The following is a 71487-nucleotide window of genomic DNA, read 5'->3' as shown; positions in this document are numbered from 1 at the left end:
ATGGTATTCCCTGATGGCAGTGGCCTCTTTCTGCAGGATAATGCACCCTGTCACACTGCACACATTGTTTGGAAATGGTTTGAGGAACATGAAGAATTCAAGGTGTTGCCCTGGCCGTCAAATTCCACAGATCTCTTTGCGATCAAGCATCTGTGTGATGTGCTGTACCAACAAGTCCGATCCATGGCAGCTCCACATCGCAACTTACAGGACTTGGAGGAACTGCTGCTAATGTCTGGGTTCCAGACACCACAGGACACCCTCAGGGGTCCATGTCTCAGCTGGTCGGCTCGGTTTTAGCAGCACAAGGAGTAGCAACAGGATATTAGGCAGGTGGTCAGAATGCTTTGGCTCATCAGTGTTTACCTCATCAGATAGAGTTCACTCAGAAGAATTTCTAGGAATGCCAATAATTGTGGAACAGAAATTGGAAAAAACTATTAAAAATAAAAGTTCACAGCCCGTTTTGCACATATTTACCATGAGTACCAAAATTAGTGGAGGGCATTGTATATTGGTGGATCTGTTATGTTGTGAGGCTGTTTTACTACCCTTGGAACCCTTGGAACGGTTCAACTCAAAGTACCAGAAGCTTTGTCTACTCAGTTTCAAGTGATCAGAGATGGTGGATAGAACAGAAGACAGAACCCAACACTGCAATGGTCCCTTAAACCACTGAGTCCATTTACAGACCAGGGTAATTGAAATGGGCCCATTATGGAACCAGCGGACATACCCACCATTTCAGACCATGTAGTTCTCATGTAGTACCACATAAAGCGTGAAGATGGGACCCACATGGGTCTTGCATATTTTGCCCAGTTGGGGGCCACCTAATACCCAGTGTAATCCTGAATGAAACCCATGCAGGCTATTATGGAACCCATGGACCCATTTACTACCCATGTGGGCCCCACATACAAATGTTGGCTGGATTTAAACCCCCTTCATAAACCAGTTCTTACCTTGATTAGTTAAATCCCCAATCTTCTTCTCCTCTTCATATTTAATATCATTCGGCCCCAGTGTTTGACTGCAGTTTTCTAGCTTCTCTATTTTCATCTCTGAATCCACCAATGAACACTGAGCTCCACTGTCCCAATAAGAATCCAGTGACTCTTCTTTAGGCTCAGTGTGGAAGGAGAGCAGCAGGCTGGGTTTGTCCTCCATCTGCTAAAATAAAGACCAAACCAGACCCACATATGACTGATGAACGTGTTTGATGGGAATACAATACAACACAATGGAGGAAAAATTACAAACAATCTTAATATCATAACAACACATCTGGGTAAAATACTGCAGGTGTACATTATTTAACTTGACCGCTGTATCGAGCACAAAGACGACAACAACAAAACACGTATTTAACTGTAGGGATGAGACACATTGAACATTTTCTTTACTGTTTGAACCGCATTTTATGGTTTATGTTAGTCACTGCACCATAATCAGGCTACAGTCTCCCTGTCGCAAGGTATTATGAGAAACCTGACCAATCAATGGATTTCTAATTACAGAACTAGGATTGATCTAATCAGAAGGACAGGCTACAACACCAACAGGTAGCAGGCTAGGCTAGCTAATTAGCTTGTAATCAGAATGGAGTTGGAGCCTACAAAACGCATTTAAATGCTTTGTTTTTTCATTACTTAGCTTTATTGACTTATATTGGTTTAAATTCGTGAAGACAGACACTGTAATTAGTAAATATAAATAAAAAGCAATAACATAATTTACCAACGTAAGTCGATTACTTTTCCAAGTACCGTCTCCCAATCCACGCGACTGCAGTGAAGTTAGTTTTAGACTGGACATTCGAAAGACATTGGGCTCTTCAAAACAAAAACGCTCTTTAACGAAGTCATAATTTAATCCAATATTGGTCTCATTGGGATTACAAAAGTATATACGACGTTGCACAGTCCTTATTTAACCATATTTTAACCAAGCATAAAATTAACCAGCCACGGAGAGCTAACCGCTTGTGTATCGGAGGTGGAAGCGATCTCCGGGCCGGTGCTGGTTGTGGGAGCGTTCAAAGTGTATACATATGCAGCAATCTTCTTTAACATTCAAATTCAATAACTCTTATAAAAAGGAAACAATGACTATGAAAAGTATATATTCTTGATCGAGGTAGGCTGGGGAACAAATCATATTTTAATTTCTTAATTAGCATTATAGGTTAACCTTGTTCTCCATTTGGCCCCAGGCCCATATATAGTTGTTATTTAGCGTATGTCTCCTATGTTCCTATGACTTGTAGCATTAAGATGAGAACCAGATGTTAGAAGAAAGTATAAAGGACCGTTCAAAATGTGTTTCATACCAAGGAATGTGCATGAGTGTACTTTGTCTTAGTATCACCAACAAGCTTGTAATAGACTATTAGAATTACTGTATTTGTTTCCTGGAGTGTTTCTGTGGAGATTGTATTGTGGAAAATGTTTCCTGTTTTTCCCTGCCAACAATCTCAAACAACTCAGGAGCTTGTGATTTCAAATGTAGACTTCATTGACGTCACAAAGCTTTGCTGATCTGCAGAGCAACCATCTCCCACTCCTCAGACACACATTTTTATACAGTATGGTTTTACAATGATATTAGCTCCTCCCATTATGCTAATCTCTGGGTGGATCCTTTCTGGCATCTTCCATCAATGTTTCCCAACCCTCTGGGATTCGCTCCCCAAGCCGCTACTCATCATGACTCGGCATATTCTCTGAAATCAAACGAGTCTTTGATCTATGAGCTCACTCATTTTCCCAAGATTTTCCCAAGAGAGTCAAGGACAAGCCACAGGTCCTTCTGTCCTCAGTATGAGACAACCACTCATTGTAGTGACCATGGGAACAGTGGTGGAGCCGGAGCAAGACACCAGATAAGAAGATGCACCACCTGTCATTGACGCACACACAAAAATCCAAAGCGTGTTCTTTATTGTTAATCAGTCTCTCTTAACAATTACATGTGGAAAAATGAAAGACAATTAGACTGTTAGGGAAAATAATATGAGCCCTGGTTTAATTTCGTATTCAATAAAACTAAATTAATATGCAAGTGATCACATGAGACGTTCTGTCAACTCTTCATCAGGTTAAATAACATTTTATGAAAATGTCCCTACAATTACAGGGGGCTCATGTAATCCAGGCTTAAGATCTGGTTTTATGAGTTTTATTTCTAATGTTGTTCTAATGCTATACCAACAGTGTTGATATATTGTTGAAAATCCGTTCATTAGAATACATTATCATTAACGAATATAACCATATAATTAATTCACTCTGTGTTTTTAAATGTTTATTAACATATGCATACATACACATATTGGTCTGTATACCCATAAAGTAATCACTAATTAATGTAAATTAAATGTATTCATTCAAGATTATTATGGTATACTTCATCAATGTACTATGGATTTAGAAATACGTGAATTAATAAAATTACGAATAAATCCTGCTCTTTAGATGCATCAAGTAATCTTTATTTCATGTTTATTAATGCATTATTACATGTATATTTATGTATACTTATTGTAAAGTGATACCAATCATTTTTGTCTTGGCACAACATTTCTACCATGGCCCAGCAGAACTCCAGTCCCCGTAACACCACGCCAAAAAGAACCGACCCTTCACAAGCAACCTCTGGCCTGTAACCTCTGACCTTTTACCACAAACATAAGTAATTCACCGCGGCTTGAGGTCAGTCGTACTGGGCCATGGGGTGGTCGCTCCACATGGGCAGGTTGGAGAGTTTCTGTTCAGTAGCTGGTTCTATGGGCCAGCCCCAAGCCTTGAAGAAGGAGGACAGGTTCTTCTTGACGGTAAGGGAGAAGGTCTCAGCATAACGGTTCATCTTGCCCTTGTTGTCCTTGGGTACATTCTGCATGGTGTGGTAGGCAGAAAATACCTTCTTGAAGGCGTCCCAGCCAAACTGATCCAGGAGCTGGTGGAACAGAGTCAAGGATTACATTAATTTACCAGTCAACTAAAGATAAAGTTCAACTGAAATGTGATTTTCACTTTAACTCAATGCCTACGAGGTGTGTGATGGGGGGGGTGCACAGTCAGGTACACAGAAAGCAATAAGGCTTCATTGTCTGAGCACAATTTGAGAGATTTTTAACCTTGTAATCTAAAGGAGCTCTGCATATCCCATGAATTCAGATTCAGGATGAATGCTTACTATGCAGAATGACGCAGCATGAACTACTCACTGGTAGCACATGATGAATGATCACTTAATGGTGTGCTAGAACACCTTATCAAACTCTAGGATGTACTGTATCTAATAGACACAGTGGGTAGGTTGTACTGTATCTAACAGACACAGTGGGTAGGTTGTACTGTATCTAACTGACACAGTGTGTAGGTTGTACTGTATCTAACTGACACAGTGTGTAGGTTGTACTGTATCTAATAGACACAGTGTGTAGGTTGTACTGTATCTAACAGACACAGTGGGTAGGTTGTACTGTATCTAATAGACACAGTGGGTAGGTTGTACTGTATCTAACAGACACAGTGGGTAGGTTGTACTGTATCTAACAGACACAGTGTGTAGGTTGTACTGTATCTAATAGACACAGTGGGTAGGTTGTACTGTATCTAACAGACACAGTGGGTAGGTTGTACTGTATCTAATAGACACAGTGTGTAGGTTGTACTGTATCTAATAGACACAGTGGGTAGGTTGTACTGTATCTAATAGACACAGTGGGTAGGTTGTACTGTATCTAACAGACACAGTGGGTAGGTTGTACAGTATCTAATAGACACAGTGTGTAGGTTGTACTGTATCTAATAGACACAGTGGGTAGGTTGTACTGTATCTAACAGACACAGTGGGTAGGTTGTACTGTATCTAACAGACACACTGGGTAGGTTGTACTGTATCTAACAGACACAGTGGGTAGGTTGTACTGTATCTAACAGACACAGTGGGTAGGTTGTACTGTATCTAACAGACACAGTGGGTAGGTTGTACTGTATCTAACAGACACAGTGGGTAGGTTGTACTGTATCTAACAGACACAGTGGGTAGGTTGTACTGTATCTAACAGACACAGTGGGTAGGTTGTACTGTATCTAACAGACACAGTGGGTAGGTTGTACTGTATCTAACAGACACAGTGGGTAGGTTGTACTGTATCTAAAGGGTCTCATACCTGCATGTAGGTCTCCAAGGCAACCCACATCTTCCAGCAGGCCAGGTTCCGGCCTCCTTTAGCGTAGTCTCTGGCACGACACTGACGGTTCTCCAGGGTCATGTTGGGGTGGGCCCGTTCCCGTTTCACGCCCAGCACCTCCTCGTGCACGTACACGGACCACAGGTTGCACGTGCACTCAGTGGTGTGGGACGGGAACTCCCAGGCTGCCCTCTGCTGGTTGTGGCCCAGCTCGTGGATGGCCCCCCAGGTGCCCGAGCTGCAGATGGCCACGGGGTCCACCAGGCACCAGGGGGCGTCGGACTGCATCATGATTGGGTAGCCCGCGTGCATGTAGCCTGCCATGGGGGAGATGCAGGAGAGGGTCAGATCACTGGCCAGTGGCAGGGGAAGAGGTCTACTGCTCCAGGTCACTCGGGCACACAACACATTTTAACATCAGAAACACTGTAGAGGCTTTAGTATTTGGGTCGGTGTCTTCTGGGTTGAATTCGGCTCCTGATAAGAGACACTGACCGTAGGAAATCTGGACATCGACCACAAAACGCTCTTTGCGGGGGAACTTGGCAGGGATTACAGCCAGGTCAGCGACCCCCCTCATGATGTCGTCCCAGAGCGCCGCCAACAGGTCGGGGCGGTCCAGACCTCGCACGACATCAGAAGGGAGGGTTATGATGATGTTCTGGAACTCCAGCTCTGCCCAGGGGGACGGGGCGTTCCGCAGAACCTCCCATTCGGCAGGTGTGGTCACCCCTGGAAACGGGACAGAGGATGGAGGAAAGATGATTGATCGTGAAGTCACCGAATCAGGAAATCAATCTTACAAGCCGTCAGCAAAGCATAGAGCAGAGGAACATGAATTAACTTCATAATAACTACAAACTACATACATTTGTGACGGATTACATTACCTGACATTTGACACTGGTTCTTACATTACAGGTGGTCTGTTTGACACTGGTTCTTACATTACAGGTGGTCTGTTTGACACTGGTTCCTACATTACAGGTGGTCTGTTTGACACTGGTTCTTACATTACAGGTGGTCTGTTTGACACTGGTTCTTACATTACAGGTGGTCTGTTTGACACTGGTTCCTACATTACAGGTGGTCTGTTTGACACTGGTTCCTTCATGACAGGTGGTCTGTTTGACACTGGTTCCTACATTACAGGTGGTCTGTTTGACACTGGTTCCTACATTACAGGTGGTCTGTTTGACACTGGTTCCTACATTACAGGTGGTCTGTTTGACTCTGGTTCCTACATTACAGGTGGTCTGTTTGACACTGGTTCCTTCATGACAGGTGGTCTGTTTGCATATTTATTCTTCAGAATGAACTAAGTAAATGTACACATACTCAGAATTGGAATTAATGGTAGATGGTACAAAGGTGCTACTAGTGATGGACAACATAGAGGGACAGAATGCACAGCAATCTACACAAAGCTGACACACACACAAGTGGTTAGTATCCTGTATAGTGCGTCCTGCAGTAACATTCCCCTGTTAGTTTCATTTAAGTTTCTCTGTAACCGTTTTCTCAAGGAGCTCATGCTGTACGGCGTATACGGGAAGTGCAGTCCTTCTAAAGCCTTATAACACAGTTATTGGGCATTAATACAACTGTTATAAGCCATCACACCAACTCGTCATTTCGTAATTAGTTTGAATTATACCTCAGAATGTTTTCCTCAGAAAGGATGGCAAAGCTGAAGCTGCCCCCCCCCCCCCCCCGACCCCAAACTCCCACCAACCTACCAGACTTATAGTAGGGGGCTGGCACGACTTGCTGAAAGACTACCTCCACCCCATCAACCTGGGTTTTGGGAGGCGCGATCAGGTAGAGGAGGCCCCCCCACAGGTTGCACACCTGCATCATCTGGGAGTCGATGGGAAAACGCTTGTGGACCACCGGCGCCCTCCGCAGCCCACTGGCACTGCCGATGTTGTCGGTCTGACAGCCTATCTGGACCTGCCGGGGACGTGGACATCAATCAAACAAACTATCGAATCATCTTTACCTGAAAACAAACCAACACTAAAATGAATCATCTTTACCTTAAAACAAACCAACATTAAAATGATTTATCTTTACCTTAAAACAAACCAACATTAAAATGAATCATCTTTACCTTAAAACAAACCAACATTAAAATGATTTATCTTTACCTTAAAACAAACCAACATTAAAATGAATCATCTTTACCTTAAAACAAACCAACATTAAAATGAATCATCTTTACCTTTAAACAAACCAACATTAAAAGTCTGATTCTATGTTTCTGTTTTCAATTAAAGATACAAAACATAAAAGCTGCGGTTCTGTCTGAGCCGGTACCTGCCAGCCTCTCCCGGTGATTTCCTGCGGCAGGGACACGTGGGTCTTCATCCCAGGGTACAGGTACATACCTGTACTGAGCCACTGCTCCCTTTCTGAAACACAAAAACCAGAGAGGTGCTACATTCAATCAGTAAGTGTTGTGGGTAACGCGTCACAGTAGTCAGACTACTTTTTACCGGCAACGAGTAACGTAGCACGTTTGTTATTTAATTTAAGTAATCCTATACTAGTTCATTTTTCAAATGAATAACACGCTACTCAATTTCTTTTTGAACTCATCTTTTTCATGATTCACAATTAATCTCAGTATTAACGGGTATATTTCTGATCTTTTAATCTCATTCACCGGAAGGAACGATTAACAAAATTATGATCCATGGATCTTTCAGTCCTTTGGATCACGTGAAGCAACGATGGAAGGCGAACGACTAATGAGGAAATAAGTCTTTCAATCTTTCTGTTCTCCAATTATCTCATTTATTCTCGTTCTTCATGTTCCAAAATAAGAAACGTTAGTTACAATAAATACTAGGACAGTAGGCTGTTCATCTGTCAGGTGACTATGTTATGTCTATTGGTAAAACTGTAACAGTCAGGACTCCATTGAACTGATCTGATTTATTAATACACTTTTTCTCATGGTCCTTTTCACCGGAAGGAACAACAATGACTAAGGGGAGATAGCATAAGTCTATTAAACTTTTGGATCTCCATTTATTATCAGCCTTCGTAAACAGAATAAACGTCAAAAAGGTATTTGGTCTACGATCAAATACTAGATTAAAATAGTAGTATTAGCCTTTGAGCTTGGATTTGGGGCCTGCAGTACTGGAACGGAGGGATGAACCATTTGGAGCTTATGGAGGGATGTAGATTTGATGCTGGTGAGTGGGGAGTAGTTAAGACAGGAGGTTATGAATGCATGTATTAGGGTTTCAGCAGCAGGACGGGAGAGGGAAGGTCTGAGTTTGAGTGCTGATCAAAGGATAGTATACAGTCCAGAATGACGCCAAGGTCACGTGCGTTGGAAGATGGAGAAACAACGGTGTCATCGATGCTGAGATTGAAAGTGCCAGTTTTGGTGAGGGTGGATTTGGTTTAGTTTGAGGATGTTGTCCTTCATCCATGCTTTTATTGCAGTCAGACAGGATTCAATATGGGTCAGAGGTGGATTGGTGAGAGACTTGGTGGCTGGATATATTTGTGTATCATCAGCATAGCAGTGGGAATGTAAGTTGAAGTGGCAGATGATTTGACCAAGGGGAAGGATGTAGATGATGAAGAGTAGGGGACCAAGTACTGAGCCCGGGGGGACACCTTGAGTGACTGTAGCTGAGTCTGAGTTTAAGCCTTTGAGTGAGGTGAAATCGGTTTGGTTAGTGAGATAGGAATTCAGCCAGGAGAGTGCAGTTCCCTCAACACCCAGCACCTCAAGCCTGGTGAGCAGAATCTGGTGGTTAACGGTGTCAAAGGCAGCACTCAGGTCGAGGAGAATCAGGATGTTGAGGGAACCGGCATCAGCAGTGAGGAGAATGTCATTGACAACTTTGAGGAGTGCAGTTTCTGTACTATGGATTGGCCGGAAACAAGACTGAAAAGGCTCATATTGATTATTCTTTAGGAGGTAGGCTTGGAGCTGTGAGGCAACAATTCTTTCAAGAGTTTATACAGGAAGGGGAGGTTGGAGATTGGGTGGACATTTCTAAGGATGGTGTTTTCTAGTCCAGGTTTCTTTAGGATGGGGGTGACAGCAGCAACTTTGTAGCAAGAGGGGACAATACCGTTTGTGAGGGAGAGGTTGACTACGCTTGTGATGTGTGGACAGAGATCAGGTATGGAGGCTTTAAGCAGGACTGTGGGAAGAGGATGTAAGGGGAATCAACCGGACTGAATGAGGAGAGGTGAAAGTCCTGGGGAGCAGGTGGACAAATATGGGGGTTAACAGTAGGGGGGACTGTGGTAGATTTATTAGATAGTGGGGAGTTAATTGTTGTTATTTTATCTTTAGAAAACTGCAAAAAAAGAGTTGGCAAGTTTAGTGGAGAGGCTAGAGAGTCATTGCAGAAGTAGGTTGAAGTAGTTTGCTGACAGTAGAGAAGAGGGTCCGGGAGTTCATACAAGAGCTGTTGAGTTTGTTTGAGATGTAGGATGACCTAGCAGCACTGAGGGCATCTATGTAAGCTGAAAGGTTGAAAAGTACAGACCTCTACATACTTTGTAAGTAGGAAAACCTGCAAAATCGGCAGTGTATCAAATACTTGTTCTCCCATTCAAATGAGGTGAAAGATGGAAGAGACAACATAGTAATTTTGGGATTTGTATAGTACAGCAAGACCACCACCACAACTTGTTAGGCGGGGGTGGGACAAATAGCTAAAACCATTGGGAGTGGCTTGATTTAACACGTGGGTGTTTGCCATGTTTCAGTTAGGAAAAGAAAGTCCAGCTTTTTGTCTACCCACTGTGTCTGTTAGATTTTTTGGGGGGCTTTATTAGTCATGGAGCGGGGGGGCTTTATTAGTCATGGAGCAGGTGTTTACGAGAGCTAGGTTAGTAATGCAAAATGTAGCAGCAGGGTTGTAGATTGTGGTGGGTTGAAGGGAAAGTAGGCAATTACTTTTTACAGTTCAACCGGATTTATTTGGCGGATGACGTGAGTGAGACCAGAGGGAGGTAATTTTGCCTGAAGGACTGGAGTTGACACACAGTTTGCGGCGCGAGCCTCGGTGAAAGTAGGGGCGTCGACATAGGATTCCAGACGAACGGGCATGCGCCATTACATCAGAAGAAATGCGATCGTTTTTGTTCATGGATTGTAGATCGTCGGGGGTGTAATACTTTGTTTGAAAGAAAACGCCTGGTGGGAACCACAGTAGTGCTGGGCAGAGGATCGCCAAAAGGAATAGACGGGCGTCAACCGGCAGATACATGGCATCAATAGTAGTTGAGTTAAAGTCACAGGGGAAACCTGCTCTGCCAAGCGGACATTCAATCAGCCCACAACCCAGCCACCTATCATTTAGCACTAGCGGCCACCTATCATTTAGCACTAGCGGCCACCTATCATTTAGCACTAGCGGCCACCTATCATTTAGCACTAGCGGCCACCTATCATTTAGCACTAGTGGCCACCTGTCATTTAGCACTAGCGGCCACCTATCATTTAGCTAGTGGCCACCTAAATCAAACCATCGCCCCTGGTTATTAGAGTTGTTTCTTTTAAATCTTCTAATAATACAGACAATGAACATGATTTTGTTGATGGTTGTAAAGCATGATGTGGTTTAACATTTATTCTTAGTTAGCATTAATAGCGCGACTACGGCTCCTTCCCATTCCCAAGTGTAGCCAGACTAGACGTTGATTTGAGGGTGTGCTAGACTTCGGGGGGCTGACTCAAATGGTAGAGGGGGGGCTGACTCAAATGGTAGAGGGGGGGCTGACTCAAATGGTAGAGGGGGGGCTGACTCAAATGGTAGAGGGGGGCTGACTCAAATGGTAGAGGGGGGGCTGACTTAAATGAATAATATGAGTCGAATGATTCGTTCTTTTTACTGAACAATTACAAAATATACGAATCAGAAAAGTGAGTTGAACTTCCCATAACTAATGCAAAGACGGCAGCACACACACTATCTTCTAGTTCATGATACCCCTACCAAAGCCCCGCGAACTGCTCCCATTCATTTCTAATTGATAGGTAGTGTTGAAAAGAAATTTGTGCAGTGGAAATCTGAGCTGTGCGATTCAGGTTTTACTTTCAACTACATCATTATTACCCTCACCTTTAACCATTACCAGGTTGCTGTTATATTTTGCTGGAATCTCTTGCCTGTTAGATAACCAAAGTTCATCGCAAATGAACATGTAAATACATGTTCCGTTTATAAACGAGATTATACTGAATAACTTGAAAACAGATTAAGTAGTAATTCACCTCTGAATAAAGTAATGAAACATTAATGGATTACGCACATTATTGCTACGAGATTTCAAATTGCAACGTGCTTAACGTTTTATTTTTGTGAAGGTATGTTTATCAGTGTTCAAGGGGTTAGCTGTTTTTTCTGTTCTTCATTGTTCACTGCAATGGATCTGTCTCGTATTTTTATATACTTTTGAAACAGATTTATTAATAATTCACCTCTTTAATAAAGTCATGTCAAACATTAATGGATAAAATTGGTGAATCAAATTCTGAATGCTGATTTGCTGACAGCCATGTTATAACAGACCACGGGTATCACTTGTAACCTTTATAATTACATTGGTAGCTGGTTTAAAATAGCAATAAGGCATCTCAGCAATTCCGGTTGATGTGTTGTGCCTAAAAACAGCTCTTAGCCATGGCATAATGGCCATATACAACACCCTATCATGCCTTATTGTTTACATATATGATTGTGAAGTATTTCACACTAAACTATAAACTTCCTCTCAACGTTATACTATTTTTTGTGATTGGTCCCTGAACTGAACTATTAGCACTTAAACTCAAAACGCCATGGCCAACAGGAAGAAGAGGACGGACTCACCTGCAGCGCTGCAGCTGATCAAGACCCTGTGATTCGAATAGACGGGTTTTAAGGTCAGGTCCTTAAACAGGTAAGGTAAAAGGGCGTCTGGGTCCTGGCACGCCTTGTACACCTCCGTGACCAGGCTGAGCAGCAGTTGATCTTTGGCATTTTTCACCGGGCTGTCATGGCCCACCTTGGGGATGCCCGTCTTCTTCAGGATGTCAGTGAGAATGGCCAGCACGGAGGTGTATGAGGAACAGTCGTAAGCCCGCATCTTCAGGTACTCGGAGCAGTCACCGCCAAACTTCTTCAGACGTGCCTTCTCGTGCTCGGTCAGCGCCTCGCCGTTGGTCACATGACTGGCAAAGCGGTGAAGCAGGTGACGGAAGTGGTACCCCTCAGAGCCGCTCCGGCCCGGCACCAGGGCTTTGATGCAACCGTCTTCCAGGGTGTTCCCCAGCAGGCTGAGACCCATCTTGTTGAGGATGCGGTTGCCCGCGTACTCCGTCATGGAGTTCAGGCCCGGGTTGGTCTGGGCCCAGTACCAGGCGTAGCCCCCTATGAGCAGGCCTCCGCCCTCGGCCACAAAGTCCTGGATGTTCTCGATGTTATCCCTACGGTAGCAGGTGCTGACAAAAACACTGAGGTCGGACTTGAAGCCGGTCTTCTGGCAGGGCAGACCCGACTGGGTCAGCAGGGGAAAGGTGAAGTCCACCTGTGGCAGGATGCCAACCGGGCCATTGCGGCCCTTATCCAACCAGCGGACGGCGTTGATCATGAAAGGGGCCATTTGCTCATCGCCCATGTACTTTTCATGGGTGACCACGATGACTCTGCCTTGACCATAGTACGCTCCGGCCAAAAAGGCCCGGCCGTCTGGTGTGGCGCCGATGGGGAATGCCAGTGGGCCGTGCACCAGAACTTCGGAGGGGATAGCCCTGGAATGTATTTTAATCTCAGACACGCCATTAAGAAGGAACTCTAGGTCATCCTTGAAATCCTTGCCTATCCTGGGGAGAGTAGGATTAGACAGAAGAACTGAGGCCTAAAATTAAAGGGAAAATACATAAATATTTATGGCTATGAAATAGTAGTGTTAGGCAGTACATTTAGCTGGACTATTGGTTATATATAGTGGGTTATGATGAGGTGGTTTGTATGTGGGAAGTTATTATAGCGGGATGAAGTGAGTTGTTACAACAGTTGTAACAACCCCTCTTTCATCCCTCTGTGAAGTACCACATACTTACGGCACTGTGAGCCAGCTGGAAGGGATCTGAGGAGGCACAGGGAGAGTGCCTATCTCCCCGGGTTGATCAGAAAAGTAGATCCCGGCCACACTGGACACCTTGTTCGCCGGAAAATCCTGCAGGGTGTTCTGGCCCGGGTTTTTTTGCTCCCAGCTCCACGCCTGTCCGGCAATCAGCAGCCCGCCCTTTGTCACCTTCAGGAAAGCCACCATCTCCTTGACGTCGGGACCCACGCTGTAAGCGTCGGTCACGTACACCCCGTGGTCCTTGCTGAAGGCGCCCACCTCGGGCCGGAGGCTGGAGCCGCTCAGGGCATCGGCCAGGCCCTTACAGCCCGGATGGACGACCACCCTGGTGCTGGAGCACGGGGAACCGGCCAGCCAGGTCAGGGCATTCTCCATCAGAGTGGGGAAGGCAGTGAGGTAGGCCTCATGGCCCAGCACCACCAGTCGGCCCTCACCGTAGAAGGAGGCGGCCATCAGGACCTGTCCCCGGGCGTTCATGACCAGCGGGAAGGCGTCGTGGCCGATCAGAACCAAGTTGCTGGGTACGCTTGGCCCGATGAGGTCCAGTTGCTGGACACCCCTCATCAGGTTGACGTAGGCCTCATTGATTTTGCTTTCCGTCATGGCTTAGTGGCAATGTAGGCTGACAATCCTGCTGGTAATGGAGGGGGAAAAGGATCAAATGACAGACCTGTATAAGTACTAATAATAAGTGGGGAGAACAAGTATTTGATACACTGCCGATTTTGCAGGTTTTCCTACTTACAAAGCATGTAGAGGTCTGTACATTTTATCATAGGTACACTTCAACTGTGAGGGACGGAATCCAGAAAATCACATTGTATGATTTTTAAATAATTGTTGGAGCCGTGTACTGGGATGAGTGGCGCTGTGATCTGCCACAAGTCTTCTTAAGACGGGGGCTAATTAGTGCAGGTGTGGCGCACAGCGAGGTGCATGGTGTTTGACCGTGAGACACGGCGTGTAGGCAAATCATGGACACTGAAAGTTACGTTTATTTTGAGAAATGTTTTATTTTTCGTTATGTTAATAAATGGATTGGCATATCCCACTTTAAGTTCAGTCTTTTGAAAGTTTATTTTTTATTATTTAAGCCAAGAGGAAACAGCACGTCCAAAACAAAAATGTGCGCCAACAATAATTAATTTGCATTTTATTGCAAAGGTTAATTTCCCACACCTGTGGCTTTTGAAATTGCAATTAGTGTCTGTGTATAAATAGTCAATTAGTTTTTTAGCACTCAAGTGGATGAGCAGGCTAGATACTGAGCCATGGGGAGAAAAGGAACTGTCAAAAGACCTGTGTAACAAGGTAATTGTAGCGGTCCCAGCCTGAGGGCACTGTTCCGATTCGTGTTTTCTGTTTGTCCTTGACTTGTCTTGTCCTTGTATGGTCTTTTCTGTTCTTGTTTCAGTTAATCAGTCTATTCCTTTCACCTGTGTTTAGCCCCCACCTGTTTCTGTTCCCCTTGTTAGTCAGTGTATTTAGTTCAGCCATTTTTTCCCTGTCGGTCATCGTGCATGTCATGTTTTATTTGTTCCTAGCTCCTGAGTATGTCATAGTGCCCGGCATGGTGTTTGTTTTCTTTGCCTTTGTGTTTATTAAAAAGGAAGCCTCAAATCTCTGCGCCTGCCTCCGTCTCCCTCCTTGAAACGTGACAGAATGACCGACCAAACCCAATATGAGCTATACATCTACAAACACATGTGGTGTGTTCCTTTACCTTTCCTCTAAAAGGTACACCTCTAATTTTTTCCAAAACAATTCTCTGTAAATAAATTACTAACTATAATTGTGTTATTTACAACTCAATTACCTAACTTTTTTTCAATAGTGTCCAATCCAGATGACATGTACCTTAGATTTGCCACTTGCAATTTAGGTGATTAAATCAGAATTTATCTTTCTAAATAACTCTTTTAATACCTCAGTAATGCCGCAATTAAGTTTAGAAGTAGCCCAAAAACCCAGGCGTCTTTGAAATCTAAGGTAAGTGCATACTTACTTTTCATGAATGACTTTCAAAAGAGATTTGCTCGCTGAATCAGGGTTGATGTGGTCATCAGCTGGAGTGAAATCTCTTTTATATGGATGGCTAACTGAAAGTGAAAGCAGGGTCTTGCTTTCAGATAGCTGATGCAGGGAATGGTAGGTATGATTCACAGGGCCCATGGCTTGGCGGGGGCCCATTCCAGTGTTTTTTTGTGTCACTAGGAATTATTTTTCACTTTAATAAATACTTCAAAATAATGAATTTGATGAATATAAAATTCACTTTTTCTAAATGTAATGGTTAGATACCATTCCAGGCCCCCTCCACCCCACTCTAATAAATGGCCTGCTCCAACTGCACATTCCCACAAAGTGTTGTGCAGTGCAACTCAATTTGACAGGAGGACAGGACAGGTGGATTGTGTCAACGGTTTGCGGGCTAGATGTCCCAGTCTCAGTATAAATCTGGTGCCCAGAATATAAAAAAAGCTAGAGAAAACATATAACATTTTGGGAAACTACATTTAACCACTTTATTCACCACTAAAACCAAGGATTTGAGAGGTGAGCAGCAGGGGTGAAAATCTGATATCAACTCTGGAGAGGACAATTAATTAAGATTTTCTCAAGGGCTATTCTTGAGGGTGACACCGAAAGTAGTGCTGTAATACTGTTTTAGTTTGCTTGCTACTGTTACTCTGCAAATTCAGCTATTGTGTGTTAACCCTACCAACAAACTTACTGGATTCTAGCAATGTGTGACAGAGTGCCTTTCAGATGGTAGACATGAACACTGTCACCGTGCCAACTAAGACACTACACACATTGCATTGCAAACTTCTCTCATTGACACAAATTCAAACAGCTGCAAACACTGGTTGATGTTGCTGTAGCTAGCTAGCAAACGTCAGCTAACCACTAGTTAACGAAGTGTGACCTGTATTCAATGCAGTGAAAATGAAGACGGGTGATGGTTATAAATGTGTTTTATTGTATTGAGTGGTAGAAGTTAAGGAATGTCTAACGTATCCTTTGTTTTAACTACTTACTGAAAGTCTGTCACCAACGACAGACTGTCAGAGTTAATACACAATTTATAATTTGTTTTTACAACCACCTCTGACAGTGTTTTAGACCACTCAGAGTTATCTTTGAAATAAGGACATTTGCGTTATGAAATGCATGAATAAACCCTAATCTATAGTGTAATAGGACGTAACTAGCCCACAAGGTGTGACCGTCTCTCACAGCTTCTGACTGTGGTTTTGACGGTTAGTCTTCTGTCTTGCCAGATCAACATTTAAACCTCTCCTGATTCTCCTTATTTTCCTTCTTTGTTTTTGGAACCTCACAGTCTCTGGGTATGTGGCCTTTCTCTCCGCAATTAAGGCAGTTTCCTTCCCTCATAAGCTTATCTCTCTCACATCCACAGTGACCTCCTTTATAACCTCCCTAACCTTTCCTCTTATTGTCATATTCCCCTCGTCTTCCACTGAAAAATCCTTCACCTCCCTCTGACAAATCTAGCTTGTTGCTCAACACCCCTACTAAATACTCAGCTGCCTTTTTTAACCCGCAATTAACTCATTTTCTCTCATATATCTTGCATCTCCTGTCTCACCTTCCTTTTCACTCTTAGTTCCCAGAGACTCTTCTCTAGTCTCCTCACAACTCAAACTAGAACCACAACATTGACCCATATCTATTTCTCTCCCGCTCTATTGGTTTGTATTGTTAATTACTCATTAGTAGGGTTACATCTCTGGGAATTAACAATGCTTCGGTACATAAACCAAATTTCCCACAAAACATTCAATAATCCCCATGCACATTAATAAGCCAAATTATCCACCTTTCCATTAACTGTTATTTCATTCTAAGACTTCTACGGAAAATTATCCCTCTGTCCTACTTGACACAATAACCACCTGATCATGTCCAGGACTACTATCGTACAGAAGACAATACAGACACACAACATCCACCTCTCCCTGGGCAGACCTTACTTTATTTTAGGCCCTTTATGGTCAATCTGCAGTCATCTTTTGGGTTGACCTCTAGTTTATTTACTCAGAATCGTCTATATTAGTCAATTTCGGAACACCAATGTCCACCTCTTCGAGGATGGACTAGTTTATCTATAGACGTCTGCTTGGTCAATTTCGGACCATCTCAAAACCAAATAAAGTCTACAGACCTCAGTTCACAGAATGGATCCCGTCACCCCGTTCTCTCTTCCAGAACAGATTGTTTTTTAAACACTGGTAAGACCCGCCCCTGGCGCGGTGAAGGACTTTCTTTCAGGATATCTTGTGTCCCCCATGCACGGTTTCAATCCGCCGACCCTGGACGAGAGAAACGGATGTATTGGAATCCGTCTCGAAGGACCAAATAATGTCAGGTTCAAGATCACTAGTCAGAAGTTGTAAGGCTCTGACCTATTAGTCATAAATCGAAAGAACCCAATGAAACACTGGAAACAGCGAAATACGTGAAGTTGATTGGTAGCTTAACTTGTCTAAAAAGGTGTCCGTCTGTATTGCAGTTGAATCTTGCCTGTGAGTATCCAGACCAAAACTCAGTTACCTCACCTTTACACAATTGGTAGTCCCTCTGTTCTTTAATGTTGGGCTTGTGATTGGACATCAGGGACTAGGGACAAAAAGGTAATATTAAATAGCAAAAGAAAGCACATAAACACGCTCTGACATTTCATAGTAGCTTCAGTCTTCAATAATGGTCTTTTTCGTATTTAATGTCTTAAGATGACCAGAATGTGACACACCTGCTGTACTGGTATACACTGTCAGGTTCAGGATCACTAGTCAGAGGTTGGAAGGCTCTGACCTATTTGTCATAAATCGAAAGAACCCAATGAAACACTGGAAACAGGGAACTGGTCTTAAGCGTTTATCCAGAGAGCTCTTATACAATTGGAAAAACACACATTTAATACCCGTCAGTGGACAATTCTAAATACTTTCTAGCCCCGCCCTGTCCAATCTCTCCTCCTTCGTATTGGTTACACAGATACTAAGACTGTTTTAACGTGACACCTGGGGTTGCCCTTTGTCTGACCTTTTCCTACTCGACAACGTTCATGGAATACAGGAAACATGTGTGAATAAAACAAGAACAAGTATATGCAATTTTTTAATGCCGTTAACCACAGCTCTGCTTATTCTAGAAAGTTCATCAGACAGTTAATCAGGTCATTTCTAGTCTGAAGTTTTGCCTTCATCCATGGGTGATGATAGGAAATTGGCATGAGAAACTTAACACAACACAGATGTGCTGACTAACTCGGAAAGAAGGACCATAGACAGGACGTGTTGCCTGTTACTGATTGGCCCCACACATCCTGTCCATACATTCTGTCCACACCTCCTGTTAGGAGTTGCCCATGTGAAACAACATCAACATTAAGTAAATGACAGTTTTGCCTTCATCTATGGGTGACATTAAGGTCCTCACAAAGATTAATCAAAGGTTAGTCAAGTAAGCACAATTGGGATGATATTAGAATAGATGCTGTCACTTCTTTCCTTGTAATGGGGTCAACGAATCTAATTGATTTTGTCAGTAACTCTTGACAGGTATGTCCTGATGCCATTTAGACTCGTATACTGTCTCTAGACATTCTTATATTTTCTGATTGATCCTCCTTAGTTATTACTGTCCTGCAAGTTCTCGAATCACATAAAATATTACCTCTTTCCCCTCAACTTCCAAGGTTATAAAAGGTTTCTTTTCCTGTAACAAGGCTATTGTACTTGGTTCTACAATGTCCTCTATTTCCCCGTCTCTCACAGCTTCTGACTGTGGTTTTGACGGTTAGTCTTCTGTCTTGCCAGATCAACATTTAAACCTCTCCTGATTCTCCTTATTTTCCTTCTTTGTTTTTGGGACCTCACAGTCTCTGGCTATGTGGCAGTTTTCTTCCCTCATATGCTTATCTCTCTCACATCCACAGTGACCTCCTTTATAACCTCCCTAACATTTCCTCTTATCGTCATATTCCCCTCGTCTTCCACTGAAAAATCCTTCACCTCCCTCTGACAAATCTAGCTTGTTGCTCAACACCCCTACTAAATACTCAGCTGCCTTTTTCCTTTCTGCTTCTTCTTCCCTTTCTTATTGGTCTCATGGTGTACCGAACGTCCTTTAACCTCATCATTGCGGTAGACATTGCCGTAAACCACCCGACTAAAGCTTTTTTTAACTGCTCTTGATAAATCTGGTTCCATTCCTCTGAGGAAATAAAGTAGTACTATGTTGGATAAGTGTGTTGAAGATAACTGGCCACCTTCCACAAGGGGTAACTGGCCCCCAGGTAGTGGGGTAGTTACCCCAGTAGGGTTTTACACATGTACTAAAATCCATCTTATCTGTTTTATGCATACACTTTTTGTAATTAATACTAATTACAGTTAGCAAGCACAAACTGAGCTTGTGATGCTACAAATGACATGCTTAACCATAAAGAGGGTATAAATAGCCACCTTTATGTACATATTTGTGATGTTAAGTGCATGTTACTGAAAATAAGTCTCTCATCAGGTTCAGAAACAAATATGTGAAGTTGATTGGTAGCTTTACTTGACTGAAAAGGTGTCGGTCTGTATTGCCGTTGGTACTTGCCTGTGAGTATCTATGGCGTCACATCAGTCTCAAAACTCAGGTGCACGCAAGATGGAGTCGAGAGGGCAGAAACACAGGCTGCGCGTGCAGAGGACCAAACTCGCGCTCACGCCGGTGCCACTTGGAGAAGAAAAAAGAGAGAACAGAATGTGACGTTGAGAGAGCAGACACACAAGCCGTGTGAGCGAAGGACTAGTCGCGTGAGAGGATAAGCATTGTGAGAGTACAGAGGGGTTTGGAATTTCTCCACGACATCTCAAAATTATCCTGCGCCTTCTCGAAACGTTGAACAAAAATATAATTCTAAAGGAATAGCCTGAACTGTGAATCCATTAAGACGTCCCTTGACCGAAGTTGCAATTGGCCAATGACGGAGTTCGATAGGATATTCATAAATGCACATATACACTTTAATAATATTTGGGGGGAAAACTCAAACACTTTTTTAAATTGTTATTTCGTATTACCATCTTGTAATATACACATTCTGTGAATGCGTTCAATTATCGATTTTTTTAATATAGCCTATATTTAAAAAGAAACTGCGTGGCACCTGCGAAAAGACTCAGGAGCTAGGATGCCAACATGAGTGACACTCCTAAAAGATCTCATATTTGGACACATTTTTTTACAAAAAAAATGGAGTATGCAGTATTTGCAAAGCGTCACTTTCAATTCGTTCAAGCTCCACCAACAATCTCCACAGGCACGCAAAAACGAAACATCCAACAGTCCCGTTGGCACAGCTGAAACTTGCCGTTATTGTGTTACCTGATGCTAGCGATGCCTCTACCACAGCTGAGTCAGGCACCACTGCCACAACAAGTGCATACAGTTATCAGACAAAAACAAATCTGCCACCCAGACCTCCAGTACATGCCAAAGGCCATTACCTCATCAAAGAAGATGCTAGATGATGAATTGTCTAATATGGATACCAGAGATTTCCAACCACATCATTGTTGAGGACAAGGGATTCAGATACTGTCCAGCTTATGTTCTTTCAAGCAGGACAACCCTTTCTAACACAATAGTTCCTTGTCTGTTTGAGGATTTACCGGCAGCACTAAAAAGTGAAAGGCATCAGCAGTTTGCCTCACTACAGACTGCTGGACTTCTAGAACAACGTGTAGTTTCATGTCTGTAACATGCCCTTTTGTAGAGGACTAAAAGATGGCGTCGTGCCTGCTTGATTGTTTTGAATTCAATGACCGGTACACTGCTGATAACCTAGCAGAGGAACTAGCCAGAATTACAACAGAATGGAATGTCATGGAGGAAGTGGTGTGTTGTGTCAGTGACAATGCAAGCAACATAACCGCTGCAATCCGGAAGATTCCATGGGCTCTCCATTCATGTCTGGCACATACCATTAACCTGGTAGTTAAAGATGCTCTGGCAGAAATTAAACCAACTGTGGACAAAGTGTCTCTATCTTGCAGCTATGTAACAGCATCTAAAGTCATCATTCTTGCCAAGGGTCTGCAGTGAGTCACCGCCAACTTCCAGAGAACCACAACAACCACTGAACAAATAACAAAAATGTTTAACTCTGTGCATCGATGGTACACAGGTGCCACAGGACGGAATACAACCACCTCCTATCAGAGGCAGCTGGACCCCAGATTCAAAAAGCAAGCCTTTGTTGAGGACAGAGCTGCTGACGAGGCCTTACAATGCATTGCTGTAGCAGCAGGGACAGTCAACCTCAGCAACCAGCAGTCAGATGCAGATCAGAGAGCAGCGGATCCAGTGGATCCACAGCAGAGGTCTACAATTCGGAGCATGTCTGAATAAGAGGTATTGCAAGAAGAAATCCTGGAGGTGAGGTCTTATCTGGAGGAGCCCCTGCTTCAGAGATCTGCAGACCCGTTTGAGTGGTGGGAAAGTCAGGCTTTGGTTTACTCCCAGGCTATCCAGAGTGAACTGGTCCAAGTGAGCTGGATCACTAAAAAGACTCAAAATTCCCATCACTGCCCTAATGGCCAGTGATAGTTCAGTCACGTTGTATAGGTCCCGGGCTTTTAAATTAGCCAATCAACGGCATTGTAACAAAAAGAAGACCTGTGATTAAGCAGCAATTCTACCAATCATGTTTGAGGTTCTACATACTGTTTTGTGAGCGCAAACACGTGTCAAGTGAGAGCGGGGGGATATGCGCTTACAATGGTTATACTCTCGCGCGACTGGTCCTTCACTCACGCAGGTTTTGTTTCTGCTCTCTCAACCTCACATTCTGCTCTCGACTCAATTTATTCTTCTCGAAGTAGCAAGTGCGTGCACGTGAGTTTTGAGACTGATGTGACGCCATAAGTATCCAGACCAAAACTCAGTTACTTCACCTTTACACACTTGGTAGTCACTGTGTTCTTTAATGTTGGGCTTGTGATTGGACGTCAGGGACGAGGGACAAAAACGGTCATATTAAATAGCAAAAGAAAGCACATAAACACACTCTGACATTTCATAGTGGCTTCAGTCTTCAATAATGGGCTTATTAGTATTTAAGGTCTTAAGATGACCAGAATGTGACACACCAGCTGTACTGGTATACACTGTCAGGTTCAGGATCACTAGTCAGAGGTTGACCTCTGACCTATTAGTTATAAATCGAAAGAACCCAATGAAACACTGGAAACAGGGAACTGGTCTTAAGCGTTTATCCAGAGAGCTCTAATACAATTGGAATAACACATTTAATACCCGTCAGTGGACAATTCTAAATACTTTCTAGCCCCTATCTCTCCTCCTTCGTATTGGTTACACAGATACTAAGAATGTTTTAACGTGACACCTGGGGTTGCCCTTTGTCTGACCTTTTCCTACTAGGCAACATTCATGGAAAACAGGAAGCATATGTGAAGAGAACAAGAACAAATATATGCAATTTTTTACTACCCTTAACCACAGCTCTGCTTATTCTAGAAAGTTCTTTAGACAGTTCATCAGGTCAATTCTAGTCTTAGCAATGTATTTGCTTAAAGCCAGCAAATATCAGGAAACAATATCAAGTAAATGACAAGCCTTTATCTATGGGTGACATTAAGGTCCTAACAAAGGTTAATCAAAGGTTAGTCACGTAAGCACAATTATCTACTTAATATTGATAAATGCATACCAAATTACAAATGTACCCAACATTCACTACATTCACAGGAGAGAGGTGTGGCTGTGTGGTGGCCTTTACACAGTGACCAGTTTATAATTTGTATTAATATAATTTTTATTATTACATATACTTTGTCAATGTTGCATGAAAATAAACATCTGTTGTCAATATATTTATGTTAAGATGTTATCCATGTTGATCATTGCATCTCATTTTAAAGTGTATAACATTTCTAGGTTCATATTGTTGCTCCTCACGTAATTTAAATATGTGTAAAAAATATCTAAGTGAACTGCGCAAAGACTCAGACAAATAACCATTACAATTATCTGATGTTCATTATTAGTCATTAATAAGCACCATTAGATGAAGATCTAGCTGTGTAAGCTACAAAAAGTAATGGAGAAACCTCAGTAAAACCAAACCTCAGCAGGTCGGTCTGAACAGAATGCTTAATCTGGTAGAACCTGGAGGTACTGAATTCCACCAGCGATTAATCTAATTATAGTCTATAACCAGGTAAGACTAGGTAGCCAGCATTTTCAAAACAAAAATAGAAAGATGGAGATATTTATTGTGTTTTTATAACGAAAATGAAAGAACCGTTTTTTCAAATGACCAGAAGGTACACAGACTCTAAAACGATGATCCACTGCAGCGAGTTGATTTGCAAGATTACCACTTTCAGTAAGCCAATCATATAAAAATCAGGGGATTTCACAGAGAGTGAGAGGGAAAGATCTTTATATGTCCACACAGTCAGGTGCATAAGTATTTGGACAGAGGCACAATTGTCTACATTTTGTTTTGGCATCCCACTACAATTCTGAAAAGAAGCAATCAAGGGCATTAACTGTTGACTTTCATCTTCAATTTAAGGGTTTTGTCAAATTTATTGTGTGAACCGTGTGGGAATAACAACCATAATTGTACACAGCGCCCCAATTTTAGGTTCGTCAGACCAAAGGACTGTTTTCCACTTCACCTCGGTCCATCATAATTGAGCTTGAGAAGGCGGTGGTGTTTCTGAATGTGGTTTATATATGGTTTATTTGCACAGTAAAGTTTTAACTTGTATTTGTGGATGCAGTGATAAACTGTGTTCACAGACAACTGTTTTCAGAAGTGTTCCTGAGCCCATGCAATGATGTCAATTACAAAAAATTTCTGTTTTGAATGCAGTGTGATAGATATTGGACATGAAAAGTAACTGAATTAAGCTTGACACAATGTATGAGAGTATTAATGATCTCTGTACTAAGGACACTAGGTAGGAAATGTGATGCCCCATTTCTGATGGGTCCCACACACCCTGTCCATACCTCCTGATAGGAGTTTTCCATGTGACTGTCATAGACTCTATGAATAGACCCATGGACCGTAGGTTGGCACATACCATTGTGAGGAAGCCTGTCTTTACCTGATGATACGCATGTATTTTAGTTCTATTCTTGTTAGAGGAGTGGTACTTCGTTATCTTGTGCTATATGAGGTACCTTATCACAAGCAGTTGGTATCTACCATTGAAGGGCCCCACACAACCTGATAAGCTGTGGAGCCAGGAAACTCAATAGGGGACACTACCAGGCCATGTAAGGTTAGGATATTGAATACACGTATGTGATTGGAAGACAGACAGATATTGGAGGGTATGTGTTGGAGGAAAAAAGACTCTGTTAACCTTATTAATTATAATTATAAGAGAAAATGTAATTATTGGTGAAAATGTAAGAACTATGGAAGGTCAACAACATAGACTCATGCTGAATAAAGATGTCTCTCCCCTGACTTCCAGGTGCATTCATTTTTTTCTCTCTCTCACTCTCATCTTCATCTGCTTATCCGGTATCGGGTCGCGGGGGCAGCAGCTCCAGCAGGGGACCCCAAACATTCCTTTCCCGAGCCACATTTGCCAGCTCTGACTGGGGGATCCCGAGGCGTTCCCAGGCCAGTGTCGAAATATAATCTCTCCACCTAGTCCTGGGCCTACCCCGAGGTCTCCTCCCAGCTGGACGTGCCTGGAACACCTCCCTCCCTCCCTACGCCTTCTCCAAATCCACAAAACACATGTAGACTGGATGGGCATATTCCCAGGCCCCCTACAGGATCCTTGCAAGAGTAAAGAGGTCGGTTGTTCCGCGATCAGGACGGAATCCACATTGTTCCTCTTCAATCTGAGGTTCGACTATCTGCCGAACCCTCCTTTCCAGTACCTTTGAGTAGACTTTCCCAGGGAGGCTGAGAAGTGTGATACCCCTGTAATTGGCACACACCCTCTGGTCCCCCTTTTTGAACAGGGGAACCACCACCCCGGTCAGCCACTCCTTAGGCACTTTCCCCGACTTCCACACAATGTTGAAGAGGTGTGTCATCCAAGACATCCCCTCCACACCCAAAGCTTTCAACATTTCTGGACGGATCTCGTCAATCCCTGGAGCTTTGCCACTGTGGAGTTGTTTGACTACCTCAGTGACTTCTGCCATGGAGATTGACGATGCTTCCCCATCAGCCTCCAGCTCTGCCTCCACTATAGAGGGTGTGTTAGTGGGATTTAGGAGTTCCTCAAAGTGTTCCTTCCATCACCCAATTACCTCCTCATTTGAGGACAACAGTGTCCCATCCTTACTGTACACAGCTTGGATAGTTCCCTGTTTTCCCCTCCTGAGGTTGCGGACGGTTTTCCAGAAACACCTTGGTGCCGACCGAAAGTCCTCCATGGCTTCCCCAAACTCCTCCCACACCCGCTGTTTTGCCTCTTTCACAGCAGAGGTCGCAGCCCTTCGGGTCTGTCGGTACACTGCAACCATCTCCGGAGTCCTCTGGGATAACATATGAAGGCTTTGAACATCGACCACTCAGGTTCAATGCCCCCAACCTCCACAGGGATGCCAGAAAAGCTCCGCCGGAGGTGTGAGTTGAAGATCTTTCGGTCCTCATTTTGTTCATGAATCAAAAATTTACAGAATCTAACAAGTACTGTCTGAGGGCCCGAAGATCACCACCATCCAATATTGTTTTTCGGACTTGTCTCTTGCACACCGAGATTTATCCAGATTCTCTGAATGTTTTAATGATATTATGTACCATAGATGATGTGGTGGCCAATCTCTTTGCAATTTTACGTTGAGAAAAGTTATTCTTAAATTGGGGAACTATTTGCTTGTCTTTCACAGGGTGGTGAACCCCTCCCCATCCTCACTACAGACACACCCACCCTCTCTGGAATGAACTGCTAATACCCAAATATGTTACTGACCTGTTGCCAATTGACCTAATTGGTTGTGTGATATACCCACCAGGTTTAGTTTTTTTAAATTACACAATTTTATAAACTTCCAGTCTTTTGTCGCCTCAACTTTTTTTAAACATATTGCAGGCATCAAATTCAAAGTGGGCATGTTTTTTCAAGAAACAATTCTATGTTTAGTTTCAACATTTGACATGGGTTTGAATGATTTTCTATTGAATAAAGGGTTTAAATGATTTGCTCATCGTTGCATTCTGTTTTTATTTAAATTGTATGCAGCTTCACAACTTTTTTGAAAACAGGTTTGTAAGATGATATTGTTCATTCTTTGATCAATCAAATGAATATATAAAGCCCTTTTTACATCAGCAGTTGTCGCAAAGTGCGTTCACAGATACCCAGCCTGAAACCCAAAGGGTCAAGAAATAACAGTGTTGAAGCACTGTGTTGATATTTGATTTCCATCATTTGAGTTCTAATTCAAAAGAAATATTGGTCCATCAGGAAATGTCTCTTTCTTCGTTTTTTTGAATTTGAAACAAAAGTAGACTGGATTTTCATTTAAAAAATAGATTTTTGTTTATTTGTTCTGTTCATACTAGGAACTGCTTGCCTCCTCATGGAAAATGTATAGGGTCCTCATAGAATATGTAAAAGACTTGGTAGGATGTGTTGGCAGCACTAGGTAAAGATAGGATTGTGCATATGTGACGTGAAGATAAACATTTTGATATTACTAAGATTACGAAGTTAGATTGAAGTTTGTATGCCTACATAAAAAGCATAACAATTTAACTAAGTTTGCCTGCAGTAGCTTTACTGCTAGCAAGATGACTACTTACTAACAAGCAGGCTACCTAAAGTTAACTGGTTACACAGTTCTACCTGATTTATTACATCTTAGATACACACACACACAAAGTGTTCTCTGAAAGGCTACCGATATTTGGGCCGACCCAACCGTAACGTTACGCGTCTGGGAGGATGGATGGGCAGGAGAGGCCAAAAGGGGCTGAAAAAGACAGGTTGAAAAAAAGAAAGGACATGGGGGAGGATGCTGCCAAATGTGCCAAGCTTACCAATTTATTTTCAAGAGGACTAACACAAGTGACAACTGGTAAAGAGAGATATAGGCCTAATGATTAGCATTAACAACATCATTATTTGGGTAATATCGTTGTGGCGTTGTCAGCCTTTTAAGCAAAATAATAAATTTGATTAAAATATTTTTTGTTAACTTCTCAGCTTAAGTGAATTATTATTTAACCTTTACATTATTTGTTGAACCATGGTATTAATAAAAACTACAGGATAGTAAGAGCTGAACTGTTTCTTCATTTATCCAATTTCCACCACCATGGAAAAAGTGGGCCGGTCTTGGGCCTGAAACTCCCGGCCTGAAAAGTGACCACACTCCCGCCCTCTCTGTGGACCTAACAAAAATTGCTCACCCACTCTGAATGGAAGTGAATATCAGGCAAATAGAATCACCTACATACATGCTATACGCCCAATCACTGCCTTGTCAGACACACAACATTTCACTGAAATTGGCTACATAATATAGTAACCTTCAAAAGGACAGATTAAAATTAAAGTTGCTCCCCAAGCTAGTCTTTCCTGTCACGGCATTAGCGTTAACGCAAACTAGGTTGTGGCACCTATTAAGTATTTCATTTCCGTTCTTCTAGCAGCAGGATATCATGCACTTGTTATATATCAGGTGATATATAAGGTAAATATATACAATCTAGTCTGTACATTTTATGTTTAATGTCCGTTCCAATGTTATTCTTGTCTGTTCTTTTTCAAGGGCTAGATTTTTAACTATATTGCCTTATACATTTCAATTATGGCTTTTATCATGTTAAAGGAAATCTGAGCGCTGCCAGCATAATATCCTGCTGCTACAATAACGCTAACGAAGCCTCAAAGGCCATCACTACACAACACTAACATAAACGATAGCTAGCTTGTTGCACTCAAACTACCCCATTCGGAAATCCCGCCTACTTTAACTGCTCTCGTTTCCTGATATTTGACGAACAAGGAGCAAAAACGGCTGATTTCCCCAAACTTAACAGAAAACGAATGACATTTGACATTGTTATCCATTATTCTGTTTAAGGTACAATACCAGGTACACAGATCGGAAAAGATCTCTATATGTCAACACAGACAGTCAGGTGCAGAAGTATTTGGACAGTGACACAATTCATTTTGTCTCGGCATCCCACCATAATTCTGAAGGGAACCAATCAAGAAGTGCTTTAAGTGTTGACTTTCATCTTCAATTTAAGGGTTTTGTCAAATTTATTGAATGAACCGTGTTGGAATAACAACCATAAATTAAGATGCGTCCCAATTTTAGGGTCTCCAAAGAAATTGTCAGTGCCAATAGTGTTCATCCTGGGGTGTCCACCTGGGCAGGAGGGCTCTTCAGTGGCCCCAGCGTTCATTCAATATCCTGGTAGCAAAGTCCTGCCACAAAGTCCATGGGCAGATGAGACAAATAAACAGTTATAACAACATCACATCCGTTAGTTCTTACTTGTGGAAGGATGTGCCGGTCCAGATGAGACAAATAAACAGTTATAAGAACATCAGTGTCAATAAACAAAATGAACCAATCTGTCCCTGCTTTATGGGCTGGTGGTTGGACAATAGAAAAAATATATTACATATATGTTGGCTCCAAAAGTGCCTTGGCCCGCCGGGCATTTCCCTGTATGCCAGTTTACCAGTCCAGGTATATTCCTGGGCCTAGAACAATGCCTCAAAAGGCAGCTTCTCATCAGTCTAGAACAGAAACCAATTGTTTGTGTAACAATCCAGGACTCAGGTATATGCAAACCTGGTCATTTCTCAAGTATGTGAGTGTAATTACCAGTATCACAGGTTTGGGTTATTAATCCACCAGAGTGATTGGAGATTAGTGCTGCCCAGCCCTGTTCCTTAAGATCTACTGTCCAGTAGGTACTTTCCAACCCTAATTTAGCACACCTCCAAATTAGCTGGATGACAAGCTAAATCTTGTTAGTCACAAATGGGGTTAAATAGAAAACCTGCAGGACAGTAGATCTCCAGGAACAGGGTTGGGCAACCTTGTTGTAGATGAACAAGGAATTACATCATATTCTACATTTCAAAGTAACACAATTTATTTGGTAATGAAGTAATGAAGTTACAATACATTTCATAGTTACATACCAGCAATTTTCAATGTCCTCCTAAAGTATACCAGAAGTATCTAAAACACACTATAGCAAAAAACATGTGCTATGAGTATCTGTTAACAATATATTCCTAAATGGTAATAAAACACATGGTGTCGGGAGGATTCTTTACACAGATCAGACTCCAATAACTGTTTGATACATTACAATTCATCCAAATAGCAGACATTTCTAAAATACACCCCAAAATATTCATTAGCATTACTTTACCTTGGCAAACACAATGAAGACAAAGAACAGGATCTATACCATGTATAATGCCGAATTTTTTAAATTAATTTTTATTAGATATCAATGAAACTAATAAAAGCATTTAGTCATTCCTAACACAGATTGACTTAAAAAAAGACTAATTGCATAAGAGTATACAAATGTAATCTAAAATAATAATATGTAATCCATACAGATTAAAGAATAAGGCTCTCTCCAGTGTGTATGCGCTGGTGAGATTTAAGGCTACCTAGATGAGAGAAACTCTTCCCACAGTCAGGACAGAAGTAAGGTTTCTCTCCAGTGTGCACACGGCGGTGAATATTAAAGCTGCTTGAATGGGAGAAATTCTTCCCACAGTCAGAACACGAGTATGGCTTCTCTCCAGTGTGTGTGCGCTGGTGAATTTTAAGGCTACCTAGAAAAGAGAAACTCTTCCTACAGTTAGGAAAGGTGTAAGGCTTCTCCCCAGTGTGCAGACGCTGGTGATTTTTAAGGCTGACTGAATAAGAGAAACTCTTACCACAGTCAGGACAGGAGTAAGGCTTCTCTCCAGTGTGTATGCGCTGGTGAATAGTAAGGCTGCCTGAAGAAGAGAAACTCTTCCCACAGTCAGAACAGGAGAATGGCTTCTCTCCAGTGTGTACCCGCTGGTGAGTTTTAAGGCAACTTGGTTGAGAGAAATTCTTCCCACAGTCAGGACAGGAGTATGGCTTGTCTCCAGTGTGTATGCGCTGGTGAACTACAAGGCTATGTAATTCAGTGAAACTCTTCCCAAAGTCAGAACAGAGTAAAGCTTTGTCTCCAGTGTGTATGCACTGGTGGGTTTTAAGGCTACCTAGATGAGTGAAAATCTTCCTACAGTCAGAACAGGAGTAAGGCTTCTCCCCAGTGTGCAAACGCTGGTGAATTTTAAGGCTGCCTGAATAAGAGAAACTCTTCCCACAATCAGAACAGGAGTATGGCCTCTCTCCAGTATGTATGCGCTTGTGAGCTATAAGGCAGCGTAATTCAGTGAAACGCTTCCCACAGTCAGAGCAGAGTAAAGCTTTGTCTCCAGTGTGTGTGCGCTGGTGAATTTTAAGGCTACCAAGTTGAGAGAAACTCTTCCCACAGTCAGGACAAGAGTAAGGCTTCTCTCCAGTGTGCAAACGCTGGTGAATTTTAAGGCTGCCTGAATAAGAGAAACACTTCCCACAATCAGAACAGGAGTATGGCCTCTCTCCAGTATGTATGCGCTTGTGAGCTATAAGGCTACGTAAATCAGTGAAACTCTTCCCACAGTCAGAGCAGAGTAAAGCTTTGTCTCCAGTGTGTGCACGCTGGTGAGTTTTAAGACTACCAAGTTGAGAGAAACTCTTCCCACAGTCAGGACAAGAGTAAGGCTTCTCTCCAGTGTGTATGCGGTGGTGAGTTCTAAGGCTACCTAGTTGAGAGAAACTCTTCCCACAGTCAGGACAGGAGTAAGGCTTCTCTCCAGTGTGCACACGCCGGTGAAAATTAAGGCTGCCTGAATGAGAGAAACTCTTCCCACAGTCAGAACACAAGTATGGCTTCTCTCCAGTATGTATGCGCTGGTGAACTATAAGGTTACCTAATTCATTGAAACTCTTCCCACAGTCAGAACAGAGTAAAGCTTTCTCTCCAGTGTGTATGCGCTGGTGTGTTTTGAGGCTACTTAGTTTGGAGAAACTCTTCCCGCAGTCAGGACAGGAGTAAGGCTTCTCTCCAGTGTGTATGAGCTGGTGAATTTTAAGGCTGCCTGAATAAGAGAAACTCTTCCCACAATCAGAACAGGAGAATGGCTTCTCTCCAGTATGTATGCGCTTGTGAGCTATAAGGTAACGTAATTGAGTGAAACTCTTCCCACAGTCAGGACAGAGTATAGCTTTCTTTCCAGTGTGTATGCGCCTGTGAGATTTAAGGACACCTAGTTCAGAGAAACTCTTCCCACAGTCAGAACAGGAGTATGGCTTCTCTCCAGTATGTATGCGCTGGTGAACTATAAGGTTACATAATTCAGTGAAACTCTTCCCACAGTCAGAACTGAGTAAAGCTCTCTCTCCAATGTGCATGCGCTGGTGAGTTTTAAGGCTACCTAGTTGTGAGAAACTCTTCCTACAGTCAGGACAGGAGTAAGGCTTCTCTCCAGTGTGTATGCGCTGGTGAATTTTAAGGTTACCCAATTGAGAGAAACTCTTCCTACAGTCAGGACAGGAGTATGGCTTCTCTCCTGTGTGCAATCTTTGATGTCTAGTTAAATTACGTGATGAAATGAAACGCTTCCCACAGTCAGAACACAAGTACGGCTTCTCTCCATGGTGCAATTTCTCATGTCTAATTAATTCATGTGATGAAATGAAACTCTTTCCACAGTCAGAACAGGAGTTGGGCTTCTCTCCTGTGTGTATGTTAATGTGTCTTTTTAGCAGTGATATAGAAAGGAAATGTTTTCCACAGTGGATGCAGAGGTGAGACTTCTTATCTTTGTAATCTTCCAGTTGTTGCTCTCCAGGTGCAGGAGTTGTATCAACTTCAGCAAACTCATCTGTGTGATTAATATCAGAAAAGTTAATTAGTGCAGTGACACTGTATCAATGCAGTTAGTAGATTATATTAAAGATCAATCTAACTATTCGAAGAGTTTTAACAGTGATATATTTGAAATTTTTCTGTAAACAGTTTCAAATTTTTTTCAGACATAATATATTGCCAAAACTGTAATTCCTTCACGGCTACTAAAATGGTCACCCAGGTTAAAAAAATGCTTTCAAATGTATTTGTTGTTGATCAACTTGATCATGAAATAAAAAAATCAGGATAGGCAATAAAGATTAGTGCAGATTAGGGTTTACAGGCATGTAACAATCAGTTCATAAGAAATGTAAATCAACTGAAGCTCAGACGAACCCTTCTGGAAGAGGATGAATGTGTATTTTCCCCCACACACAGAAAAAATTATATTGTCCAAAGCTACTATTAGATGCCACCTGCCTTCCAACAAGTTATGGTCAGGCAACAGGTCATGCTCAGATGATTTTATCTTCCCCAAACACAGTGAAGACGGTCAAAAAAAAAAAATAGTTTCCAAAACTACTATCAGAGACCACCTGCTTTCCAGTTATTTGGAAAGATAAAATAAATAAATAAATAAAGACCAAATCACAAACATAAGCGCCTGTGATACACTAATGTACAGCCACACGTGTTTATTTTGTACATAAAGTATGCAAAATAATTGCAAATCAGAAACTCTCCTGGAGGTCATCAGGAACCCCTCGCCTCATGCAAACGGTAAGGGGACCTAATCAACACAAGACCAATGTGTTTGGGGAGAAGGCTCACCAACTAAATGTTCCTAAGCAATCAGGTGAACTTAAAAACATAAAATATGAACGGGCCTACACTGATGAGCCAAAACATTATGACCACTCACAGGTGAAGAGAATAATGTTGATCATCTCCTAACAAGGGCACATGACAAGGTCTAGGTAGACTAGATGATAGGCAAACAATCACTTCTTGTACTCAACTTGTTGGATGAACAGGAGTAAAGACCTGAGCGACTTTGAAAAGGGCCAAATTCTTATGTCCAGAGGACTGGGTCAGAGCATCTCTGAAACTACAAGGCTTGTGGGGTACTCCCGGTCAGCAGTGGTGAGTACCTACCAAAAGTGGTCAAAGGAGGGACAAAGAATAAACCTGTGACAGGCTGTTGGACACCCAAGGCTATCCTGTCTGGTCTGAACTGACAGAAGGTCTACTGTGGCACAAGTCACAGAACATTTTAATGATGGTTACGGGAGGAATGTGTCACAACACAGAGTGCATCACACCCTGCTGTGTATGGGGGCTGTGTAGCCATAAACTGGTCAGTGTCCAAGATGACCCCTGTTCACTGTCAAAAGTGCATCCAATGGGCTTGCGAGCGCAATGCACACATTGTTTGGGAATGGTTTGAGGAACATGAAGAATTCAAGGTGTTGTCCTGGTCTCCAAATTCCACAGATCTCACTCCCATTGAGCATCTATGGGAAGTGCTGGACCAACAAGTCCGATCCATGGCAGCTCCACGTCGCAACTTACAGGACTTGGACAATCTGCTGCTAATGTCTGGGTTCCCGACACCACAGGACACCTTCAGGGGTCTTGTAGAGTCCATGCCTCAGTGGGTCGGTGCTGTTTTGGTGGCACACGGAGGACCAACAGCATATTAGGCAGGTGGTCAGAAAGTTTTGGCAAATCAGTGTTTACTACATCAGTTAGATTACAGGGAGGCCAATAATTCTGCCACAGATTTTGGAAATAGAAATAGCAAAAAATTATTTTGCCTGTATTTTTTTTCAATAATTTACCTTCCTACCTACCTTCATATTTTAAATAAATGACCAAAAGGATCAAAAAATGTTCACAGTCCGGTTTGCACATATTTACCAACAGTCCCAAACTTAGTGGAGGGCATTGTATAGTGGTGGACCTGTCATGTTGTGAGGCTGTTTTACTTCCCTGGGAACCTTGTTAAACCAAATGACTACATGAACTCCAGAAGTACCAGAAGCTTTGTCTACTACTAGACCATGGGGCAATATGGCCCACAAAGGCCTGGTGTGTATAATAGATTGGGGTATAATAAAGTGGGTAATTGAAATGGGCCCATTTTGGAGCCTGTGGAGATACCCACAATTTTAGCTCATGTAGTACCCATGTAGCAAAACAAAGCTTAAAGATGGGACCCAGATGCGTCTTGCATATGTTGCCCAGTTGGGGCCAACCTAACAAACAGTGTAATCCTGAATGAAACCCATGTGGGCTATTATGGAACCCATTTACTACCCATATGGGCCCCACATACAAATGTTGGCTGGGATTAAACCCGATTCATAAACCAGTTCTTACCTTGATTAGTTAAATCCCCAATCTTCTTCTCCTCTTCATATTTAATATAATTTGGCCCCAGTGTTTGACTGCAGTCTTCCAGCTCCTCTGATTTCATCTCTGAATCCACCAACAAATATTGAGCTCCACTGTCCCAATAAGAATCCAGTGACTCTTCTTTAGGCTCAGTGTGGAAGGAGAGCAGCAGGCTGGGTTTGTCCTCCATCTGCTAAAATAAAGACCAAACCAGACCCACATATGACTGATGAACATGTTTGATGGGAATACAATACAACACAATGGAGGAAAAACTACAAACAATCACAATATCAGAACAACAGATCTGGGTAAAATATTTAGGGTGTACTTTATTATTTAGCTCCTATGTTTTTATCATGTTTTTATTCCATTTTTATTGTATTATTCTATGTTATTATTCTATTATTATGCCCTTATTTAATTGTGTATTTTCTATTTCTCCTAACTGATTTATTTTGTTATTACATTTATATTTTGCTATCTTTTACCAATCGTAATGCAGGCTCTGGTGCTATCAGAGGAATAACCTCTGTGTAAATGTAACAACCTGCTAATGACGGATACTGCAAGTTCTTGTTCTGCTGTTTAGACATCGATGCAGGGTATTATCTCACATAAGGACTGATGAATTCATCCAAGTGCTGGAGCGCGAGGATTGAGATACCGGGTGGTACAGCAAACAATTATGGTTACTGTAATTCATTGAGGATGAATATAAAATGCATGTACAGACATGGCACAAATGTCACCCTGGAAAGAGCCAAGTAAGACATGAATGCAAAGATTCTCACAAAAGGACTGACGGGTTCATTCAAGCGCTGGAATGCGAGGATTGAGATACCAAGGTGTTGAAGTTCATGTGACAGCTGAGTTCTTGAGACAGCGGGGTAAGAGAATTGTAACAATTTGACTGTTTAAAATCTATTGCATTTTTTTGTTTTTCTTTTCATTGCAAAGCAATGGCTTCCATGTATGAATTGTGTTATATAAATACATTTGCTTACTTGCTTTATTTAACTTTACCGCTTTATCGAGTACAACGACGACAACAACAAAACACAACAGTAGGAATGTTACACAAATTGAACATTTTCTTTACTGTTTAAACCGCATTTTATGGTTTTCCGTTAGTGACTGTACGATAAACAGGCTATCGCAAGGTATTATGAGAAACCTGACCAATCAATGGATTTGCAATTACAGAACTAGGATTTATATATAATCAGGACAGGCTCACCAACAGGAAGCAGACTAGGCTAGCTAATTAGCCTGTTATCTGAATGGAGTTGGAGCCTACAAAACGCAGTTACATGCTATGTTTTTTCATTACTTGGCTTAATTCACTTCTATTGGTTTACAAACATTGTAATTAGTACAAAAGCAATATATTTATTTACCAACGAAAGTTGTACACTTTTCCAAGAACCGTCTCCCACTCCTCGCGTGCCTCAACGATCCGTTCAATGGTAATTCCAAGGTAAACAGGGTGACGGAGAACCAGTTCAGTGATAGTTCTCCGTTTATCTTTTATTTCAAGCTAGGAGGAATTTACAGTAATATGGAGTGGCCAATCGTTATTCTACCTTAAACAGCAGGGATAGCCAATAGCATCCAGCTGCAGCCCCGCAGCAGACTCCGCTGGCTAAAACTCTGTTGGATAACGCATAGACATAATAAAGAGTAGACGCCGCATTGGCTGCTGGGGCGCTAGAAATACGGCCGCCATGTTTGACCGGTCATACTCCTATTTGCGTAGCAGCAGAAGCAACGATGCCAGAGCACTGTGGAGCATACTCCTGCTCATATCGGCGGACCATCGAAAGCAGGGCTCGGGGGATTACTTTTCACAAGTAAGATTTAACATTACCGTATTATTGGTTGTATTTTGTGAATATTACCAGAGAATTGAGAAGGAGCAAGGATCTTTGATATTACTGTACTGAAATCGTATCCAGCTAGCTAGGCTATGTTTACTGCACCAGCCGGTGTTCACCCAGCGAACTGAGACTTGATAAGTCATATTCCATAACACTGACTTAGATTACAACTGACTCAAGAATGCTATTGTAGAAATAAAGCAAATATTACTGGTATAACATTGGCCAGCTAATTATATATTCATATAAATAAAAGACGCTATTATCATTGTTGTGCAGTACTAGCTTAGCTAGGAACTTAGTATTTTGGTGGTAGCTTCACTATTTTCAGAATCAAGTAACTTTGGAGACTCAGTTTGGCATCGACAACCGTCATTCTGACTTGTTGTCATTGGTTGTGTCTGTGTTTCTCAAAATAAGGCTGCACCACATTACCAAACTCACCTCTCTTGAACTGCAGAAAGGGAGCACCAGAAAGAACTGTCCTCTTTCAGGGGTTTTAGAGCGTGTGCATGTGTGTGGTTCCACGACAATTCAAGACTTTAATCCTAAATTCCAGCATCCCAAAACGAATTCTAAGCTTTATCTGTACTTTAACCTTACTCATCACACATAGTATCTTTATGTCATATCTGTCATCATTCTGACAAGATTAACACTGAATCTGAATGCAATGGCTTAAAACTGCTGGAAAACAGTGGTCTGTCACATTTTATGTGAATACTGCTGTAAGTGTTGTTGGGTCTGTTTGTTTGTGTTTCATGAACTCTAGCCTCATGGTGTGTGTCTCCAGGAATCCAAATGTTGGTCTCCTTTGCCTTACACTAAGTTTGTGAGCTTGTGTATAATGAAGTTTATCTTTACATTATGTCCTTGTTATTGAAAATTGCTACATTAATTAAGTTTGCAGACTTTTCAAGGGAGTTTCAACAAAGTAAATGTGTAGTTTAAATAAAAACAGTCACTTTTCATCCAGCTATTTTAGACTGGGACCCATGTGAGTATGTTGGGATGGGGGCTGTGAAATGAGAGAGAGAGAGAAATATATATTTCTGACTTTACTGCCACTATTAACACATTAGGTGTTTCAATCAGAATGATAGTCAAACTGGAAATGTTCCTGTTTTTCTCCCTTTTTGGGGATTATGTTCACAGTTTTGATTAATATAAAACTATGAATATTAAAATACGCCGAACCATGTGTCCTGTATCATAGCTACATGTATGTCCTTTGCAGCAAAAAAACCCGCGTGAAAATCAGTAAGGTATTCACTGAGGTATGATTAATTAAATGCGCTGACAGGTCGTTTCACCTGCCAAAACATTACATTGAGTGGAGCAGCTGACCGGTCCAAGATGGCGGTCCCACGGCTCGTCAGCGCCAGTAGGCAGTAGCGGTCGATGCGGCGTCTATTCTTTATTATGTCTATGGGATAACGCTTATTTCAGTTTCGTCATTTCCTGACCACGTTCACTTTGAGTACCCTTAGTAACGTTTTGACAATTCCACTGTTGTTTACCATTTCATAATTTCCTTTACATGTACCTCTTGCTAAAACCATTATACCGTATACATATAGCGGCACGATTAAGTTAATTATTATCGAAATTGCGATACTGACGTGCAATTTCCAAATTACGAATTAATAATTTCAGCAAAAAAAAAATGGAATGAGTTGCGCTTCACGCGATGCACCGCATTCGTATATCCGTTATAGTTTTTCTTGCAGGTGCTGTAGCTTTTTAGGAGATTATTTAAATACCCTGACAAATTTTTCCCCCAGTGATTTTTCTTCCATGATGTGGACAACGCTGCGCTTACAATTTGAATGAATACGATGTAGATTGTGGCGTAACCATATTACTCCAGATTGCTGTTTACAAGGTCACGGGTTTGGTTCTTCTTGATGTAGTTCATACGATTTTGTTGAATGCAAAATGTTTTACCTTTCTCCCTCGACAAATTCCTATTTCACTGAGGTTACGCATTTCAACGACCTTCATTATTCATTCATCCTGACCATTACTTCAGATACACCGCTCCCGGCTATTTACGATAAGTTTAAATCAAACATGTCACGTTACATTTTGTCCAGCAGATGTCCCTTCTGTGCACTGTGTTGGAAACCTTATTGAACAAAATTCTCAGTCTTGCTTTGTAATTTCCACCCAGTCTGACCCATGTCAATGCTGCGGCCGGCTGAAGCTAGCATCGTTGTAACAACACTGACTGATGTTGCTCCAAAGCCTCTTTTTTGATGGGCTATTTGGTTGTTTGATGACTGATACTTTAACACTGGTAACTACATTAACTACTGGTAACCTTATTTAGTAATTTAAAATGAAGTTGCTTGCATTTTCAACCCAGTGATGGCTTAACCGGTCGCGTTGTGGACTCATAATCACTGAAGTATTGGTGCGAAATCAATTCTGTCTGAGCTTTACCAAACGTTTTAAGTTCAAACGATAAAGTTATTGTTGATCACATCTTTATTGTTGATGACACCTTTATAATGTGATAATATTCGAACGGATGCACAATTAAAAATAAGCTATTTGGAAAGGTAAGATGAATTTTGGATACGACCATGCAATTTAATTCCCCTACACAATGAACACGTCCAACCGCTGCAGCAGGAAGTCTTTTAAAAGACGTGGATATGAACATTAAATGTGATATATTTACTCACCAGCAGGTGTCACCACTGTGCAGTCAGTTCAAAAGCCTTGAGAGAAGGAACCGGTTTTAGGCACAATGAGACAAAAGCCTTGGATGCTTCAGAAAGCTTTGATTTCATATCACTAATGTCGGTTTCTGTAGATAATGAATCTACTGTAGCAAACATGTCAGTGATCCAGATTTTGGCCAGCAACTTCTTCGCACCCCCCACTTTTGTTTGTCCATTTTGACACCCTCATCCACAGATTTCTGGCTCTGAGCCCAGGCATGTGACACAACAGAGGGGGAGGGCCACAGTAAGAGATGTGACTGGGCCAGCCCAGTGACAGTTTAGATAATGAACCAATGGCTCGCTGTCCCTGTTTATTGGCCAGTTGCTGGACAATAAAAAAAGTAAAAAATGTGTCAGTTCCAAAAGTGTCTTGGCCCACTGAACATTTCCCTATATGGCAGATTACCAGTCCAGGCATAATCCTGTGCCAAAAACAATGCTTCAAAAGGTAGCTCCTCATCAGTCAAGTACTGAAATAAACTGTTTGTGTAACAATCCAGGACTCAGGGATTCGCAAGTCTGGTCATTTCTTAAGTATGTGTGTAATTACCAGTATCTCTATGAACACAGGTTTGGGTTATTACTCCACCAGAGTGATTGGAGATCAGTGCTGCCCAACCCTGTTCCTTGAGATCTACAGTCCTGTAGGTTTTTTCCTACCCTAATTTAGCACACCTACAAATTAGCTGGATGACAAGCTAAATCTTGTTAGTCACAAATGGGAATGAATAGAAAACCTGCAGGACAGTAGATCAGGGCTTGACATAGGCAACCCGCCCACCCACCAAATGTGGGTAGAATTTAGCTGTGGCATAACGCAGTCACTCTTACTAGCCACTTTGGCGTGTGGCAATCCATACACAGGGTTTTTCCTGCATTCAAAGCTCATAGGCAACAGCCTTCCCAAAATCTTGCACCGCCTCTGTGTTGGCATGGTGAAACATCATTTTGCGCTCATATATAAAATACCGGCGAATCACTGCAACTAAAATGACCGTAGGAGGAAAACTTTTTCCATATTGAATGTTTCCTACACAATTGGGTTAGGGTAAAAACAAGTGGATCCTAGTTGTTTTCTTTTACACCCAAGCATGTCAAAATATTCCATTAAAACGTAATAACCTCAAACTACATATAATCCGCATAACCTTTTTTAAAAACTTTTCAGGTGGCTTTTAGTAGCCTAAAATTACAGATTTGTTTTTAAAGAGAGATTGCGAGACAAACACATATGGTGGGTGAAAGACCATCAGATTAGGGTATGTACTATCAACAAAAACATTAGGCTATATATGCAGTATATAGAGTAATTAAATATATAATTAACATATTTAAGTTACTAACAACTCTAGAGAATTTACGTGTATCAGAATCTCTTAAGTACGAGAGGCTTTGGTCCAAATGAAGATTTAACACAAAGATTTATTAATAAAAATGATAAGTCAAAATACATGAATTACGCTGCAGCGGGCCTGTAAATAGTTGTTTTAACCCTTAAGTCTCCACATCTATTCGCCCAGATCTACATCTCTCCGGTTTTATTTCACTAGCCCCAGGGGAGGTTACTTTTCACTCTCTTGAGAAAAAAACATCCTTATTGGCTCTTCGTTGGTATGGTGACATGTTGGACGAATCTCATTGGTTTCTTCGCTGTCCAATGAGGAATGTCATTTTCGTTTACAGATCAACAGATTCTTGCATACAGATGTGAAATCTTTACAAGGTTACAGGAATTTACATTCTATTGTCCTAACCTAGACTAGAACATCAGGGGGTTGGAGACAGAAGGTCTCTTCCTGCTGTATAGGAGGCGGTTTCTTTTGCATGTTAATTGTTGGGTTTTAATCCTCTCTCTCTTGAAAAGACAGGTGAAAAGTCAGAGTGAGTGCGAGACAAAAGGCTGTCTTGACCTATTCTTCACAGAGACAAGGTGTGAGAATTACAACAGCATGATGGAGTTTTAAACCTTGATAGTTATTGTATTCAATCATATTTTCCTAACCCGGCTGCAGCATACAATTTAATACAATAAAAACATAGAAATACATGGTTATTAAATCAGCATTATTTAAACTTTCTCAACACAATATAAATATATGAACGTGAAGACGCTGGATGAGTGACAGCAGCAGAGCCTAGTAGAGCTGAAGGATTAACCATGTAGCAAGGATGAGGAAACACTTGACAAGGCTGTAATAAATACAGCTCTGTTAAACATAATTCCCCAACAACAAAATGGTGGCTAGTGAAAAATGCTGAGTGGGTAGTAACTCTGGAAAACCACTAGCCACAGTGGCTGGTGAGCAAAAAATGTCAAGCGCTGATTTCAAAGTAATACAATTTATTTGGATCAAGTAATAAAGTTACAATGCATGTCATAGTTACATACCAGCAATTTTCAATGTCCTCCTAAGTTGTATTAACATCTATAAAGTATAATAGTGTATCTAAAATACACTATAGCAAAAAACATGTGCTATGAGTATCTGTTAACAACATATTCCTAAATGGTAATAAAACACAATGTGTCGGGAGGATTCTTTACACAGACCAGACTCCAATAACTGTTGGAGACATTACTATTCATCCTAATGGCAGTCATTTCTAAAACGCACCTCAAAATATTAATTAGCATGACTTTACCTTGGCAAACACAATGAACACAAAGGACAGGATCCATCCCACTTAACCAATGTCTAATGGGTTGGGTGTTGCTGCCTGTTGTTGTCAGCCTGGCAACACAAACATTCTACAACAATCTGGTGAAGTTTAATCTATAACCTGTACAGTAAAATAAAGCATATTAGAATATTCACCCTTCTATGGGTAACAAGGAAATCCAAAAACTACAGATATACATTCATTTCTTTACATTGCAGAGTTTTTATTAAATGAATGCGTCCTGCCTCCTAATCGTTACATCTATAAATCATCTGCCATGTTATATAATTTAGAGGTTCCCTGTGCAGTTTATTGCCTTCTTTCTCAAAGAATATCTGTTTTAAGCAAAATTGGTTAAGAAATGGTCACTATATCCAGATCAAATCAATATTAAATTGAATGGAATCAGAAACTTGTGAATCAAATACAAATCAGGAGATCAGTGATGACACCTCTTCCTAAAGGGATGTAATATTTATTACCTTTACTGGAGGGGCTACACTGAGCTAACAATCTGAGTGGTTGGCTACAAAAAGTGAATTGGGTCTCACATAAAAATGTATAATGCTGAAAAACTATTAAAAAAAATAGATAACTAATAAAGGCATTTAGTCATTCCTAACACACATTTACTTAAAAAAAAGACTAATTTCAAAAGAGTATACAAATGTAATCTAAAATAATAATATGAAATCCACACAGATCAAACACTGCTCTCCTCTGTCATTTTATGGCCAAAATGTATTTTGATGTGTCAGCACTGTTCCCCAAAATGTCACTTAAACCACAATCCCCATCTCTGTGAAGGATCTTTCATTACTGTCAGTCATCCCAGATTACACATTTCCTTCAATGTTCCAAGTACTGATGGAACTGGATTTTGACCCATTTTATATATTTCCAAAGAGTCAATAGATGAGTGTAAATGTAATAGTTAAAAGGAGTACCCAATATCAATACAAGTATCAAAGATTGAAGATCTCCAGAGATTTAATTTTGTGAGAGCTAAAATACATGCATAGAGGCAGGAAACAACGCCAGAAGAGTGAAAACATTTGGCACATTTTGAAACGAAAACTACAACAAAGGAGACCAAGAACAGTTGAGCAGCTGAAACCCCATATCAAGAATGGGAAAACAACTTTCAAAATTACCGAAAATAGTTTCCTCAGTTCCCAAACGCTTACAGTGTGTTGTAAAAAGAAGAGGTGATGCAACAGAGTGGTAAACAGGCCCATGTCCCAACCTATTTGAAACTTGTTGCTGGCAATAAATTCAAAATGGGCATGCATTTATCCAAGAACAATAACATGCAGGCCAACAGGTCTGCAAGGCTGTAATTGCTGCAAATGGAGGATTATTTGACAAAATCAAAGTTTGAAGGACAATTGTTATTTCAATTAAAAATTATTATTTCTAACCTTGTCAGGGAAAATATTTCCTATTAAATTTGCTATATTTCCTACTCAAACTCATCTCATGTATGTTTTGTAAGAAAACAGGGTCATTTATAAGTGACCCCAAACTTTTGAACATCAATGTACTTCTGAATGGATACACTACAAAATGAAAGCTCATTGAATGGGTAGTAAATAAAACATTTCAAAAAAGTTGGAAAGGAAGGTTTTGAGTGAGGAAAAGGGTTAAAATTAAGAGACCACTGCCAATTGAACGCTTCTGTTCCTCACGCAAAATGTTCCTTTTCAACTTTTTGGAAAGGAAAGAAAAATGTGCAGTGGTCTCTTAATATTTTCCAGAGCTGTATATCTAGAATTTACATTTCTCAGTTCCTTCGGTACTCTGTGATGAATAATAATTAATATATTGTCAAAAAGCACTTCCTACATTCAAAAGTAGTGTTATCCAGTACTATGAATCCTCGGATGTGTTTGGAGGGAGACAAGACGATTGAAACTCTTCCCAAAGTCAAAACAAGAGTATGGCTTCTCTCTAGCATGAATGTGCTGGAGAGTTTAAAGGCTACATAATAGAGATAGATTCTTCCCACAGTCAGGACAGGACTATGACTCCTCTACAGTGTGCATTCTCGGATTTCCTTTCAGGCCCTAAAATCAGACCAAATGCGTATTCTTGGTGTTCTGATAGACTCAGATGTAAATGTAACAATCTGCTAAGGCAAGTTCTCGTGCTGCTGTTTAGCCATCGATGCAGGGTATTCTCACAAAAGGACTGACGACTTTATCCAAGTGCTGGAGTGCAAGAATTGAGATACCGGGGTGGTTCGTTAAACAGTTTTGAATTTAATCGAGGATCAATATAAAATACATGTAGAGACATGGCATAAATGTCCCCCTGGAGACAGCCGGGTAAGACATGGATGCAGAACTCACAAGGGTCTGAGAGGTTCATTCTAGCGCTGGAGTGCAAGGATTGAGATACCGGGGTGGAGAGTCCCCCTGGAGGGTTGTTACAGAATTGAAAAAATTTGGTGGTAAGTTTCTTTTCATTTTAAAGCACATTGTATTGCTTCTATGTATGAACTGTGCTATATCAATTAATGTGCTTGGTTGCAGTGTGTATGCTCTGGTGAGTTTTAAAGTTGTGTAATTGAGAGAAACTCTTCCCACAGTCAGAACAGGAGTAAGGCTTCTCTCCAGTGTGTATGCGCTGTTGAGTTTTAAGGCTACCTAGTTGAGAGAAACACATCCCACAGTCAGTACAGGAGTAAGGCTTCTCTCCAGTATGTATGCGCATGTGAGTTTTAATGTGAGTTAGTTGAGAGAAACTCTTCCCACAGTCATTACAGGAGTATGGCTTCTCTCCAGTATGTATGCGCAGGTCAAATCAAATCAATCAATCAAAATTTATTTATAAAGCGCTTTTTACAACAGCAGTTGTCACAAAGTGCTTTACAGAGACACCCGGCCTTAAACCCCAAGGAGCAAACAACAGTAGTGTTGAATTTCAGTGGCTAGGAAAAACTCCCTAAGAAGGTCGAATTTTAGGAAGAAACCTAGAGAGGAACCAGGCTCAGAGGGGTGACCAGTCCTCTTCTGGCTGTGCCGGGTGAGATATTAAGAGTCCAATTGGAATAATAAATACATTTCTCTTGGCTAAATCCAGAGTATATTCGATTTTAGACTAGGTCAGAAGTATGACCAGGTGGACAAGGACAGGAACAGCAACGGTCCCCCCAAACCAGGTAATCCGCAGGTGTGGACCAGGACCTCATCTCCTTCTAAAATTTAAAATTGGAGGAAACTGAGAAAAGTTAGTAGTACATCCCTCATGTCCCCCAGCACAATAATATAGCAGCGTAACACCTTGGAAACTGATGGTGAGTTTTGAAGCTGCCTAACCGAGAGAAACTCTTCCCACAGTCTGAACAGGAGTAAGGCTTCTCTCCTGTATGTATGCGCTGGTGAGTAATAAGGATATGTGTATGAGAAAAACACATCCCACAGTCAGGACAGGAGTAAGGCTTCTCTCCAGTATGTATGCGCAGGTGAGTTTTAAGTCTATCTAGCAGAGAGAAACTCTTCCCACAGTCAGGACACAAGTACGGCTTCTCTCCTGTGTGTACGCGCTGGTGAGTTTTGAAGCTGGCTAACTGAGAGAAACTCTTCCCACAGTCTGAACAGGAGTAAGGCTTCTCTCCAGTATGTATGCGCTGGTGAGTAATAAGGCTGTGTGTTTGAGAAAAACACATCCCACAGTCAGGACAGGAGTAAGGCTTCTCTCCTGAATGCAATCTCTCATGTCTAGTTAAATTACATGATGAAATGAAACTCTTCCCACAGTCAGAACACGAGTTGGGCTTCTCTCCTGAGTGTATTTTAATATGCCTTTTTAGCAGTGATATAGAAAGGACATTTTTCCCACAGTGGGTGCAGAGGTGAGACTTCTTATCTTTGTAGTCTTCCTGTTGTTGCTCTCCACATGTAGGAAATGTATCAACTTCAGCCAACTCATCTGTGTGATTAATACCAGAATAGTTATTTAATGCTGTGACAATTTATCAATACAATTAGTAAATTACATTAAAGATCAACAGAACTATTACAAGAGTTTTAAGAATGATAAACATTAACAAGTTCTGAAAACAATTTCACATTTGTCCCAGGCGTAACAATATATTGCCAAAATCTTTATTCAATCAGTGCCCTCCAAAACGGTGTCACCCAGGGTAACAAAACGCTTCATGATTTAGTCTGGAAAAGGAGAAGGACAGTTCAAGAAGATAAAAAACAACCAGTTTCTAAATCTGCTATCAGACACCACCTGCCTTGCAACAAGTTATTTGGAAGGATTGGCAGAAGAAAGACTCTGCTGCCACCAAATCACAAACATAAGCGCCTGTGATACACTAATGTACAGCCACACGTGTTTATTTTGTACATAAAGTAAGTAAGTCAGAAACTCTACTGGAGGTCATCAGGAATCCCTCGCCTCATGCAAACGGTAAGGGGACCCAACCAACACAAGACCAATGTGTTTGGGGAGTAGACTTACCAACTAAATGTTCCTAATCAATCAGGTGAACTTAAAAACATAAAATATGAACGGGCCTACACTGATGAGACAAAACATTATGACCACTCACAGGTGAAGAGAATAATGTTGATCATCTCCTAACAAGGGCACATGACAAGGTCTGGGTAGACTAGATGGGAGGTGAACAATTCATTATTGTAGTCAACATGCTGGATACAGGTAAAATGGGATCTGAGCGACTGAAAAAGGCCAAATTCTTATGTCCAGACAACTGGGTCAGAGCATCTCCGAAACGACAAGGCTTATGGGGTGCTCCTGGTCAGCAGTGGTGAGAACCTACCAAAAGTGGTCAGACGAGGGACAAAGAATAAACCTGCGACAGGCTGTTGCGCGCCCAAGGCTATGCTGTAAGGTCTGAACCGACAGAAGGTCTACTGTGGCACAAGTCACAGAACATTTTAATAATGGTTACGGGAGGAATGTGTCGCAACACACAGTGCATCACACCCTGCTGTGTATGGGGCTGCATAGCCACAAAATGCTCAGAGTGCCCATGATGACCCTGGTTCACCGTCAAAGTGCTTCCAATGGACAGAAGAGTGTCAGAACTGAACCTTGGAGCAGTGGAAGAAGGCTGCCTGGTCTGAGGAGCCCTGTGGTCATTCACATCACATAGACGGCCGTTTATGTGCACAGTTTACCTGGGGAAGTGATGGCACCAGGATGCACTGTGGGAAGACAAGCCTGTGGAGGGAGTGTGATGCTCTGGGTAATGTTCTGCTGGAAAACCCTGGGTCCAGGCTTTCACGTGGATGTCAATTTGACACCTGCCCCCTCCCTAAACATGGTTACAGACCAGGTACACCTCTTCATACCAAAGGTATTCCCCGACGGCAGTGGCCTCTTTCAGAAGGATAATGCACCCGGTCACACTGCACACATTGTTTGGGAGGGGTTTGAGGAACATGAAGAATTCAAGGTGTTGTCCTGGCCTCCAAATTACACAGATCTCTTTCCGATCGAGCATATTAGGGATGTGCTGTACCAACAAGTCCGATCCATGGCAGCTCCACATCGCAACTTACAGGACTTGGAGGATCTGCTGCTAATGTCTGGGTTCCAGACACCTCATCAGTGTTTACCTCATCAAATAGAGTTCACTCAGAAGAATTTCTAGGGATGCCAATAATTGTGGCACAGAATTTGGAAAAAAATATAGAAAAACTTTATTTTGCATGTATTCTTTTTCCAGTCATGTACCTTTCATATTTTAAATGACCAAAATGTTGTTGTTTTTTTTTGTCCCAAAATCATTGGAGGGCATTATATAGTGGTGGATTTGTTATGTTGTGAGGCGGTTTTACTTCCCTGGGAAACTTGTTAAACCAAATGACTATATGAACTCCAAGTACCAGAAGCTTTGTCTACTCAGTTTCAAGTGATCAGAGATGGTGTATAGAACAGAAGACGGAACCCAACACTGTGATGGTCCCTTAAACCACAGAGTCCATTTACAGACCAGGGTAATTGAAATACCCACCATTTCAGACCATGTAGTTCCCATGTAGCACCACATAAAGCTTGACTGTTTGAACCGCATTTTATGGTTTCTGTTAGTCACTGCACCATAATCAGGCTACAGTCTCCCTGTCGCAAGGTATTATGAGAAACCTGATCAATCAATGGATTTGCAGTTACAGAACTAGGATTTATATCTAATCAGAACACCAACAGGTAGCAGGCTAGGCTAGTTAATTAGCTTGTAATCAGACTGGACTTGGAGCCTACAAAACGCAGTTAAATGCTTTGACTTATATTGATTTAAATTCGTGTAGACAGACACTGTAATTAGTAAACATAAATAAAAAGCAATAACATAATTTACCACCGTAAGTCGATTACTTTTCTAAGTACCGTCTCCCAATCCACGCGACTGCAGTTAAGTTAGTTTTAGATTGGAGATTCGACAGACACTGGGCTCTTCAAAACTAAATAGCTCTTTAACAAAGTCATAATTGAATCCAATATTGGTATCATTGGGATTACAAAAGTATATACGATGTTGCACAGTCCTTATTTAACCATATTTTAACCAAGCATAAAATTAACCAGCCACAAAGAACTTACCGCTTGTGTATTCGAGCCGAAACCGAGAGGGACACAATACAATAAGGTATATCTGCAGACCGCAAGTCGGGGGCGTTACTTAATATGGGGGTTCCTGAATATTAAGTTACGCCCTCTGATGTACGCTATTGGTCAGTTTAAATGGGGGTTCCTGAATATTAAGTAACACCCACTGACGTTCGCCATTGGTCAGTTTGGGTACATCCTGGTTTGACACGTTTGAACACTAGGTGTCATGAGTAAACTAATGTTACAACTTTATCTCAGAGTCCATGTGATTTCATTCAATATCATTTGTCAAGATATAACACTAGGTTCAAGCGGTTCAAGCACTGATATAGAAAACAAAAGTGAATTTGCTTTGACTACTGCACTCTAGTCTGATTATGCTTGTGCCAATTATGTAAAATAAAATGGTATTTTCCAATAACATTTAATTGTATTTTGTTTCAGGATTAAAATAGTTTGATAACAAACAACTGAAATACATTCATTTGAAAACTGAAGTGCCTCTAAAAAAGTTTTGGTTACAGTCAAGAATTAGACATGGGTGGTTTAGAAAGCTGCTGAGTGCAGTTATAATACAGACACATGCATACATACACATGCACAGTCATACTCACTATGCCTGCCAAGGTCAGTTTTTCTTTGAGTAGCCATTGCTTGGTTATATGTGATACATTAGAAGGCCATCATTAGGAGGTTGATGGTTGAGAATTCTGCTTATTGCAGTTAAAATATAGTTGATCTGAGCTCTTCATGTTACAAAGTGAAACAGGCCTCCCTTTTGCACAAGTTTATACAGTATTACCATTTATGTATTTTCCATAGATTCAACATATTAGACAAATGTGAACATGCTGTGTAAGGTACATTGTGCGGTGGACCTGTGAGCAACAACTTCAGTGACAGCTAAACTGTTCTGAAGGTCCTTTTCTGAGACCTGTGGGTTCTGCTGTATAGATCTGACCAGTTTTCATACAAATCATTGTAATGGTTTCTCCTTCCTCTGACTTGCATTGTTCAATTGAACAGCAATCTTCTAGAAAGTTGAAATTGGTAACTGGAAGTGTGGAATTTTCTATAGCCTGTTGCAGAAAGGTGGCAAGTTTCAATTTGCACAATTTAGAGGTCAGGTCAACATCTGTTTACAGAACAATACATTTATCCAGGGGTGCCTGGAAAAGCACAATTTTTATTATATAGTAATGACGTGGTCATGGACTTAAAACATTGTTGGGAGGAATATGTGTTACATCTAATTCAACCCTTATCCTAAAAGTGGTTTCAATAGCATAAATGACAAGTAGAACAGGTCAAAAAGAACACAACATACATTATTGAAAGTCAATTAATAGAGCCCAAAGTCTTAAAGTTAATGGCATAACCTAAGAAATACAAAATTAAATGATATGCCAGTTAGACAATTAAACATTTAATTACCCCATTAAATATTCTAAACATTACATTCCAACACTGTCAAAACTAAACTGTTTCTTTATGTACTGTGTATTCAGCTTTGCCCAGATTCTGTAGGCTTTGGATTCATCCTATCATATTGTATGGCCAGGTGAACACTTCCAAAACACTGTCCAGTTTACTCTTGCTAAATAAATGATGTTCCTTGTCTCTTTGTCTCGTCAAATTATATTGTGTTTTCTGGATCTTGTAATTTTTGTTGTGTGGAACCCAGCATTAGCTGATGGTTTAAAGACAGCTAATAGGTATCCTCATCAACAAACATAATTTACAGGGAAGCTCAAAATGATCACTAAGTCCTGTTTTGTCTATTTCGTCCATGAATGTTTCAGTGTCTTCAATATTATTAAACAAAAACATGAATGTGAGAGAGCTTCTTGTTCTTCCTCTAGAGTTGAAGCCTCTCTGAGCATCTGCAGAGCACCCTGTATTTCCTCATCATTCAGGGGTGAGGACTACCCAGTCTCAGAAAAGGCCCATGTTGGCATTTACCCAGGCAACAGCATCCCCCAGCTCAACAACGCATCTTTGGAACTGAAATGAATGATCACAAAAATCACATAGAAGTAGAGGTGTACAAAGTAAAAGTACTCAACTGTGTTCGGCTTTGTTCACCACTTTAGGGAAGTATCTAATTAAGATCTAAGTAACCAGGTAAAGCAAGCAAATGTATTTATACAGCACAATTCATACATCGAGCCCTGCTCAGTTTATATTCTTCAAACATATCAGAAATGTAACCATTCAGAGATTTATAAACTAAAAGCACCATTTTGAAATCTATTCTGTAACTGACTGGAAGCCAATGCAAAGATTTAAGAACCGGAGTGATGTGCTCTTTTCTGTTGGTCCTGGTTAGCATTCTGAATGAGCTGCAGCTGTTTTAAAGTATTTTTGGGGAGTCCAGTTAAGAGGCCATTACAGTAGTCAACCCTACTAGAGATAAAAGCATGGATGAGCTTCTCTGGGTCTTTTTGTGGCACCAAGCCTGCTAATCTTGCAATATTTTTTAGATGATAGAATGCTGTTTTGGTGACTGTTTGAATATGTCTGTTAAATGTGAGGTCTGAGTTTTATCAGAACACCAAGATTACGCACTTGATCCCTGGTTTTGAGGGCTTGAGAATCCAGCTCTTTACTAATACTTGTTTTTTTGTTGTTGTTGCCAAACACACTAATCTCATAATTGTACACAATTTTGGGAGTTCAAAACTAACCAGTAATCAATACAATTAAAAGGAAGAGTGTAAATAATCAATTAAGATCACTGGTTAGTTATGAACTCTGTTTAGGTAATTTAGCTCATCCTTAGCAACTTCACAAAACCGGTGAACACAGCCAAATACTATTTTTTACACCACTGCATAGAAGATGGCCATGACAAAATATTATTTTGTTTACATTTCTAAATAATGACAACATAGTGTATATTAAGCTACAAAATAAATAGATCTTGCCTGCTTGCATAGAGTGACAGGTGCATCACACATCTTTAGCTAGTTATAACGTACCCTAATAGACTAGACCTGGCTTAAGCCCCATGTGGTGCGAGACAAGGCAACCGTGTTTGGCATCCACCTGTCAAATTCCGGGCCGTGTAAATTTTGCACCACCTTCTGTTGGAGCCTTATGCACTGTCAATACGCCTCAACCAGGATTCGATTGAAGCAAAGTTGCAGCTGCACTGCAAGCTGGAACGCTACGGTACGTTACCGGTAGGTTTTAGGTAATAATCGCAATCCATGTGCCACATCATGGCAGAAATAATAACAAGTAGCCTTTCGTCGCGTAGCTAGCTATCTTTAAACGTAACTATAAGGGTTGTCGTGTAGTCTGTCTCTGGAAAGCTATTCGAATCTCATATTCAAAGATTTTAGAAGATAAGCGATCTTAGCGAACACGTTAACTATCCCTAAATATATAGCTAGCGGTTGTCAATTGGAAGCACTTACCAAAATCTTCGTCATTGACCCTGTAATACTTCCTTCATAAATGCATGCACTTAATCGAAAACACCACACCAATGGAAACTTTCAACGGGCGTAACTTAATATTAAGGAACCCCCATATTAAGTTATGCCCCTGACTTGCGGTCTGCAGATATACCCTCCTCGGTTTGGGGGGCCCGTTGCTGTTCCTGTCCTTGTCCACCTAGTCATACTTTGGACTTTTGACCTAATCAAATAGACTCTGGATTTAGCCCAGAAAAATCCCCCACCCGGCACAGCCAGAAGAGGACTGGTCACCCCTCTGAGCCTGGGTCCTCTCTAGGTTTCTTCCTAAAATTCGGCCTTCTTAGGGGGTTTTTCCTAGCCACTGAAATCCAACACTACTGTTGTTTGCTCCTTGGGGTTTAAGGCCGGGTGTCTCTGTAAAGCACTTTGTGATTGTAAAAAGGGCTTTATAAATACATTTGATTGATTGATTGATTAATTATTAAACCTTTATTTCAACAAGGAACTGAGGGCAAGGTCTCTTACAGCTGGGTCCTGTGTGTACATGTTAACACAGATAGTTTAGTTTTCTGTTTGGGCAATGATTTCCAGCTTTAAACAACAGCTTCTAGAACCGTTTGCTTTGGAATGCTTTGGAACATAAATGGTCGATGAAGAGTTAATATTTGATTTATTTCTGTGCAAACGTTAGATAGTTGCAGTGTATTCACTACATTACCCTTGTCAGAGGGTAAAAAACAGCCCATTTAATGCTTTTCGTTAATAAGTTATCACAGTATCACGACTATTAGGGAGTGATCCAGAAGCATTTTAAATGTTAACCACCGCAACAGTGTCTTTGCAACTTGTCTTTTTTAGTTACCAATAAGAGATTGACTGTGTTGTGGCTTTCACACAGTGACCAGTGATCTGTTTATTATTTTATTATTACATATGGTTCATCAATGTTAACATGTTGCATGAAAATAAACATCTGTTGTCAGTTTATTTCCATTGAGATATTATCCTTGTTAAGCAGTGCATTTCATTAGAAAGTGTGTATATATATATATATATATATATATATATATATATATATATATATATATATATATATATATATATATATATATATATATATATATATATATATATATATATATATATATATATATATATATATATATATATATATATATATATATATATATATATATATATATATATATATATATATATATATATATATGAATGGGAAGCCTTTTGCATGTCTATATACTGTATAGGATTTCTGACTGCACTTTCATGGTTTATACTTTACTGAACCACAAGTCAGCAGGACAAACAAGTCCACAGTCAGTTCAGTTATGGTGAAATCAGTCATACATGTGAAATACGTGTGTGAGTGTGCTTAATGTGTGATGGTCAAGAAGAGGAGGAATAAAATCCTTAAACTGTAAACCATCCATTTAGTTCTTACCGGACACCCTGTAGAGGACCAGAAAATAGCCTGAAACAGCTACAGTGAATAGCGGATGAGGGCATTCTCAGCCAACCGCTCAGAGGGATGAGGACTTACTAGCTAAACATTTGTACAAGCTCCATTACCTCACTTCATTTAAAAACATTTTTAACTGTGGGTATGGTGTTCTTTGGGTGATGTGCAGTTTTGATTTTGAGCCAAACATACCTTTGGGAATTATGGGCAAAAAGTTCAACCTTGGTTTCATTTCTTTGTAAGAAATTAACTTGCCAGAAATTAATTAATGTTTCTGTAGGCCTCTTGGAAGCCTCCCTGACGAGTTATATTCTCGTCTTTTCATCAATTATGGAGGGACGTCCAGTTCTTGGTAATGTCTCTGTTGTACCATATTTTCTACACTTGATGATGACCGTCTTCACTGTGTTCCATGGTATCTAATACTTTGGAAATTAGTTTGTACCCTTCTCCTTCTTCTTCTATTTAACATGAGTTTCAATGTGATTGGTTAATTCTGAACATAGCCACATCCCCAGTTATAAGAGGGTGTGCACACTTATGCAATTTTTCCCCCTTGATGACACCATACTAATACTTTGACCCCCTTTCGCCTTCAGAACTGCCTTAATTCTACGTGGCATTGATTCAACAAGGTGCTGAAAGCATTCTTTAGAAATGTTGGCCCATATTGATAGGATAGCATCTTGCAGTTGATGGAGATTTGTGGGATGCACATCCAGGGCACGAAGCTCCCGTTCCACCACATCCCAAAGATGCTCTATTGGGTTGCGATCTGGTGTCTGTGGGGGCCATTTCAGTACAGTGAACTCATTGTCATGTTCAAGAAACCAATTTGAAATGATTCAAGCTTTGTGACATGGTGCATTATCCTGCTGGAAGTAGCCATCAGAGGATGGGTACATGGTGGTCATAAAGGGATGGACATGGTCAGAAACAATGCTCAGGTAGGCCGTGGCATTTAAACCATATCCAATTGGCACTAAGGGGACTAAAGTGTGCCAAGAAAACATCCCCCACACCATTACACCACCACCACCAGCCTGCACAGTGGTAACAAGGCATGATGGATCCATGTTCTCATTCTGTTTACGCCAAATTCTGACTCTTCCATCTGAATGTCTCAACAGAAATCGAGACTCATCAGACCAGGCAACATTCTTCCAGTCTTCAACTGTCTAATTTTGGTGAGCTTGTGCAAATTGTAGCCTCTTTTTCCTATTTGTAGTGGAGATGAGTGGTACCCGGTGAGGTCTTCTGCTGTTGTAGCCCATCCGCCTCAAGGTTGAGCGTGTTGTGGCTTCACAAATGCTTTGCTGCATACCTCGGTTGTAACAAGTGGTTATTTCAGTCAAAGTTGCTCTTCTATCAGCTTGAATCAGTCGGCCCATTCTCCTCTGACCTATAGCATCAACAAGGCATTTTCACCCACAGGACTGCCGCATACTGGATGTTTTTCCCTTTTCACACCAAATACTCAGACCAGCCCATCTGGCACCAACAACCATGCCACGCTCAAAATTGCTTTAATCACCTTTCTTTCCCATTCTGACATTCAGTTTGGAGTTCAGGAGATTGTCTTGACCAGGACCACACCCCTAAATGCATTGAAGCAACTGCCATGTGATTGGTTGACAAGATTATTGCATTAATGAGAAATTGAACAGGTGTTCCTAATAATCCTTTAGGTGAGTGTAGGTCATATTAAACGTGTAAAAAGTTCTGACATGATTTATCTTCGTCTCATTCTTTTACAGCACAAAAACCTGGCATTTTAGCAGGGGTGTGTAGACTTTTTTTATATCCACTGTATATATCACATATATCACACATATATATATATATATATATATATATATTGCCAGTTATACCTTGTTCTCCTCTCCGTCAGTAAGCTTGTGATGAACTATTAGAATTACAGTATTTGTTTCCTGGAGTATTTATATTTGAGAAATAAGAATCAAGTGGACTACACCATTGAACCTGAGAAGTGGAAAAGAATAATAAGCAACGTCAGTCACCCAATTCCGTGGAGATTGTATTGTGGAAAATGTTTCCTGTTTTTCCCTGCCAACAATCTCAGGAGTTTGTGATTTCAAAATAAAGCCGTGCTGATCTGCAGAGCAACCAATCCATATTGGTCTGCAGAACAACCGACTTCCAAACCTTAAACACACATTTTTATACAGTATGGTTATACAATGATATTAGCTCCTCCCATTATGCTAATTTCTGGGTGAATCCTTTCTGGCATTTTCCATCAATGTTTCACAACCCTCTGGGATTCGCTCCCCAAGCCGCTACTCATCATGACTCGGCATATTCTCTGAAATCAAAGGAGTCTTTGATCTATGAGCTCACTCATTTCCCCAAGATTTTCCCAAGAGAGACAAGGACAAGCCACAGATCCTTCTGTCCTCAGTATGAGATAACAACAACCACTCATTGTAGTGACCATGGGAACAGTGGTGGAGCCGGAGCAAGACTACAGATAAGATGCACCACCTGTCATTGACGCACACACAAAAATCCAAAGCGTGTCCTTTATTGTTAATCAGTCTCTCTTAACAATTACATGTGGAAAAATGAAAGACAATTAGACTGTTAGGGAAAATAATATGAGCCTTGGTTAAATTTCATATTCATTAAAACTCAATTAATATGCAAGTGATCACATGAGACGTTCTGTCTACTCTTCATCAGGTTAAATAACATTTCATAAAAATGTCCCTACAATTACAGGGGCCTCGTGTAATCCAGGCTTAATATCTGGTTTTATGAGTTTTATTTCTAATGTTGTTCTAATGCTATACCAACAGTGTTGATATATTGTTGAAAATCAGCCCATTAGAATAAATGATCATTAACTAATATAACCATATAATTAATTCACTCTGGGTTTTTAAATGTTTATTAACCCATACATATTGGTCTGTACACCCATAAAGTAATCAATAATAAATGTAAATAAAATGTATTAATTCAACATTATTACGGTATAGTTCATCAGTTTACTATGGATTTAGAAATATGTAAATTAATAAAATCACAAATAAATCCTGCTCTTTAGATGCATCAAGTAATCTTTATTTCATATTTATTAATGCATTATTACATGTATATTTATGTATACTTATTGTAAAGTGATACCAATCATTTTTGTCTTGGCACAACAGATAGTTGACATTCACCGCGGCTTGAGGTCAATTGTACTGGGTCATGGGGTGGTCGCTCCACATGGGCAGGTTGGAGAGTTTCTGTTCAGTAGCTGGTTCTATGGGCCAGCCCCAAGCCTTGAAGAAGGAGGACAGGTTCTTCTTGACGGTAAGGGAGAAGGTCACAGCATACCGGTTCATCTTGCCCTTGTTGTCCTTGGGTACATTCTGCATGGTGTGGTAGGCAGAAAATACCTTCTTGAAGGAGTCCCAGCCAAACTGATCCAGGAGCTGTTGGAACAGAGTCAAGGATTACATTAATTTACCAGTCAACTAAAGATAAAGTTCAACTGAAATGTGATTTTCACTTTAACTCAGTGCCTACGAGGTGTGTGATGGGGGGGGTGCACAGTCAGGTACACAGAAAGCAATAAGGCTTCATTGTCTGAGCACAATTTGAGAGATTTTTAACCTTGTAATCTAAAGGAGCTCTGCATATCCCATGAATTCAGATTCAGGATGAATGCTTACTATGCAGAATGACGCAGCATGAACTACTCACTGGTAGCACATGATGAATGGTCACTTAATGGTGTGCTAGAACACCTTATCAAACTCTAGGATGTACTGTATCTAATAGACACAGTGTGTAGGTTGTACTGTATCTAACAGACACAGTGGGTAGGTTGTACTGTATCTAACTGACACAGTGTGTAGGTTGTACTGTATCTAACTGACACAGTGTGTAGGTTGTACTGTATCTAATAGAAACAGTGTGTAGGTTGTACTGTATCTAATAGAAACAGTGTGTAGGTTGTACTGTATCTAACAGACACAGTGGGTAGGTTGTACTGTATCTAATAGACACAGTGGGTAGGTTGTACTGTATCTAATAGACACAGTGTGTAGGTTGTACTGTATCTAATAGACACAGTTTGTAGGTTGTACTGTATCTAATAGACACAGTGTGTAGGTTGTACTGTATCTAATAGACAGTGTGTAGGTTGTACTGTATCTAACAGACACAGTGGGTAGGTTGTACTGTATCTAATAGAAACAGTGTGTAGGTTGTACTGTATCTAACAGACACAGTGTGTAGGTTGTACTGTATCTAATAGACACAGTGTGTAGGTTGTACGTATCATCAGAAACTACTACCAGATAGCCGTCGCCAGATATTGTACGCAATCCATTGCGAGGGGACAAAAATGGGTTAAGAATGTAAATATGCAAATAAACGAAAGGGTCTCATACCTGCATGTAGGTCTCCAAGGCAACCCACATCTCCCAGCAGGCCAGGTTCCGGCCTCCTTTAGCGTAGTCTCTGGCCCGACACTGACGGTTCTCCAGGGTCATGTTGGGGTGGGCCCGTTCCCGTTTCACGCCCAGCACCTCCTCGTGCACGTACACGGACCACAGGTTGCACGTGCACTCAGTGGTGTGGGATGGGAACTCCCAGGCTGCCCTCTGCTGGTTGTGGCCCAGCTCGTGGATGGCCCCCCAGGTGCCCGAGCTGCGGATGGCCACAGGGTCAACCAGGCCCCAGGCGGCGTCGGATTGCATCATGATTGGGTAGCCCGCGTGCATGTAGCCTGCCAGGGGAGAGATGCAGGAGAGGGTCAGATCACTGGCCAGTGGCAGGGGAAGAGGTCTACTGCTCCAGGTCACTCGGGCACACAACACATTTTAACATCAGAAACACTGTAGAGGCTTTAGTATTTGGGTCGGTGTCTTCTGGGTTGAATTCAGCTCCTGCTAAGAGACACTGACCGTGGGAAATCTGGACATCGACCACAAAACGCTCTTTGCGGGGGAACTTGGCAGGGATTACAGCCAGGTCAGCGACCCCCCTCATGATGTCATCCCAGAGCGCCGCCAACAGGTCGGGGCGGTCCAGACCTCGCACGACATCAGAAGGGAGGGTTATGATGATGTTCTGGAACTCCAGCTCAGCCCAGGGGGAGGGGGCGTTCCGCAGAACCTCCCATTCGGCAGGTGTGGTCACCCCTGGAAACGGGACAGAGGATGGAGGAAAGATGATTGATCGTGAAGTCACCGAATCAGGAAATCAATCTTACAAGCCCTCAGCAAAGCATAGAGCAGTGGAACATGAATTCACTTCATAATAACTACAAACTACATACATTTGTGACGGATTACATTACCTGACATTTAACATTGGTTCCTACATTACAGGTGGTCTGTTTGACACTGGTTCTTACATTACAGGTGGTCTGTTTGACACTGGTTCCTACATTACAGGTGGTCTGTTTGACACTGGTTCTTACATTACAGGTGGTCTGTTTGACACTGGTTCCTACATTACAGGTGGTCTGTTTGACACTGGTTCTTACATTACAGGTGGTCTGTTTGACACTGGTTCCTACATTACAGGTGGTCTGTTTGACACTGGTTCCTACATTACAGGTGGTCTGTTTGACACTGGTTCCTACATTACAGGTGGTCTGTTTGACACTGGTTCCTACATTACAGGTGGTCTGTTTGACACTGGTTCCTACATTACAGGTGGTCTGTTTGACACTGGTTCCTACATTACAGGTGGTCTGTTTGACACTGGTTCCTACATTACAGGTGGTCTGTTTGACACTGGTTCCTACATTACAGGTGGTCTGTTTGACACTGGTTCCTTCATGACAGGTGGTCTGTTTGACACTGGTTCCTTCATTACAGATGGGCTGTTTGCATATTTATTCTTCAGAAGGAACTAAGTAAATGTACACATACTCAGAATTGGAATTAATGGTAGATGGTACAAAGGTGCTACTAGTGATGGACAACATAGAGGGACAGAATGCACAGCAATCTACACAAAGCTGACACACACACAAGTGGTGAGTATCCTGTATAGGATAATCTATAGAATAGAAATGCTATGACAATAAAGCGTATGTGAATAGACTACTCACTCTACATTTCAGAGTGGCATGTTTTTCCTACATAGCCCATTTCCAACAAAACGTACCAAAAATGTGCGTCCTGCCATAACATTCCCCAGTTAGTTTCATTTAAGTTTCTCTGTAACCGTTTTCTCAAGGAGCTCATGCTGTACGGCGTATACGGGAAGTGCAGTCCTTCTAAAGCCTTATAACACAGTTATTGGGCATTAATACAACTGTTATAAGCCATCACACCAACTCGTAATTTCGTAATTAGTTTGACTTTTACCTCCTAATGTTGACCTCAGAAAAGCAGACAAAGCTGAACTTGCCCCCCCCCCCTCCCCAAACTCCCACCAACCTACCAGACTTATAGTAGGGGGCTGGCACGACTTGCTGAAAGACTACCTCCACCCCCTCTACCTGGATGTGGGGAGGCGCGATCAGGTAGAGGAGGCCCCCCCACAGGTTGCACACCTGCATCATCTGGGAGTCGATGGGAAAACGCTCGTGGACCACCGGCGCCCTCCGCAGCTCACCAGCACCGCCGATGTTGTCGGTCTGACAGCCTATCTGGACCTGCCGGGGACGTGGACATCAATCAAACAAACTATCGAATCATCTTTACCTTAAAACAAACCAACATTAAAATGAATCATCTTTACCTTAAAACAAACCAACATTAAAAGGAATCATCTTTACCTTAAAACAAACCAACATTAAAATGAATCATCATTACGTAAAACAAACCAACATTAAAATGAATCATCATTACGTGAAAACAAACCAACATTAAAATGAATCATCTTTACCTTAAAACAAACCACCATTAAAAGGCTGATTCTATGTTTCTGTTTTCGATTAAAGATACGAAACATAAAAGCTGCGGTTCTGTCTGAGCCGTTACCTGCCAGCCTCTCCCGGTGATTTCCTGCGGCAGGGAAATGTGGGTCTTCATCCCAGGGTACAGGTACATACCTGTACTGAGCCACTGCTCCCTTCCTGAAACACAAAAACCAGAGAGGTGCTACATTCAATCAGTAAGTGTTGTGGGTAACGTGTTACAGTAGTCAGACAACTTTTTAACGGCAACGTAGCACGTTTGTTATTTAATTTAAGTAATCCTATACTAGTTCATTTTTCAAATGAATAACGCACTACTCAATTTCCCTCAGTTTAACCAATGTAGCTTTACGCAACATTTATTTCTCCAGCCGCAATTAATAACAAAAGGATGCAAAGTATTAAAATGGTCATTAGCAAATTATTTGTTCTTTTTGAACTAATCTTTTTGGTTTATGTTTTTGAACTCAACTTTTTCATGATTCACGATTAATCTCAGTATTAATGGGGATATTTTGGATCTTCGAATCTCGTTCACCGGAAGGAACGATTAACAAAATGATGGTCCATGGATCTTTCAGTCCTTTGGATCACATGAAGCAACGATGGAAGGCGAACGACTAATGAGGAAATAAGTCTTTCAATCTTTCTGATCTCTGATTATCTCATTTATTATCGTTCTTTATGTTCCAAAATAAGAAGTTACAATAAATACTAGGACAGTAGGCTGTTATTCAGCTGTCATGTGACTATGTTATGTACATGTCTATTGGTAAAACTGTAACAGTCAGGAGTCGATTGAATTGATCTGATTTATTAATAAACTTTTTCTCATGGTCCTTTTCACCGGAAGGAACAACAATGACTAATGACTACTTTGGATCTCCATTTATTATCAGCCTTCGTAAACAGAATAAACGTCAAAAAGTTATTTGGTCTATGATCATATATTAGATTAAAATAGTAGAATTAGTACATTTTAAATGTCATGATGGTATACACATCATTACGTTTAAAATAAACTTTTATTAATATTTTCTAATGATTTCTTTTGATCTAAATTGAACCTAGATTTTGCCTCTGGACAATGACTCCGGACAAACACTTGGGCATTTTTGTACAGTTATTAGCAGGGGCGTAGGTTTCATTATACATGAGTTGGACACGCCCCCCCCACTTTTTGAAAATGGCATTTTGTCCTCCCCCCACTTTTTATCAACACCTCTTATTACAAGAAAAGCTTTAAGTCTTTGGAACATTCCAGTGGCAGTGCAGTAAGCAGTTGCTTTATTCAAATCAGACTGGCTTTAGGACCACACACAGCCACTTTGCTTTGCGGTAGTTGCTGGATAGGTCTGGTTACGCTAGTAGAGGCTACGGCTGCAGCTAGCAATTGTGATCGCTGGCTCATGAAAGTTTGATAACCTAGCTGACATTACCTTGAGCTAATTACTGAACCTCCCGTGACATATGAATGAGGTAGATATTTATCAAATCAGAGTTTTTTTCTTAAACCAATAAGGTGTGGTTAGGCTAACGCTATATAATAATACATTATATTTATATAGCGCTTTTCAGGGACCCAAAGACGCTGTACAAACGTGAAATGGAACAGAAAACAAACAGAAACAAAATAAATACTATGAGAAAACAACAAAGTTTGAGAGTGTGGGATTTGGCAAGGCTGTGGGTAGGCGATTTTGAACAGACGAGTCTTGAGGCGTTGGTGGAAGATGGGGATATAGTCTCAGAGTCACGGATGGTTTTGGGGAGAGAGTTCCAGAGACAAGGAGCAACCCTCGAGAATGCCCTGTCACCAAAGCCTTTGAGCTTGGACTTGGGGCCTGCAGTACTGGAACGGAGGGTGTAGGTTGGTTGATATGGAAGAAGAAGGTCAAAGAGGTAGATAGGGGCGATATTGTTTAGGGCTTTATATGTCAGTAGGAGGATCTTGTAGTTGATGCGTTGGGAGATAGGAAGCCAGTGTAACTCACAGAGGATAGGGGTGATATGCTGCCGGGACTTGGTGTGAGTGAGTACTCTGGCTGCAGAGTTTTGAACCATTTGGAGCTTATGAAGGGATGTAGATTTGATGCTGGTGAGTAGGGAGTTACAGTAGTCAAGACGGGAGGTTATGAATGCATGTATTAGGGTTTCAGCAGCAGGACGGGAGATGGAAGGTCTTTGAGATGTTGCAAAGATGGAAGACAAAGACAGTCTGTTTGACGTGCTGATCAAAGGAGAGTGTTGAGTCCAGAATGACACCAAGGTTACATGCGTGGGGGGATGGAGAAACAACTGTGTCATCGATGCTGAGATTGAAGGTGCCAGTTTTGGTGAGGGTGGATTTGGTTCCAATGAGTAGAAGTTCTGTTTTGTCACTGTTTAGTTTGAGGATGTTGTCCTTCATCCATGTTTTTATTGCACTCAGACAGGATTCAATATGGGTCAGAGGTGGGTTGGTGAGAGACTTGGTGGCTGGATATATTTGTGTATCATCAGCATAGCAGTGGAAATTTAGGTTGAAATGGTTTGACCAAGGGGAAAGATGTAGACGATGAAGAGTAGGGGACCAAGTACTGAGCCCTGGGGGACACCTTGAGTGCCTGTAGCTGAGTCTGAGTTTAAGCCTTTGAGTGAGATGAAATCGGTTTGGTTAGTGAGATAGGAATTCAGCCAGGAGAGTGCAGTTCCCTCAACACCCAGCACCTCAAGCCTGGTGAGCAGAATCTGGTGGTTAACGGTGTCAAAGGCAGCACTCAGGTCGAGGAGAATCAGGATGTTGAGGGAACCGGCATCAGCAGAGAGGAGAAGGTCATTGACGACTTTGAGGAGTGCAGTTTCTGTACTATGGATTGACCGGAAACAAGACTGAAAAGGCTCATATTGATTATTTTTTAGAAGGTAGGCTTGGGGCTGTGAGGCAACAATTCTTTCAAAAATGTAATCCAGGAAGGGGAGGTTGGAGATTGGGCGGAAATTGTTAAGGATGGTGTTTCTACAGGATGGGGGGGACAGCAGAAACTTTGTAGCAGGAGGGGACAGTACCGTTTGCGAGGGAGAGGTTGACTGTGGTTGTGATGTGTGGACAGAAATCAGGTATGGAGGCTTTAAGCAGGACTGTGGGAAGAGGATGTAAGGGGAATCAATCGGACTGAATGAGGAGAGGTGAAAGTCCTGGGGAGCAGGTGGACAAATATGAAGGTTAACAGTAGGAGGGACTGTGGTAGATTTATTAGATAGTGAGGAGTTTATTGTTGTTATTTTATTTTAAAAAAAACTGTAAAAAAAGAGTTGGCAAGTTTAGTGGAGGGGCTAGAGAGTCATTGAAGTAGTTTGCCGACAGTAGAGAAGAGGGTCCAGGAGTTCATACAGGAGCTGTTGAGTTTGTTTGAGATGTAGGATGACCTAGCAGCACTGAGGGCATCTATGTAACCTGAGAAGGTGGAGTTTGTAGGCTTCAATGTGGACAGTGGGCCCCGATTTTCTCACCCGGCGTTCAAGACGATCAATAAAATGCAATTTATTTTTTTAAATCATACAAAAATTTGATTTTCTGGATTTTTGTTTTAGATTCTGTTCTCTACATGTTTTTTAAGTAGGAAAACCTGCAAAATTGGCAGTGTATCAAATACTTGTTCTCCCCACTGTATTCAAATGAGGTGAAGGATGGAAGAGACAACTTAGTAATTTTGTGATTTGTATAGTACAGCAAGGCCACCACCACAACTTGTTAGGCGGGGGTGGAACAAATAGCTAAAACCATTGGGAGTGGCTTGATTTAACACGTGGGTGTTTGCCATGTTTCAGTTAGGAAAAGAAAGTCCAGCTTTTTGTCCTGTATTTGTTCATAGAGCAGGGGGGCTTTATTAGTCATGGAGCGGGGGGGCTTTATTAGTCAAGTAGCAGGTGTTTACGAGAGCTAGGTTAGTAATGCAAAATGTAGCAGCAGAGTTGTAGATTGTGGTGGGTTGAAGGGAAAGTAGGCAATTATGGTTTACAGTTCGACTGGATTTATACGGCGGATGGCGTGAGTGAGACCAGAGGGTTAGGGGTAATTTTGCCTGAAGGACTGGAGTTGACACACAGTTTGCGGCGTGAGCCTCGGTGTGAGTAGGAGTGTCGACGTAGGATGCCAGACGAACGGGCAATGCGCCATTACACCAGAAGAAATGCAATCGTTTTTGTTCATGGATTGTAGATCGTTGGGGGTGTAATACTTTGTTTGAAAGAAAACGGCTGGTGGGAACCACAGTAGTGCTGGGCAGAGGATCGCCAAAAGGAATAGACGGGCGTCAACCGGCAGATACATGGCATTAATAGTAGTTGAGTTAAAGTCACAGGGGAAACCTGATCTGCCAAGCGGACATTCAATCAGCCCACAACGCAGCCACCTATCATTTAGCACTAGCGGCCACCGATCATTTAGCACTAGCGGCCACCTATCATTTAGCACTAGCGGCCACCTATCATTTAGCACGAGCGGCCACCTATCATTTAGCACTAGCGGCCACCTATCATTTAGCACTAGCAACAGAGAAAAACCAAAGTGGAGACTTACTCAGTGTAATGGACGGCTGGGGCCCAGGTGATGGCAAACGAGTGGAGACCTACTTGCCAGGGCGAGCGCCAGAGGGAATTAAACAGTAGAGATATCTAGGAGCTGGCTAGCCATTCGGCACGTGCGCTGTAGCAGAGTAGTTGACAATAGACTCGGCCCAGGGTCACCACGCTACACCAGTGTTCGTCCCCCTCACATTTGAAATCAAACATCCACCCCTGGTTATTAGAATCTTTATTTATTTTTTCTTCTAATAATACAGACAATGAACATGGTTTTGTTGATGGTTGTAAAGCATGATGTGGTTTAACATTTATTCTTAGTTAGCATTAATAGCGCGACTACGGCTCCTTCCCATTCCCAAGTGTAGCCAGACTAGACGTTGATTTGAGGGTGTGCTAGACTTCGGGGGGGCTGACTCAAATGGTAGAGGGGGGGCTGACTCAAATGGTAGAGGGGGGCTGACTCAAATGGTAGAGAGGGGGCTGACTCAAATGGTAGAGGGGGGCTGACTCAAATGGTAGAGGGGGGCTGACTCAAATGAATAAAACGAGTCGAATGATTCGTTCTTTTTACTGAACAATTACAAAATACACGAATCAGAAAAGTGAGTCGAACTTCCCATAACTAATGCAAAGACGGCAGCACACACACTATCTTCCAAAGTTAATGGAAGTTCGAGAAAGTCCAAGACATTTGTGCAGCGGAAATCTGAGCTGCGTGATTTAGGTTTGGTAATCGGCTTACTTTCGACTACATCATTATTACCCTCACCTATAACCAATTACCAGGTTGCTGTTATATTTTGCTGGAATCTCTTGTCTGTTGGATAACCAAAGTTTATCGCAAATGAACAGGTAAATGCATGTTCTGTTTATAACCGAGATTATACTGAATAATTTGAAAACAGTAATTCACCTCTGAATAAAGAAATGAAACATTAATGGATTACGCACATTATTGCAACGTGCCTAACGTTATTTTTTGTGAAGGTATGTTTATCAGTATTCAAGGCTGTTTTTCCTGTTCTTCATTGTTCACTGCAATGGATCTGTCTAGTATTATCATATACTTTCAAAACAGATTTAGTAATAATTCACCTCTGAATAAAGTCATGAAACATTAATGGATAAAATTGGTGAATCGAATTCTGAATGCAGATTTGCTGACAGCCATGTTATAACAGACCACAGGGATCAATTGTAACCTTTATAATTACATTGGTAGCTGGTTTAAAAAAGCAATAAGGCATCTCAGCAATTCTGGTTGATGTTTTATGCCAAAACACAGCTCTTAGCCATGGCATAATGGCCATATACAACACCCAATCATGCCTTATTGTTTGCATATATAATTGTGAAGTATTTCACATTGAACTATAAACTTCCACATAATCTTTCCTCTCTACGTTATACAATTTTTTGTGATTGGTCCTTGAACTGAACTATTAGCACTTAAACTCAAAACGCCATGGTCAACAGGAAGAAGAGGACGGACTCACCTGCAGCGCTGCAGCTGATCAAGACCCTGTGTTTCGAACAGACGGGTTTTAAGGTCAGGTCCTTAAACAGGTAAGGTAAAAGGGCGTCTGGGTCCTGACACGCCTTGTACACCTCCGTGACCAGGCTGAGCAGCAGTTGATCTTTGGCATTTTTCACCGGGCTGTCATGGCCCACCTTGGGGATGCCCGTCTTCTTCAGGATGTCAGTGAGAATGGCCAGCACGGAGGTGTATGAGGAACAGTCGTAAGCCCGCATCTTCAGGTACTCGGAGCAGTCACCGCCAAACTTCTTCAGACGTGCCTTCTCGTGCTTGGTCAGCGCCTCGCCGTTGGTCACATGACTGGCAAAGCGGTGCAGCATGTGACGGAAGTGGTACCTCTTGGAGCCGCTCTGGCCCGGCACCAGGGCTTTGATGCAACCGGCTTCCAGGGTGTTCCCCAGCAGGCTGAGACCCATCTTGTTGAGGATGCGATTGCCCACATACTCCGTCATGGAGTTCAGGTCCGGGTGGCACTGGGCCCAGTACCAGGCGTGGCCCCCAATTAGCAGGCCTCCGCCCTCAGACACAAAGTCGTGGATGTTCTGGATGTTATCGTCACGGTAGCAGGTGCTCACATAAACACTGAGGTCGGACTTGAAGCCGGTCTTCTGGCAGGGCAGACCCGACCGGGTCAGCAGGGGAAAGGTGAAGTCCACCTGTGGCAGGATGCCAACCGGGCCATTGCGGCCCTTATCCAACCAGCGGACGGCGTTGATCATGAAAGGGGCCATTTGCTCATCGCCCATGTACCCTTCATGGGTGACCATGATGACTCTACCTTGGCCATAGTACGCTCCGGCCAAAAAGGCCCGGCCGTCAGGTGTGGCGCCGATGGGGAATGCCAGTGGGCCGTGCACCAGAACTTCGGAGGGGATAGACCCGGAATTGATTTCAATCTCAGACACGCCATTAAGAAGGAACTCTAGGTCATCCTTGAAATCCTTGCCTATCCTGGGGAGAGTAGGATTAGACAGAAGAACTGAGGCCTAAAATTACACTAGAAAGGGAAAATTCGTAAATATTCATGGCTATGAAATAGTAGTGTTAGGCAGTACATTTACTATTGGTTAGATATAGTGGGTTATGATGAGGTGGTTTGTATGTGGGAAGTTATTATAGCGGGATGAAGTGAGTTGTTACAACAATTGTAACAACCCCTCTTTCATCCCTCTGTGAAGTACCACATACTTACGGCACTGTGAGCCAGCTGGAAGGGATCTGAGGAGGCACAGGGAGAGTGCCTATCTCCCCGGGTTGATCAGAAAAGTAGATCCCGGCCACACTGGACACCTTGTTCGCCGGGAAATCCTGCAGGGTGTTCTGGCCCGGGTTTTTTTGCTCCCAGCTCCACGCCTGTCCGGCAATCAGCAGCCCGCCCTTTGTCACCTTCAGGAAAGCCACCATCTCCCTGACGTCGGGGCCCACGCTGTAAGCGTCGGTCACGTACACCCCGTGGTCCTTGCTGAAGGGGCCCACCTTGGGCCGGAGGCTGGAGCCGCTCAGGGCGTCGGCCAGGCACTTACAGCCCGGATGGACAACCACCCTGGTGCTGGAGCACGGGGAACCGGCCAGCCAGGTCAGGGCATTCTCCATCAGGGTGGGGAAGGCAGTGAGGTAGGCCTCGTGGCCCAGCACCACCAGTCGGCCCTCACCGTAGAAGGAGGCGGCCATCAGGACCTGTCCCCGGGCGTTCATGACCAGCGGGAAGGCGTCGTGGCCGATCAGCACCAAGTTGCTGGGTACGCTTGGTCCGATGAGGTCCAGTTGCTGGACACCCCTCATCAGGCAAGTGTAGGCCTCATGGATTTTGTTTTCCGTCATGGCTTAGTGGCAATGTAGGCTGACAATCCTGCTGGTAATGGAGGGGGAAAAGGATAAAATGACAGACCTGTATAAGTACTAATGATACAGTGGGGAGAACAAGTATTTGATACATTGCCGATTTGCAGGTTTCCTACTTACAAAGCATGTAGAGGTCTGTAATTTTTATCATAGGTAAAACACCTCAACTGTGAGAGACGGAATCTAAAACAAAAATCCAGAAAATCACATTGTATGATTTTTAAATAATTTATTTACATTTTGTTGCATAACATAATTATTTGATCACCCACCAACCAGTAAGAATTCCGGCTCTCACAGACCTGTTTGTTTTTCTTTAAGAAGCCCTCCTGTTCTCCACTCATTACCTGTATTAACTGCATCTGTCTGAACTCGTTAACTTTATAGAAGACACCTGTCCACATACTCAATCAAACAGACTCCAACCTCTCCACAATGGCCAAGATCAGAGAGCTGTGTAAGGACATCAGGGATAAAATTGTAGACCTGCACAAGGCTGGGATGGGCTACAGGACAATAGGCAAGCAGCTTGGTGTGAACGCAACAACTGTTGGCGCAATTATTTGTAAATGGAAGAAGTTCAAGATGACGGTCAATCTCCCTCGGTCTGGGGCTCCATGCAAGATCTCACCTTGTGGGGCATCAATGATCATGAGGAAGGTGAGGGATCAGCACAGGACTACACAGCAGGACCTGGTCAATGACCTGAAGAGAGTTGGGACCACAGTCTCAAAGAAAACCATTAGTAACGCACTACGACGTCATGGATTAAAATCCTGCAGCGCATGCAAGGACCCCTGCTCAAGCCAGCGCATGTCCAGGCTCGTCTGAAGTTTGCCAGATGATCCAGAGGAGGAATGGGAGAAGGCCATGTGGTCTGATGAGACAAAAATAGAGCTTTTTGGTTTAAACTCCACTCGCCGTGTTTGGAGGAAGAAGAAGGATGAGTACAACCCCAAGAACACCAAGTCAACCGTGAAGCGTGAACATCATTCTTTGGGGATTACTGCACCGTATTGAGGGGAGGATGTATGGGGCCATGTATCGCAAGATCTTGGCCAACAACCTCCTTCCCTCAGTATGAGCATTGAAGCTGGGTCGTGGCTGGCTCTTCCAGCATGACAACGACCCGAAAAACACAGCCAGGGCAACTAAGGAGTGGCTCCGTAAGAAGCATCTCAAGGTCCTGGAGTGGCCTAGCCAGTCTCCAGACCTGAACCCAATAGAAAATCTTTGGAGGGAGCTGAAAGTCTGTATTGCCCAGCGATCTCTGTAATTGCAAACAAAGGTTTCTGTACCAAATATTAAGTTCTGCTTTTCTGATTTATCAAATACTTATGTCATGCAATAAAATGCAAATTCATTACTTAAAAATCATACAGTATGATTTTTTGGATTTTTGTTTTAGATTCCGTCACTCCTAGTTGAAGAGTACCTGTGATAAAAATTACAGACTTCTACAAGCTTTTTAAGTGGGAAAACCTGCAAAATCGGCAGTGTATCAAATACTTGTTCTCCCCACTGTAAGTGCTTTACAAGGACCCAAAGTTGAACTGGAGCATCAAACTGAAGCTATGACATTAAAACAACCGTAAATTAATCAGTACACAATGCCTTCACGCTAGAATAGATGTGTTGGATGGGTATTTGATTTTCATGGGAACATTTATCCTCCTTAACAATGTAGAATATTAACTTCAGCATGAGGGACAGGAAACAAATAATTTTTGCATGCATGGCTTACTGAGGCTATACAGTTGTGCTCATAAGTTTGCATACCCTGTCAGAGATTGTGACATTTTGGCATTGATTTTGAAAATATGACTGATCATGTAATAAAACGGTCTTTTATGCAAGAAAAGTGATCATATGAAGCCATGTATTAAGACATAGTTGTTTGGCTCCTTTTCATATCATTACAGAAATCACCCAAATGGCCCTGATCAAAAGTTTACATACCCTTGAATGTTTGGCCTTGTTACAGACACACAGGGGAAGTGTTCTGTTTGTCCTTGACTGTCTTGTCCTTGTATGGTCGTTCCTGTTCTTGTTTCAGTTAATCAGTAAATTCCTTTCACATGTGTTTAGCCCCCACCTGTTTCTGTTCTCCTCGTCAGTCAGTATATTTAGTTCAGCCATTTTCTCCCTGTCGGTCATTATGTGTGTTTATGTGTCCGTGTTCCTGACTCCTGAGTATATTGTAGTGCCTGACACTCCGTTTTGTTTCTCTGCTTTTGTGTTTATTAAAAGACGCCTCAAATCTCTGCACCTGCCTCCGTCTCCCTCCTTTGAAACGTAACAGAATGACCGACCGAACCCAATATGAGCTACACATCTACAAACACATGTGGTGTGTTCCTTTACCTTTCCTCTAAAAGGTACACCGCTTATTTTTTCCAAAACAATTCTCTGTATATAATTTACTAACTACAATTGTTATTTACAACTCAATTACCTAACTTTTTTCAATAGTGTCCAATCCAGATGACATGTACCTGTAGAACCACTTACATTTTGTCACTGCCATTCCTTGTTTAGATTTGCCATTTGCAATTTAGGTGATTTAATCTGAACTTATCTTTCTAAACAAAAATAAATGTATTTTTTTAATACCTCAGTAATGCCGCAGGTAAGTTTAGAAGTAGCCCAAAAACCCAGGCGTCTTTGATGAAATCTAAGGTAAGTGCATACTTACTTTTCATGGATGACTTTCAAAAGAGATTTGCTTGCTGAATCCGGGTTGATGTGGTCATCAGCTGGAGTGAAATCTCTTTTATATGGCTGGCTAAGTGAAAGTGAAAGCTGGGTCTTGCTTTCAGATAGCTGATGCAGGGAATGGTGGGTATGATTCACAGGGCCCATGGCTTGGCGGGGGCCCATTGCAAAGTGGGTTATTGTGTGTGACTAGGAATTATTTTTCACTTTAATAAATACTTAAAACCAAAATAATTAATTTGATGATGAATATTAAACTCACTTTTTCTAAATGTAATGGTTAGATACCTTTCCAGGCCCCCTCCACCCCACTCTAATAAATGGTCTGCTCCAACTACACATTCCCACAAAGTGTTGTGCAGTGCAACTCAAATTGACAGGAGGACAGGACAGGTGGATTGTGTCAACGGTTTGCGGGCTAGATGTCCCAGTCTCAGTATAAATCTGGTGCCCAGAAAAAAGCTAGAGAAAACATACTACATTTAACCACTTTATTCACCACTAA

At 41.8% G+C, this 71487-nt stretch overlaps 5 protein-coding genes across 15 annotated transcripts in view; all 5 read right to left on the bottom strand.

The window, feature by feature from the left end:
* Nucleotides 1-1998, bottom strand: part of LOC105031592 (zinc finger protein OZF-like) — a 4780-nt gene extending 2782 nt beyond the window's left edge. The window contains exons 1-2 of the mRNA XM_013132205.4: nucleotides 1741-1998; nucleotides 966-1173 (exon numbers count right to left, since the gene is read on the bottom strand). Coding sequence (XP_012987659.3) covers nucleotides 966-1173; nucleotides 1741-1818 — 286 coding nt within the window. The 5' untranslated portion in view covers nucleotides 1819-1998. The remainder of the gene's footprint in view (nucleotides 1-965; nucleotides 1174-1740) is intronic.
* A 1473-nt stretch (nucleotides 1999-3471) lies between these two features.
* LOC105031591 (TRPM8 channel-associated factor homolog) lies at nucleotides 3472-21914 on the bottom strand. Of its 6 annotated transcripts, XM_013132204.4 has the most exons (10): nucleotides 17899-17961; nucleotides 17505-17652; nucleotides 15321-15414; nucleotides 13290-13949; nucleotides 12058-13049; nucleotides 7520-7614; nucleotides 6940-7153; nucleotides 5696-5932; nucleotides 5180-5517; nucleotides 3472-3957 (listed from the first exon to the last, which is right to left on the bottom strand). In XM_013132204.4, the coding sequence occupies exons 4-10, from the start codon at nucleotides 13916-13918 to the stop codon at nucleotides 3715-3717; spliced, it is 2748 nt and encodes a 915-aa protein (XP_012987658.3). In that variant the 5' UTR covers nucleotides 13919-13949; nucleotides 15321-15414; nucleotides 17505-17652; nucleotides 17899-17961; the 3' UTR covers nucleotides 3472-3714. The 6 variants fall into 6 exon arrangements, with proteins under 6 accessions (XP_012987658.3, XP_019905123.3, XP_019905121.3 ...); XM_020049564.3 differs by lacking the exons at nucleotides 15321-15414; nucleotides 17505-17652; nucleotides 17899-17961 and adding exons at nucleotides 19949-20068; nucleotides 21624-21914 and having other exon boundaries at nucleotides 13290-13946; XM_020049562.3 differs by lacking the exons at nucleotides 15321-15414; nucleotides 17505-17652; nucleotides 17899-17961 and adding exons at nucleotides 19949-20068; nucleotides 20842-21594 and having other exon boundaries at nucleotides 13290-13946.
* Nucleotides 21915-29453: 7539 nt separating this feature from the next.
* Nucleotides 29454-48550, bottom strand: LOC105009546 (oocyte zinc finger protein XlCOF6-like). 5 transcript variants are annotated; one of them, XM_034294533.1, is made up of 3 exons: nucleotides 48517-48550; nucleotides 34647-34851; nucleotides 29454-32298 (listed from the first exon to the last, which is right to left on the bottom strand). In XM_034294533.1, the coding sequence occupies exons 2-3, from the start codon at nucleotides 34849-34851 to the stop codon at nucleotides 29948-29950; spliced, it is 2556 nt and encodes an 851-aa protein (XP_034150424.1). In that variant the 5' UTR covers nucleotides 48517-48550; the 3' UTR covers nucleotides 29454-29947. The 5 variants fall into 5 exon arrangements, with proteins under 5 accessions (XP_034150424.1, XP_034150425.1, XP_010867269.2 ...); XM_034294534.1 differs by lacking the exon at nucleotides 48517-48550 and adding an exon at nucleotides 48275-48397 and having other exon boundaries at nucleotides 34647-34854; XM_010868967.4 differs by lacking the exon at nucleotides 48517-48550 and adding an exon at nucleotides 36062-36297 and having other exon boundaries at nucleotides 34647-34854.
* Nucleotides 45165-45910, bottom strand: LOC117594910 (gastrula zinc finger protein XlCGF67.1-like; the record flags this gene model as incomplete). Its single annotated transcript, XM_034294455.1, has 1 exon — nucleotides 45165-45910. A coding segment is annotated over one exon (729 nt), but the record flags the coding sequence as incomplete, so codon positions are not given.
* Nucleotides 48551-56466: 7916 nt separating the features above from the next.
* LOC105009212 (TRPM8 channel-associated factor homolog) lies at nucleotides 56467-71042 on the bottom strand. 2 transcript variants are annotated; one of them, XM_029122058.2, is made up of 8 exons: nucleotides 70963-71042; nucleotides 67618-68277; nucleotides 66385-67376; nucleotides 60387-60481; nucleotides 59845-60058; nucleotides 58353-58589; nucleotides 57837-58174; nucleotides 56467-56873 (listed from the first exon to the last, which is right to left on the bottom strand). In XM_029122058.2, the coding sequence occupies exons 2-8, from the start codon at nucleotides 68244-68246 to the stop codon at nucleotides 56631-56633; spliced, it is 2748 nt and encodes a 915-aa protein (XP_028977891.2). In that variant the 5' UTR covers nucleotides 68247-68277; nucleotides 70963-71042; the 3' UTR covers nucleotides 56467-56630. The 2 variants fall into 2 exon arrangements, with proteins under 2 accessions (XP_028977891.2, XP_028977892.2); XM_029122059.2 differs by having other exon boundaries at nucleotides 67618-68274; nucleotides 70963-71013.
* Nucleotides 71043-71487: the final 445 nt, after the last annotated feature.

This window comes from Esox lucius, chromosome 9 (assembly GCF_011004845.1).
Source record: "Esox lucius isolate fEsoLuc1 chromosome 9, fEsoLuc1.pri, whole genome shotgun sequence".
Taxonomy (NCBI): domain Eukaryota; kingdom Metazoa; phylum Chordata; class Actinopteri; order Esociformes; family Esocidae; genus Esox; species Esox lucius.
Note: the sequence above shows the minus strand (reverse complement) of the source record. Positions and strands in the feature narration are given on the sequence as shown.

Bases quoted from the DNA above. Each gene is read 5' to 3' on its own strand.
- LOC105031591 (XM_020049564.3), bottom strand. From the start codon at position 13,918: ATGACGGAAAGCAAAATCAATGAGGCCTACGTCAACCTGATGAGGGGT. The intron at 7,615-12,057 runs GTGAGTCCGTCC...TTTGTGTTTCAG, and splicing joins GATCAGCTGCAGCGCTGCAG to AAAGGGAGCAGTGGCTCAGT. The intron at 5,933-6,939 runs GTAGGTTGGTGG...TCCCGTTTCCAG, and splicing joins AGCCCCCTACTATAAGTCTG to GGGTGACCACACCTGCCGAA.
- LOC105009546 (XM_034294533.1), bottom strand. From the start codon at position 34,851: ATGGAGGACAAACCCAGCCTGCTGCTCTCCTTCCACACTGAGCCTAAA. The intron at 32,299-34,646 runs GTAAGAACTGGT...TTAATCACACAG, and splicing joins TGGGGATTTAACTAATCAAG to ATGAGTTTGCTGAAGTTGAT.
- LOC105009212 (XM_029122058.2), bottom strand. From the start codon at position 68,246: ATGACGGAAAACAAAATCCATGAGGCCTACACTTGCCTGATGAGGGGT. The intron at 67,377-67,617 runs GTAAGTATGTGG...TACTCTCCCCAG, and splicing joins TCCAGCTGGCTCACAGTGCC to GATAGGCAAGGATTTCAAGG. The intron at 58,175-58,352 runs GTCAGTGTCTCT...CTCCCCTGGCAG, and splicing joins CGATGTCCAGATTTCCCACG to GCTACATGCACGCGGGCTAC.